A 72,089-nucleotide genomic window follows, 5' to 3' on the forward strand; every position below is an offset into this window, starting at 1 on the left:
AAGATTTTCTTTTATAATAGAGAGATATGTTACTTATACCATGTAGCTTGCAGTAATGGCTGAGAAAAATTTTAATCTCATGTTTTCGTGAAGAATGAGGGAAAAAAGTGTACCAAATCATGAGAGGTTCCACCCTTCTTTATAAACTAGTTACACTCATCCCATCTAGGAAATTCTGGTCACACTCTGGCTCTCTCATCTGCCACGAGAGCTCTGCTTTCACTCTCCAAAATGACTGTAAAGCTCTACATCCTGCTCTGAGAAACTAAAAGCTGATGAGCAATTCTCGGTTTGGGGAGCTGAGAACCGAAAACGTCCTTCTCCTAATGGATCAGAAATTGACAATCTCTATGCCAACCTAAACTGTGGGCAGGTGTGCTGAAAAGGCCGAGAAACAGCCATTACTTCAAGAAGGGAACTTCAGCACCTACATTCTTGCGCCAGAAATAGTAATACTCTTTCCTATGATGATACAGCAAAGGGCCTAAAAGCAAGCTGAGAAAGCAGCATCACAGAAAAGTAAAGAGAAAGAATACACTCCAATGCAAGGAGAATCCTCCACCTGAACCCAGAGCAGTAACAAAGCAACAACTCCACTATCATCAGACATCACATTCAAAGACTTGGTATTGTAAAACTATTTATCTGTGCCAACTCTAAATATCAAGTAAACAGCCAGCCTCTCAATGTTACATGTCTAGTGTGTTTGCATACTGTCTTATATGTCAACATATATATGCAGTTATATAATCCTTCTATTTATCAATAAATTGTATTATTCTGTTTCTTAAACTAGCCTCCTACAACAGAGAACGGTAAGGTAAATAAAGTACAAGCCTTGCCAGATTATTTGAATAATAACCAGTATTGTCAAGGGCAAAACTGATAATTTAAAAATTCTAGGTAGGCACAATAAATCCCACTCTCTCCTATAGTGATTCACAGTTAAGTTGAAAGAATTCTGATGGTTCTGCTTTATCAATGCCTTTGAGGATTTTGAAGATCTGGATTAGGTCCCCACGCAGTCTCCTCTGCTTTAGACTAAACAGGTTTAATTCTCAGAGTCTGTCACCGTGTCCTTAAGTCCTGGGATGCATTTGGTTGCTCTCCTCTGTACAGATCTGGGTACTGATCTGTCTTTCTTGTAGTGTGGTTACCAGAGCTGCTCACAATACTCCAGATGTGGTCTCACTAGTGCATTATATAGTCTAAGCATAACTCCCCAAAACTTATATTCAGCATTTTTTTGAAGTAACCTAAGTTTTTATTTAACTTTTTAATAGCTTCTGCGCATTGCTTAGATGATAAAAATGTTGTTCCATCATAAACCCTGTGAAAAGATTAGACAGACACAGGAAGAGGTTTGGGAGCAGCCGCCTGTATACTTGAATTAGGTTGCCAAAATTGAAAGGTTGGTTCCATAGAAAAGGTCTCAACAGACTTCAGTTCAACAACAGAACAATCATAACAGGCAAAGATGACGGTTTTAGAGCTGGGCAGGGGAAGTGATGTCATTGGGGCAGGAACTGGAAGTGATGTCCTCAAGTCCAGCCGAAACTGAAAAAGAGGGAGGATTAGTGCACCCTGCCACCCCTTAGTCTGGCATGGAATTATCCCTTTGTGAGCCCCTCAGCTCGTGTATGACAACCCCTAAATCCTTTTCAACAGTTGTTTCCTGTAGGACAGTGTCCCCCATCTTGGATTTATAATTCCTTTTTCCACATTTAGCACTTTGCACTTTTCTGCATTAAATCGCATTTTCCAAGTCTTCTTGAATTGTTTTCAATGCCAGTCATTGCCCCAATTTTAATATTATTTGCAAATTTCACAAATTTATTAACAATACAGAAGTCAATATCTGTAATATAAATTAGAAGACATAATGGATAAATGTAATTATAAACTCACTCGAAATGAAGAATTTCCCTCCAACTTGAGATCCATTTGATCATCTCCCTCTATGTCACTCACACACACTCACACATTGCTTGGTTTCTCAAGATGGTTTTTCATACCCCCTGATAGCACCTCTCTCCCAGGTGTGTGAGACCCCATTAGAATTTTCAGACCAATAAGACCACTGCATAAGTTTTATCACTGACTTAACATTGCAGTTTTAAACTCCAGTAAATGACATACAAATAATCTCTTAAATTTCTCAACAATTCTTTTTATTTAATTTGATTTCTGTTTAAAGACAATCAGATCCTTTTTGCTACCATTGTTCTTCTTTTTATTAAACAAAAGTAAATTTAAATAATTATAGAATACTAGCTGTGTAAGCCCATGCTGTACAAAGCCCGGGCTCCTAGAAACCATGGATTCTGGCACTTCAATAAATCAGTCGCATTAGCGGCTAAGCGAGTTTCTCTTTTCTCAGGGGTTTCACTTTGGCGACAGTGTCTTTTCTTTGAGCTTCATACTGTAGCCTCCCACTTCCAGGCCGGGCAGACAGACAGACACACTTCCACGCGTAGACATTTATATATAAAAAATTGTATAATCTTTATAAATAACATTTTCTTGTTGCTGCTACATTTTTTAAAGACATATTTAGAGGTAGTTGAAAAGTAAAAAAAAAGATTGCTCTCCATCTATTCTTTAACTGCTAATTTATGGTGGTGATAAGCCAGACATTATCCTTACAGTTTTGATAATCAACAGTACACCAGCCCATCACACACACAGCCCCCCACAGTAGGTCAGTTTATGTCATCTATCAACCTGTATGTGGTGGGAAATGAAAGAATCAGGGAGAATGCAAAGTGTACAAAGACACTGACTAGGACCTGAAGTCAGGATGTGAAGGCATCAGTGTGCCATCCAAAAGAGTTTATGAATAAGCCATGATTGTTTACAACTCTAAATTGAATTGAAAAAGTTTGAGAATGTTGTGTTATGAAAAAAGCATTCATAGATTAAGTATTCAAAGCAGCATATGTTCATTTGCCTTACTATTACTTTCAAAAATGATAAGCAGGTACAGTGCAGTAGAACAAATCCCCACTAATCATCCAACTGCTGCTCAAAGTGGTAGGCCCAATCTTTACTCATTTTCATTTTCTTCATTAATTCCCTCATAGCAGACACCAAGGGGGTGTCAGATTTTAACATTTTCTCCATTTTGGACTGTTTCCATAATGGCATTTGCTTAATCAAGAGCTACATAAGTACATACGAAATTTGACAAACGAGAGGAGACCCTTCAGTCCATTAAGCCTGTTTGTTTAGCTTATTGCTAAGATGTCCCAGTATCTCATTCAGATTCTTTGTAATAGTTGTCAAGATTTCTGCTTCAATTACTGTACACGGCTCAGTAGTTTGTTCCAGATTCCCAATCCTCTTTTGATTCCCAGTGCTTCCTGGCTTCAGTCATCCTAAATGCACTTTCTATTAATTTCCACTGGTGTCCTCATGCATGTGAATCCTTGTTTGGATGAAAGAATTCTGCTGGGTCTATTTTATCGATGACTTTTAGGATTTTAAAGTCCTGGATTAGGTCCCCACTCAGTCTCCTCTGCTTTAGACTAAACAGGTTTAATTCTCTGAATCTGTCGCAGTATGACGTGTCCTTAAGTCCTGGGATGCACTTGGTTGCTCTCCTCTGCATTTTCCAGGTACTGCTCTGTCTTTCTTGTAGTGTAGTTACCAGAAATGCTCACCATAATCCAGATTTGGTCTCACTAGTGCATTATATAGTCTAAGCATAACACCCCTCCATTTATATTCAACATTTTTTTGATATAACCTAAGATTTTATCTGTCTTTTTAATAGCTTCTGTGCATTGCTTAGATGATGAAAATGTTGAGCCAACAGAAATCCTTTTCAAAGGTCGATCCCTGTAGGACAGCATCCCCCATCTTGGATTTATAATTGATGTTCCTTTTGCCCAAGTTTTAGCATAATTTGCAAATTTCACAAATGTATTAACAATACAGAATTCTATTTATTTAGTATAAATTAGAAAGCATAATGGATAAATCTAATGATGACCACACTCCACGTGGAGAAGATTTCTCCAACTTGAGATCCATTTGATCATCTCCCTCTATGTCACTCACACACACTCACACACTGCAGGGATTCTCAAGATGGTTTTTCATCCCTCCTGATAGCGCCTCTCTCCTAGGTGTGTGAGACCCCACTGGAATTTCCATACCAAAAAGACCACTGCATATGTCTTATCACTGACTTAACATTGCAGTTTTAAACTCCAGTAAATGACATACAAATAATTTCTCAAATTTGTCAACAGTTCTTTTTATTTAATTTGATCCTGCTTAAAAAGGTGGAGTGGTGGCTCTGAGGCTAGAGATTTGCACCTGTAATCTGTTAAACATCAGAAGTAACTCTACTCCATTGGGCCCTTGACCAAGACCCTTAACCTGCAATTGCTCCAACCTGGGTATGACGTTAATCTGCATCCAGCTCTGCAAGCAGGCTGTTCAGGCTGGTGGCAGGATTGGCATTCCAGCCACTGTAAAAAAACCTCCCACTCTTCAGTGTGGTGCTGAGGTGTCACCCGTTACATGGCTGCACTCGGATCTCAATCCAGTTGGTTTGTCAAGTGGTGGGTGCAGCACAATGCTCTTAACCAGCTTAAGACAAGCACATCTTTTTTATTACCATTGTTCTTCTTTTCATTATACAAAATTTAAATAATTATAGAATATGATTTTATAGTCTTTATAAATAACATTATTTATATATTGCTGAACAGTTAAAAAGTAGGAGTTGAAAAGTGAAAAACAAGGATTGCTCTCCATCTATTCTTTAACTGCTAATTCCAGTTTATGGTGGTGATAAGCCAGACTCTATCTTTACAGTTTTTATAACTAACAATACACCAGTCCATCACACGCACAACCCCCATACTAGGCCAGTTTACGTCATCTTTCAACCTGATATGTGGTGGGAAATGAGGGAATCAGGGAGAATGCAAAGTGTACAAAGACACTGACTAGGACATGAAATCAGGGTGGTGGGGCACCAGTGTGCCATCCAAAACAGTATATGTTCTGTATAAGCCATGATTGTTTACAACTCTAAATTGAACTGAAAAAGTTTGAGAATGTTATGTTATGAAAAATGAAAGTATAGATTAAGTATTCAAAGCAGCATATGTTCATTTGCCTTACTATTACTTTCAAAAATGATAAGCCGGTACCATACAGTAGAACAAATCCCCACTAATCATCCAACTGCTGCTCAAATTGGTAGGCCCAATCTTTACTCATTTTCATTTTCTCCATTAATTCCTTCATAACAGACACCAAAGGGGGGATGGTGTAATCATAAGACATTCAAAAAATGAACAGGCACATTAGGATCTCATACAGTATGTATTCTTAACACCTTGTAATTATATTGTTCTTTCTACTTGTAGCACGTTGCAGTTATCTATATGAAGGTATATGACAGACTTTGACTACCAGCAGAGGTCTAACTCTTATACACTCCATGATTCTTGGGGTATGTGCTATTACAGCAGCCATACGGCATGCACTTCACCACAGGTCATCCAACTGAAGCTAAGCAGATTTGGGCCCAAGCAGTACTCAGATGGCAGACCAACCAGGTAAAGGTTGAGATGTTGGCTGGAAGAGTTGTTGGTAAGGTCAGCAGGAAGCGCTTACCCTGTGATGTGTGTGTGGATGCCAATGTACCAGAGCAGTGACGGGAACACTGTGCTGCAATAATGGTGCTGTTCTTCAAATGAGGACTAAACCTCTGTGGTCATAAAAGACCCCTGGGCATCCTTCGTAAACAATCCTGGGAGTCTTGGCTAAATTGCCCATCACAGCCCTCTCCATTCTGGCCAGTAATCATCTCCTGTCTCTAACTGGTTGTCTTTCTCACCACTTCACCACCTAACAGCTAATGTGTGGTGAGCATACTGGGGCAAAAATGCCTGCGATTGCATCATCCAGGTGATGCTACACATTAATGGTGGTTGAATTGGCTTCCCACTCCCTATGTAAAGCACTCTGAGTACTGGGAAAAGAGCTATATACATGTAATTATTATTATCATTATTACACAGCTAATCTAAACTGGCTTTACTCAAAATGAACAGGTCTCGAAGTTTTACATATTCACTTCTTGTACAACTGATTTAAACTGCTTGGGTACTGCTTTGAGAAAGATAATTTAGATAGGAACAATGTGAATGGATTTCATTCCTTTAATTAACAGCACAGAAAAAAATATAAATTATACTGTACACCATTTTAGGATGCCATTATTCAAAAAGAATGTTTTAAAACTTAAAAATAAATTTGCATTCATACAGCCTTGAATCAACTAAAAGCCTTTAAATTTATGTTTCTAATACAACAGTAATCTAGTGCAAATTCATCAAGATTAATCCAATCACACTTATAAAATACAAATAGTTTATAGTTTTTTTAGGAACAGTTTAGCTATATGACTCAGGTTTTTTATAGTCAGTTTATTGAACTGTTAAATGAAAACTTTGTTGTGCTGAACAATTTGCAAACTCATTTAGAAAGAATGAACTGTTAATGGTGGAGCTCATTTGAAAAACCTTAACAAAAAATAACATTATTTAAGACAAGGTAAATAAACAGCATTGGTTAAGTGTTTTTCGACTACTTTATTCCTTATCTGGCTCCATGAATCAAGTGACTAGGTTAAGCAACCATTCATATTATCCTTTCAAAAATCAGATCCTTGCGCTGTACCCGTTAGAAAGAAAAATGGATTACTATCAATTTAACTAAGCCTTACATTGGTTGTCGTATACCTCATATGTCTGTTCCCTGTTTTGAATGATAATTATTGTGTTATTAACAACTAGTCCCCTGTAGCTCCGGCTCCGTAGTACTGAAACAGGACAAATTTTAAAAACCAATAAACAAACAGGTATCGCTAGCTAAGCAGAGGTAAGGTACGCTCCAACATGTCGCAAGAGGTAGACTGACTCAAATGGAGGCTGGCGCGTGACTTCCCCCTCCCCTCGGCCTGCAGCCTCTCTCTCTCGGATTAGCGTGAATAACTGGCTGCCGCAAGCAAACTATGATTCTTAGCGTGATGAGAGAAATCACAAAATCAACCAGAAAGTTCAAGCAAATTATAGAAAAAATCCCAATCTATATCCATTAAGTAGTTCTCTCGTGAAAAGCGGACAGACAGATGTTGGATTTTATATATATATATATATATATATATATATATCTATAGAGATGTGGTTGTGTTACATTTTTCTCTTATAGTAATATTCACGTGAGAAATATACAGTACTTGAATGGAAAAAAATAATTTACTGTTTTTTATTATATGTTCATTGTTATTGGACTGTGTATAGCTCTGCTCTTATTATAATAATAATCCTCTTCTTGGTTCCCACCGAAATGCTTATTTGGGTCCTCAGATTAAAAGCTCAGCTCTAAAGTGAAACTGAATGATTAATACTAATGAAATACTAAGGTCTAATAAATTCAGAAATATAAAATTACACAAAATCCACTTCAGGCCATTAAAACCTTAAATTAGAAGTTTCCTTATTTTTATTTCCTTTACTCAAAGGGTGTAAAATATTAAATAACCAAGAACAGAACAAAAAGCACTTTGTATATTCCAGTGAGAGAAAATATGAGGTAGGTCTGCAGTTAAACATCTGATTGTGATCAAGAGAAATGCTTTTAGAGTAAGCTCAACTACAGAGTGTTTCAGTAGTGCACAAACCATTCCCACATAATGTTATATATACAAGATTTATGTAAAAAACTGGGCAAGAGCCAGGAGACATGGTCCTAGCATTAATATAGCAATAGTTCTGCTTACCTCCATAAAGCAAATAATGTCAGTAAGTGAAACATATTATTAGTGGCAAATCTCTTGTCTACTATAAAATTTGTTGGCCTGGAAAAACAATAATAGTGCTTGAAATCGGCCCAATTTTTTATATACCTGTTTTTTTCCTGGCCTGCAGAGGATGCCAGTTCATTGTGCCTCTTCCTCACAAAAGCAGTCACTCACTCACACGGTGGCAATTTCAAACAAATGTCAATCTGAAAACGTCCCTGTTGATGACTGTGTTAGAAAGCTAACATCACCAATGTCCTTGTATTCTTGTTTAAGAGCTCGTTTTAAACAACAGTTTCATTGAATTGATTGTACAAATTCCTTTCAAATTTTTGTACAGTTCAATCATGTAATCTTAGTATTCTGTCTGCAAAGTTCAGCTTCTCCAGTCTCTCCTCATAGCTCATACCACTCAACCATGGAATGAGTCTAGTCACTCTCCTCTGGACTGTATATTGACCAGAACAGGAAGCTAACATCCATAATGTAACGAGGAGAACTTTAAACATAATACACCAGTCCTGGGTAAGAAGTATTCAACAGCAATCTTTAGAAAAAGGCTTTTATTTAGGTTAGAATAAGAATTTGTTTATCTCATTCTGTGAATTTCTGAATCTGCATACTTACAAAATGACTAATAGTGTTGGTGTCTGCTGCAGCCACTACCAAGGGTTCCAAGTTGAGGGAAGGCAATGGTAAGGATAATTAAATCAACTGATCCAATGATAAAAGGAACCAAAAAAGTATTCTGTGATCATATGGGAGCAACTTAGAGGCTAAAGTGCAGTTAGTCAGTTCTATTTTGAAAATTCCACATAATATAGCAAAAAAAGGATGATAGGCCTCCTAAAAGACAAAGAGATCAATCCAGGAACATCACTAACTTGACTAAAGATAGGCCTTACCCCAGGCAGCCAGACCCCAAACTCTACATATATTATGATAGGCATCATTTTTAATTTTTTTACGGTTGTAAAAGATAGCCCGGCCACAGACAGACACAACATCAGATGTCTACAACACATGGTTTATTTTCTACACAACACACAAAGCCAACTACAGTGCATAATCACCACACTAAACTCAGCCCTTTCCTCTATTCAGACGCCTCCACACCTCTCTCGCAAGCTCCGTCTTCATCCTCCCAACTCCGGCTCTCAAATGGAGTGAGGCGGTCCCTTTTATCACACCCCAGATGTGCTCCAGCAGCATTTCCTAGTGTGGCGGAAGTGCTGCCCTTGAACCCGGAAGCACTCTGTGCGTACACAGTTCCTGGTTCAGCAACACTTCCTGATGTGGTGGAAGTGCTGTCCTCCAGGGCTCTAGGACTGTCCAGATACCCCCTGGTGGTGGCCACGGGTCCCCACAGGGTTGAGTTACCCAGCTCCATTTCTGTGGCCCAGATGGAATCCAGGGGTGCTGCCATTTTGAGCCCAGGGAAAGATAGTGTCCCTCTCCCGGTCCTTCCTTTTTCCAGGCGTCCCTGTGGGGCAGAATTCCTGGTTGTCTGCCACACGGTCTTCCCTGAAGTGTTTTTGGCCAGCTACCGTATATGCCATTTCTAGGGTTTCTTGATCCAAGAAATGCACTAATGGTGCTATTTTTAAAATTCAGAGCTTCCTTCAAATGTTTTAATTATTTTTGAATGATTAGGCATTTTGTTTTCTGCATGGCTACTACCATTTTCTAGCATCCACATTGGTGGTTGCCATGGCGATGTTTATCAGACTTCTCCGGATTGGATCAGCGCATAACATCGTGAATGGATTGTCAGCACAAACCATTCTGGCAGCATACCAGATTGGACATGCCATGTCTCAACTAGGGTTCCTACTCTGGCTGGGGTTCAAATGTATGCTTTATGTCTTTTTTGTTCATTTTTGATGTTAATGTTACTTTTGTTGATTATGTGCATTATTCTTTGTTTTTGATTTTATTTACTGTATGTATGTAGGCCTGCGGTGGGTTGGCACCCTGCCCAGGATGGGTTCCCTGCCTTGTGCCCTGTGTTGGCTGGATGGATGGATGTAGGCTGTCTGTATTGTGTTCCATGTGTTTTGTGGGTGGTTTCCTGTGAGGTGGGAAATGCCTTAACCCTATAAATTCAGTTGCTGGTGGTTCATTTCAAATGTGCCTGGGAGTAATGAGTTTAATTGTGTTTATTGTAAATTCTGTTAATTATTGAATCTCTGACATTTCCACTTTCTGCTTTGTTTTTTTGACCTTGCCCTTATAATCTGTTTTGGGACTTGTTTGATTTGGATCACTTTTGTGTTTCAGGCAACTCCATTTTGTCTTTGTGCTCCACAGGGCTTCATTGTGATTGGAATACTTTCTGTGAAGAATACATGCTTGCCCTTATTATTAGCCAGATTTTGACAGTGATATCCCCCTCTAGTGGGCACTATTGGAAGAAATTGCCACTCCTAATTCACAACACGATAAAAACTATGTACTTTCTTTTGTCTGTTACAAGACTCAAATTTATCTGGCTTTTTGATTTTAACTAGCTCTTTGGCATGAAGAAAGATAAGTTTAATTCCTGGTTAACAAACTTTAGCATGGCTTTGTTTATGTCCATTCTCCTGGTCCTTTGCTAATAATACCTTATTGCCTCTTCAAGACAGTATAACAGGCAGGCTTTAGCCTACACAGGTCCAAAATTGCTCTAACAATAAATTGCTTTGTCTGCATTTTTTTAAGTGGTATGTAATTTCTCAATTTTTTGAGCCTCTACATTGATAACTTGATGCTGTTTGCCTCTGGTGCTATAAGCTGCAAGATCTAAACTCTCACATTTGAATCTGTGCTTAACTCGAGAGAAGAAACCCTCAAGGACTGCTGAATGGCTTACTGTTCATTACTTTGTGGTCTTTTATGCTGTACTGTAGTTGTGAAGTGTATGTTGCCACACACGTATGTTTGGGAGACGACTTCAGGGCTTGTTGACCAGTAATGCAACTCTGTGCTGAAGGTTGGTACTGTTACCTAATGCCTCTGCTCTCATTCTACCTGCTGATTCAGTGCTCGGTGGTGGGCTGCTGAGTGACATCACTTTCCTTTCACACGCACCTGGACCCGCCTATCCAACTCTCACATGTCATAAATACGACTTTATTTAGAACTTTATTTGTCCCCAGGAAGAAATTTGGCTTTTTATAGAATCCCTTTAAATAAATAAATATACACACTTTGGTCTGAGCACACACCAGAATGACTATAAAGCAAGAAAATTAAAAAAGAAAGAAAAGATCTGACTTGTCACAAGTGAGGTATACATGAAGTCCGCCTAGCTTAGGATTAACTTTTAGAAGGACATTATTGTGTCTTTTCAGGAAATCATTTTGTTGTTTTGTTTTCAGCTATACGGAGATCTTCAGAAGGTGCCCCAAACCTTTATGATCTTTTCTGTTGTTTTGTTACAATGTATTTCAAGCTGTTGAATTTTTTTTTACGAGGGTAAGTGCAAATAACAATTCCAATTTCCTAGTGACATATAGCAAATAAAGCAATTAATTTTAACCTTTTTTTGCCACAGTACTTCTTAATTGTTTGTTATCTTGGAGGACAACACCTTGCAATAACTGCCATGTTTGCTGAACTGTCTATGATGCCAGACTTGACTCACTCAACAGCCTCAGAGAACTATTACATAATACTTGGATGGATATGTCACAAGGTAACCTGGCATTTGAATGACAACATATCACAGTGTATAATTACTTATGTTCAATCAGGGCATTTTATATGCAATAACAATGACCTAAATGTATATGCTATATTCTGACTGTCACAGTTTACAGACTCTATTATTATACTAGTAACGGCGTACTGCACGATAATGTGCAGTGAATATACTTGACAATACTCTGCGGCCATACACATCTGCCATATGGCCTCCCTGCTGCCTGCTGCCGAGAGTTGATTCTATAATAAAATAAAATAAAAATAAAAAGAGTAATAATTCCAAAACTCTTCGCTTTTAAATTAAAGCTGTAGTGCAGAGCTTCAGAGTAGTACAGTAATCCCTCCTCCATCGCGGGGGTTGCGTTCCAGAGCCACCCGCGAAATAAGAAAATCCGCGAAGTAGAAACCATATGTTTATATGGTTATTTTTATATTGTCACGCTTGGGTCACAGATTTGCGCAGAAACACAGGAGGTTGTAGAGAGACAGGAACGTTATTCAAACACTGCAAACAAACATTTGTCTCTTTTTCAAAAGTTTAAACTGTGCTCCATGACAAGACAGAGATGACAGTTCTGTCCCACAATTAAAAGAATGCAAACATATCTTCCTCTTCAAAGGAGTGCGCGTCAGGAGCACAGACTGTCAGAAAGACAGAGGAAAGCAAACAAATCAATAGGGCTGTTTGGCTTTTAAGTATGCGAAGCACCGCCGGTACAAAGCTGTTGAAGGTGGCAGCTCACACCCCCTCCGTCAGGAGCAGAGAGAGAGAGAGAGATAGAGAGAGACAGAGAAAAACAAACAGTCAAAAATCAATACGTGCCCTTCGAGCTTTTAAGTATGCGAAGCACCGTGCTGCATGTCGCTTCAGGAAGCAGCTGCACAGAAGATAACAACGTGAAGATAATCTTTCAGCATTTTTAGACGAGCGTCCGTATCGTCTAGGTGTGCGAACAGCCCCCCTGCTCACACCCCCTACGTCAGGATCAGAGAAAGTCAGCGCAAGAGAGAGAGAGAGAAAAGTAAGTTGGGTAGCTTCTCAGCCATCCGCCAATAGCGTCCCTTGTATGAAATCAACTGGGCAAACCAACTGAGGAAGCATGTACCAGAAATTAAAAGACCCATTGTCCTCAGAAATCCGCGAACCAGCAAAAAATCCGCGATATATATTTAAAAATGCATACATATAAAATCCGCGATAGAGTGAAGCCGCGAAAGGTGAAGCGCGATATAGCGAGGGATCACTGTATATGTGTGCCAAATTTCAGGCTACAGGTTATTTAATTTTTGACCTTGACCTTCCTGAGTTGATCTTTGACCTTGGAGGTCAATCATGACCCTGAAAGCGGACAGTAGAGGTCACGTAGTATACGTGTACCAAATTTCACGTCAATAGATCAAACAGTTTGCAAGCTACAGGTGATTTAAAATCCTGGACAGAAAAACGGACAACGACGGTACCGTATTATATATAAGATAATCATTGAAAATCTTTATGCCTGCAAGATGATAGATGAATCATTTTGATCTAGAAGAGTTCTGCAAGGAAGAATGGAGTAAAAATCCTAAAAGCCTGAGCAGAAAGTATGCTAGCTGGCTACAAGAAACATCTGCAGACTATGATGTCTAACCAATTAGAGTATTACTAAGTAGTGACTGATTGGGTGCCCAGACCTATGCACATGCACCATTTTAATCCTGTATTTTTTACAATCTGTTAAATCATAAATGTGCTGTAAAATTTGCCAAAATATGTTATGTTTCAGCTTGTTCCCTGCAGAGCTTGTGTTAACTTATTTTCTGTTAGAAAACAAACAAAACGTGCAATCTGACCTTGGATTTCCAAATATTTGTACATGTACATGTGTGCATTATGTAGAAGAAAACAAAAGAGTTATAAACAACTAAGTAAAGGGACTGGAAGAATTTCGGAAGAGAAATAGCCAGAGTGCGTAAAGATTATAAAGAGAAAAGAGAGCAGCAAGAGAATAATTCTGGAAGAGAAAGAAGCGTAACAAAGTGAAGGGCACAGAGGTGAAGCAGTTTTGTTATTGTGAGAGTCTCCCTTGAGACCTTAGGAATCAGGCAGGCAGAATAGATTATTTTTCTTGAAAAAGATTCAGGAGAGTGTGGGCTGGTTATTCCATTTACATTCCAAATGTGATTTGTTTTACTATATTACTGTTAAATGGTGTCTCATTGAGAGAATTCTAAAAAGGCTGGGAACGATCCAGTATTAAGCACAATGTAAAAAGAGAAACACAAATAAATGAGTTGGATATTTTGATTATAATTAAAGAAGAGTTTCTGACATTTGTGACACATAATGAATTCGTCCAATTTGTTCAAGCACAGATAAAGATATATTTATGTTTTTTTTCCCATCAACTCAAAATAAAAACCTTCTAACTCATCTATCCAGTGTACAATGGGAATGGGTGCCAGTTTGCCATGGCACACACTCACAAACCCACCCACACCAATTCAGACATCTCAGTTAACCTAATGAGTATGTCTTTGGGGAATCACAAGAGAACCTGGAGAAGCAATTCATGCAGACATGGAGAAAAGCAGCAAACTCCACACTGGCTGTGGTCTGTTCTCAATGAGACAGAAAATGATTTCACAAAAAGGACAGGGAGATAGAGATATGGTTAAAATAACATAGAAAGGTTGGGAGCCAAAAGTCCAGCGGATCTGTCGTAAATCCTAATCGCTAATCAAAAGTTATCAGTACCAAAACAGAATTTTAGAAACCAGAAAATACCAAACAAAAAGAAAGGCACATAATGCTGTTAGAAATCCACTCTCGAGACCTTACTCCATGACATAAATACTGTTGCGGCTACGACATCAGTGACTGTGCAGCCCAGTGAATCGTTGGCATGCTAAAATACTCAAAATGCCAGCAAATATAACCAACCAGAAAATTGTAAAAAATATTCATTGATGTTAAATTTGAATTCCTTGATGTAGAAACATCCCTGAAAGATGTAAATGATGCTAAAAAACAGTGCATAAGGCTGAAGAAGAATTAAAGTAGGTTGCCCATTATAACAGACTCTTCCAGGATCTTTTTCCAGGACCCCCCCCCCCCCCCCCCCCCCAGCTGCAAAGAAACACTTCTAACCACTACGTCCCATTAAAAGCAAATATCATATTAACTGATCAGCTTTGATGCTTCACATTTAATTACAGACAGTAGTCAGTACTGTCACTCATGCACAATTAGGGGACAAGTACAGAACTGCAATAAACAGGGCAATGCCACTCCTGATCTTGAAAGGGCATTGTCAGTAACATCTTCTTCTCTTTTGCCTCCAGGACTGACCAGACTCCAGAATAACAGACATCACATCCACTGTCATCAGACCAGAAGTCCTTCCCCTTCCTCCCTGGATGGGATATAAGGAAAAGACATGCCGGAAGTCAATGTTCAGTTTGGAACCCGCCACCGAGTGGGACAGATCTCCACACCATCCATTCCATTTATAAGGAGTAACATGTTTCTGTGATGACTTGTATGGTCAAATGACTTTGTATTTGCACGCTTTACTTATTTTTTCTTTTCCTTGTGGCACCCCAACCCTCTTACTTTGTTTGTGCTTTTTCTTACAGTTCATATATACAGTAACTGCATATATTCATAACTTGTGTCAGACACATGTGCTTGAGAGAAGGTTGATGGGCTCAAATAATGTTGATTCTCAGCTGGACCAAGGGTTGGCGCTGTCATCTAACCTTCCCTCCTTTTGCCCCTCTGCAGACCAGTAGAAGAATCAACTGAAATAGTGACGTCATGTCCAACCCGCCTTCTGATGACATCACTTGTGGTCTTTCCTGATGACAAGTTCCTTCTCAGGACCCATCTATCAAGACATCACTTCCTCTTTTGGCCTCCCTGGACCATCCCCTTCCTGTCTCCACCATATAAATACCTCTGTTTTCCCTTCTGTATTCAGATCTCTTTTGAGCTCGATTGTAACTACGTGTTTTTTTCTTCTGCATTTTTCAATATACGGGGTGGCCATCTCCAATCCATTTTGAATCTCTTGCTCTTCTTATTTACACTTGTAAACAATATAAATAATAACCTTGTTAAGTCTGTAAATGATACCAAACTAGATGGAAGGGCAAATAATTTAGAATCAGCCAATAGACATAATTCATATTTGGGCAAATACAATACAATACAATACAATTTATTTTTTGTATTGCCCAAAATCACTGAAGAAGTGCCGCAATGGGCTTTAACAGGCCCTGCCTCTTGACAGCCCCCCAGCCTTGACTCTCTAAGAAGACAAGGAAAAACTCCCAAAAAAAAAAAACCTTGTAGGGGAAAAAATGGACGAAACCTTGGGAAAGGCAGTTCAAAGAGAGACCCCTTTCCAGGTAGGTTGGGCATGCAGTGGGTGTCAAAAAGAAGGGGGTCAATACAATACACAAAACAGAACAAATCCTCAATACAGTATAAAAATAAAACATTTAGAAGTACGGAGTAGAATTTAACAGTAGATGATGATAATAATAATAATAATAATAACATTTATTTGTATAGCACATTTTCATACAAAAAAGTAACTCAAAGTGCTTTACATAATGAAGAACAGTAAATAAATATATATATATATATATATAACAACATAAGAAATTAAAATAAGACAATATTAGTTAACATAAAAAAAGAGTAAGGTCCAATGGCCAGGGTGGACAGAAAAAACAAAAAAAAACTCCAGAAAGCTGGAGAAAAAAATAAAATCTGTAGGGGTTCCAGGCCACGACACCGCCCAGTCCCCTCTGGGCATTCTAACTAACATAAATGAAATAGTCCTCTTGTGTCTAGGGTTCTCACGGAAGGACTTGATGATGATGGACATGCAGACTTCTGGCTTTTAATTCTTCACTGTTGGAACATCATGGTGCTTTGAGTAGATGGTAACCATAGATGATATCACATAATATGATTTGGATTTGTTTAGAGTCCTGGAGACCTCGTTCATCAAGCTGCCTCCCCCATTTGGCCATTCCACAGTTGAAATAGCGCTAATCCGATGAAAGGATCCCTCTTTTCCATGATTCCTGTGATCCTCCATCAGGGAGGATCTGATGGCAAAAAATGTATTGTAAGTAAATACCCAAAGTATTTGAAATAGGAAGTGAAAATGTTATATTTGAATACACAATGAGAGGTTTGAAACTTGAAAGTACATATCATGAAAATGACCTTGGAGTTATAGTGGACTTGTCACTTTCTACTTCCAGGCAGTGTGATTTAAGAAGCTAAATGTTAAATGATAATGTGCATTGTGTGGATTACATGTTATGGGAAGTTATGCCTAAGATATACAGTCAGGTCCACAAGTATTTGGACAATGACACGATTTTCACAATTTTGGCCCTGTACACCATCATAGTGGATTTGAAATAAAGCAATTGTTATCTAACTGAAGTGTAGATTTTCAGCTTTAATTTATGGGGTTTACCAAAATATCATGTGAGCTGTTTAGGAATTCAGTCATTTTTCTGCACAGGCCCCCCTATTTCCAGGGGTTCAAAAGTATTTGGACATTTGACTGACATGCTGTTCCATAGCTAGGTGGGAACAGGTCCCTCATTATTTCATTAACTACTGAGCAGGTAGAAGGTCTGGAATTGATTCCAAGTGTTGGAATTTGCATTTGGAAGCTGTCGCTGTGAACTCTCAATATGAGGTCCAAAGAGCTGTCCATGCAAGTAAAAACAGTCCGTCATTAGGCTGAGAAAACAGAACAAACCCATCCAAGAGATATCAGGAACACGAGGAATGGTCAAATCAACCATTTGGTACCCTGGTGAACTCCGCAACACCAGAGGGTCTAGAAAACCACAGAAGACAACTGTGCTGAATGATTACAGAATTCTGTCCTTGGTGAGGAAGAATCCCTTCACAACATTTAGCCAAACGATTTAAACAGCCAGTGAATAATGCATTGCAGTAGTCAATCCTACTAGAAATAAATGCATGAATTAATTTCTCAATATCTTGCATATTTAGAGAATGTCTTAATTTTCCAACATTTTTAAGACGGAAAAGACCAGCATGATTATGTTCTGCAATGTGTCATGATTCATATTTTCTGAACACATAAGTTAAGTATGAGTTATATTTGTTTATTTCTTGTACTCTTTTGTAAACTTTTAAGATTAATTTGTTGTATTTTTTAAATATCATTACATCTGTATTTTGTTTATTTAGTTTTTTGATCCCTCACTGCCATTTTAGGAATTTTTTTTTAATTTATTTTTTTTTTATATTTTTATTTTATTAATTTTCATTGTAATCATTCCATACAAACAGATCAATTTATAACCCAACAAAATTGAAGACAAATCAAACCCCACCCCTGAGAAGGAGAGCTTAGCTAAAGGAAAATTGCTTAAGGCTTTTTAATAAGGCAACATTAAACAAAAGAAAGGGAGAAGTAAATATATATGTAAATAGGAGATGGAGAAGGGAGTTAAATGCAATAATAGTTATTTCTCTTATTCTAAAATAATATTGATTAAATCCTGCCAGGTTTTGAAAAAATTTTGTACAGATCCCCTAACTGAGAATTTGATTTTTTCCAATTTCAAATAATATAAAACATCGGTTTCCCACTGACTTATAAGAGGAGAATTAGGATTCTTCCAATTTAACAAAATAAGTCTGCGTGCCAAAAGTGTAGTGAATGCAATCACAGTTTACTTGTCCTTCTCCAATTCAAGTCCATCTGGAAGAACACCGAACACAGCTGTTAGTGGGTTAGGAGGGATTGTGATACTAAGGCTGTCTGAGAGGCACTTAAAAATTTTTGTCCAAAATGATGTTAGTTTGGTGCAGGCCCAGAACATGTGACCCAGTGAGGCAGGAGCTTGGTTGCAGTGTTCGCAGGTTGGATCCTGCCCTGGAAACATTTTGGACAGTTTTAAGCGAGACAGATGAGCTCGATATATAATTTTTAGTTGAATAATTCTATGCTTTGCGCATATAGAACTCGAGTGAATTCTCTGCTTTGCTACCTTCCACTCCTTTTCTGATATATTGATTAAGAGATCTTCTTCCCAATGTCCTCTTGGATCTTTGAAAGGTAGGGACTCTAATAAGATTTTATATATTTTATATATTGTGGAAATAGTGTTTATTTCCTCGAAATTGAACAGTATTTTTTCCAGCAATGTGGAGGGTGCAAGGTGGGGGAAATCTGGAAATTTCTGTTTAACAAAATGTCTAATTTGAAGATAGCAAAAGAAATGTGTAGCTGGGAGGTTGAATTGTGAACGTAATTGTTCAAAAGATGTAAATATGTTGTCTATATAAAGATCTCTGAGCATTTTAATCCCAAAACTTTTCCAGGTATTAAAAACTGGATATACTTGCGACGGTTGAAAGAGGTGGTTCTCTTGCAGAGGTGCCACTGATAAAAGATTTTCCATCTTAAAATGCTTTCTAATTTGGTTCCATATTCTGAGTGAGTAAAGCACAATTGGGTTATTAGTATATTTGCGATAACTTTCATTTATTGGAGAGCAGAGCAGGGAATATAAAGAAGTACTACAGGATTTTAGATAGATAGATAGATAGATAGATAGATAGATAGATAGATAGATAGATAGATAGATAGATAGATAGATAGATAGATAGATAGATACTTTATTAATCCCAATGGGAAATTCACATTCTTCAGCAGCAGCATACTGATACAATAAATAATATTAAATTAAAGAATGATAATAATGCAGGTGAAAAACAGACAATAACTATGTATAATGTTAAATGTTAACGTTTACCCCCCCGGATGGAATTAAAGAGTCGCATAGTTTGGGGGAGGAACGATCTCCTCAATCTGTCAGTGGAGCAGGACAGTGACAGCAGTCTGTCACTGAAGCTGCTCTTCTGTCTGGAGATGATACTATTAAGTGGATGCAGTGGATTCTCCATAATTGATAGGAGCCTGCTGAGCGCCCTTCGCTCTGCCACAGATGTTAAACTGTCCAGCTCCATGCCAACAATAGAGCTTGCCTTCCTCACCAGTTTGTCCAGATGTGAGGCGTCTTTCCTCTTAATGCTGCCTCCCCAGCACACCACTGCGTAGAAGAGGGCGCTCGCCACAACTGTCTGATAGAACATCTGCAGCATCTTATTGCAGATGTTGAAGGACGCCAGCCTTCTAAGGTAGTATAACCGGCTCTGTCCTTTCTTGCACAGCGCATCAGTATTGGCAGTCCAGTCTAATTTATCATCCAGCTGCACTCCCAGATATTTATAGGTCTGCACCATCTGCACACAGTCATCTTTGATGATCACTGGGTCTATGAGGGGTCTGGGCCTTTTACTTTTTACTTCTATTGCGGACCAAGCCTGTGTATGTTCATTTATTTGTGTCATTTTGGGAATGTTCTGATGACCGTGCCCAGGTTAGAACTATTGCCAGTCACATGATTGGAGTGCTGCTGTGTGTTTCATCATCACACCACTGGTATTAATGATGCCAGAACTGTAACTTAGTTGTTCAAGTTTATGGGTTAAATAGTTAGATAGGAACTGAATGTTCGGTTTTATTTCTTTTGACCTTGATTCATGATTTAAACATCTTGGGTTAGATAATTGGCTCCTGGTATTTTGACCTCTAGGCTGTCTCCCGGTAATGATTTCAGCTTACTTCTTAACTTTCCCTTTATCTCCTGCTTAATTATTTACCACCTGAATTTTGTTTTCTGTTTCTAATTGGAGCATTGAGCCTTACAGCCTGTATTGTGAGGATCGGTTATAAGCCATGATGTTTAAAACATCAATGAATGGATGGGCAGATATTTTTGTGTGAATTTATACTTCTTTAAACTTTAAGAATAAGTAAATGTGAGGCAGAAATAGAAATTAGATCATCAATATTTCAAAGCAAATGTGTGGGACGGTAACTTAAATCTTTAAAGTTCCGTATTTATCAAATGTACCCAGAACCTTATATACTAGATGGCATAAAAACATTTATGTTAGAATTTATTTAAGCGTATTTGTTTAACAACAACAACATTTATTTATATAGCACATTTTCATACAAAAAGTAGCTCAAAGTGCTTTACATAATGAAGAGAAGAAAAATAAAAGACAAAATAAGAAATTAAAATAAGACAACATTAATTAACATAGAAAGGAGTAAGGTCCAATGGCCAGGGTGGACAGAAAAAACAAAAAAAAAAAACTCCAGAAGGCTGGAGAAAAAAATAAAATCTGTAGGGGTTCCAGGCCACGAGACCACCCAGTCCCCTTTGGGCATTCTACCTAACATAAATGAGATAGTCCTCTTTGTAGTTCGGGTTTTTCACGGAGTCACTTGATGCTGATGATCATACAGACTTCTGGCTTTTAATCCATCCATCATTGTTGGAACATCATGGTGCTTTGGGTAGATGGTGGTGGCGCACCGGAAAAGCTTATTTCTTAGCTCTATGCATTCAGTTTTATCTGCTGGCATATTATACTAGTTAGCATTCTATGCTTAACTCTTAGTTGTAACAATATTTTTTTATAATGTGACTTCAGACTTTTAAGACAAAAAGCTGCACATAAATATTTCAAACTACAGAATAAGAAAACATTGCAGTGCTATTGACGATTGTTGGGCTCCAAGGAGGTAGAAAGTTATGATATTTGTATGTGCACTTTGTGGTAGACACTGAGTGCAATGACAGGTTTAATTTCAGATGGGAGAATAAACCAAAATGACCACTAAGGGCAAATCCAATCTTTAATGATTCCTGGCTTTCCATGATATGGCATGTAGACATAAGCAAAAGCACCCAAAGGACAACCAGAGGTTAAGAATCGCATACGTAACTTGAAAGGTATCAAGCATTGCATCTCTTATATAATGTGGATCACTTTCATTTAGTCGATGCCCTTACTGTGAGTAGCTTCCACTCCAGACCAAGATGGGATCTCAGCTCCTGTCCTCTTTGTGGATAGTGTAATAAGGCGCTATATAGCTCCCAACCCAGCACAGACTGATGCAGAGGCACGTGTAAAATCAACAGACTTTTTGCTTTTCTCTTCAGCCATGGGGCACACCTTCCCCATGTCCCACAGGCCCAACACAGTCCCAGAAGCACTTAGCCAACACACAAACACTTTTTCTCTCCACCTTGGCACCACCACCACCACCACCACCACTCCTCCTCCTCCCAGGCAACCTCATCCTCTTGCTCCCGATTCTGGCCCCTGAGTGGTGGATGCTGGCCCTTTTTATAGCCCACCCGGAAGTGCTCCAGGTGCTTGATCACCTGTTGCTAATTGCACCTCCGGGCGGGACTGTAGTGGTGTCCAGGTGGGCTCTGGGATCCATACAGCACCCCCTGGTGGCCATCCCAGATCCCCACAGGGTTGTGGAGAACTCCATCTCCCATGAAACTCTGCGGGAAACTGTGGCACAATTGTCAGCCAGGGAGGCTGCCACCAACCGTCCCGGGGGAGGTAGTGAGACGCCCATGGTTGCTCCCCTGGAACATATGTGGAAGGGATGTCCCGGCCAGGTCCTATGCCCGCCACAATAGTGAAAAACAACTGTCTTAGTCCACAGGCGCAAGGGGAACCTGTCATTCTCAAGTCAATATTCAGGCTTTTAACTTTATGAATTCATTGTGTTACAGTGTACTTTCAATTGAACGCTTTGCAAAAGTCAGTGTGCTAAATGAAAATGTGTTGAGTTCCTGCAGTCAAAATCACTATAGGCCATTTAGGCAAAAAGAGTTGTTCTTTGGTTCGATTGATCATGACAGCTTATTTTTACTCTCTATGCAGAGGAAAAGTCCCAGGTTCTCATCCCAGTCACAGATGTCTAACTGGGGGACACTGACCATACAAAACACATCTGGTTATACTGGTGCCAGCTTGGCGGCATGAGAAAGCACTTTACTACAGAGTAGTCTGTCCCACAGAGTTTATCAACGGACCCAATAATAATGGTAAAGTGAACTGAGTTTGTTACAAGATGACTGCTTGAATTCAAAAGTCTGAATGGTCACTTGACTAAAAAGTCCTTGAACAGCTAACACAATAGACCATTCTTAGCCACCATGTTGCCGTTATGTTTTAGCCAGGGTTATCTCACTTTCGTATTTCTTTTTTAGGTCCTTTTTGTTCATTTTGATTCTTTTGTCCATGCCAATATTGTTGCTTATGTTTATTATTTGTGCAACCATGCATTTATTGTGAAAATCCATTTTTTAACCTGGTCGTGTAACATTTGCTGAACAGTCCCCCAGACCGATGCTTTCCTGATTATGCTGACCTTTTTTGCAAATTGCTCTGGATAAAATCATCTGCTAAGCAAATAAATGTAAATATAAATGATTTGGGACCCAGAAATCATACTCAAGTGTGCTTAGTCATTAAAAAGAAAAATATCTCTATTGTATTTGTTCAGAGGACTTATTTCTAAAAGTATAGAACAAAGACCATTTATTGTCACTCTTTGGTCTTTTAAAATATTACAACATTCAAAAACTTTTAATAATAGTAATAACTCTTTACATTTACAGTATATAGCGCTTTTCTCACTACTCAAAGCGCTTATCAGTTGCAGGTTAAGGGCCATGCTCAAGGTCCCAACAGAGCAGAGTCCCTTTTGGCATTTTACAGGATTCGAACCGGCAACCTTCCGATTGCCAGTGCAGATCCCTAGCCTCAGAGCCACCACTCCGCCTTTTGACGAGAACAGTTCTTTTCGCTCAACAAAGCTTGCCTATCCTACCTGCCTAATTTCTCCAAAGTAACATCCAGTCGAATTTTGGAGGTCCCTAAAGTCCTACTCTCGTCCACAGTTCTTTACAATTTATTTCATTTGTCTATGGTTCTCTGTGTGAAGAAAAAACTTAACATTAACATCTGTGCAATTTTTACCAGATATCTCCATATTCTTGTTAAACTCATTTTAAAATAGCAGCCCAGATCCATTGTACTAATTCCTTTAAGAAATTTGAAAACTTCAGTCATGATACTTCTTAATCTCCATTTTCCAAACTGAAAAGGTTCAACTCCTTATAACTAACACCATGCAGCCCATAAATCAGCCTACACTCTTAAAAATAAACATGTCAAAGTGCTTCTCCAGAGCAACACCATTGGAGAGCCATTTTTGATTCCCAATAGAACCGTTATCATGAAGGTCTAGAAAGAACCGTCATTTACTAAGATCTGTAATTGATTTCATAAATAGTCATTATTAGATGATAACAGATTTGTGAAATACCAAGTGGTTCATGACCTTAAAAGGCCTCTTGCTGCATACAATAACACAAACTAAGTTCAGTTTTCCTTTATCTGTTAATATTCTGCTAGGAAGTCTACTATACATTAGATTTCAGTTTCATTACATGTTAGGAGCATTTTCAAAACAAAAAGAACAAATTTCATATTAAAATAACCCCTCCCAGATTGCAATGGCTCTTTGTGAAGACGTAGTTCTACAAGGAACTACACAGACCAGTAAAATGCAATTACAGAACCATTATTTAAGAGTTTAGTTGCCCTTCTCTAAAATATTTCTGGCATTGCTACATATTTTTTGTAATATGGACACCAAAACTGTACACAGTACTCAAGGTGTGTACTCACCAGTGCATTATAGAAGTTAAGCTTAACCTCCTTGATTTGTAGTCTGCACATGATGTTATATATCCTACAATCCTACTAGCCTTCTTAATTTAAAAAAAAAAAAAACAGTATGTGGTACACCAGATGCAGTACAGTAATCCCTCCTCCATCGCAGGGGTTGCGTTCCAGAGCCACCCGCGAAATAAGAAAATCCGCGAAGTAGAAACCATATGTTTATATGGTTATTTTTATATTGTCATGCTTGGGTCACAGATTTGTGCAGAAAACACAGGAGGTTGTAGAGAGACAGGAACGTTATTCAAATACTGCAAACAAACATTTGTCTCTTTTTCAAAAGTTTAAACTGTGCTCCATGACAAGACAGAGATGACAGTTCCGTCTCACAATTAAAAGAATGCAAACATATTTTCCTCTTCAAAGGAGTGCGCGTCAGGAGCAGAGTCTGTCAGAAAGACAGAGGAAAGCAAACAAATCAATAGGGCTGTTTGCTTTTAAGTATGCGAAGCACTGCGGCACAAAGCTGTTGAAGGCGGCAGCTCACACCCCCTCCGTCAGGAGCAGGGAGAGAGTTTGTTTTTCAATCAAAAATCAATACGTGCCCTTCGAGCTTTTAAGTATGTGAAGCACCGTGCAGCATGTCGTTTCAGGAAGCAGCTGCACAAAAGATAGCAACGTGAAGATAATCTTTCAGCATTTTTAGACTAGCGTCCGTATCGTCTAGGTGTGCAAACACCCCCCTGCTCAATCCCCGTACGTCAGGATCAGAGAAAGTCAGCGCAAGAGAAAGAGAAATGTAAGCTGGGTAGCTTCTCAGCCATCTGCCAATAGCGTCCCTTGTATGAAATCAACTGGGCAAACCAACTGAGGAAGCATGTACCAGAAATTAAAAGACCCATTGTCCGCAGAAACCCGCGAAGCAGCGAAAAATCCGCGATATATATTTAAATATGCTTACATATAAAATCCGTGATGGAGTGAAGCCGCGAAAGGCGAAGCGCGATATAGCGAGGGATTACTGTACTGCTCAAGTCTCTCAATATAAGTAGCCCATTCTTCCTTGGTGCTGTCAAAAGCAGCCATTTGTCCTACACCTCCATGCTGTCTTCAAGATGTGATGAAGGACATTGAAAACATTGATAATTCACTCAATTCAAAGCGGAGAAACTCGGGTTGTTTTGAACATTCGACATGTGACAGGTTTTTTTATCCCATCCTCGTCACCAATTCTGTGGTATTTTTACACTTCCACAAACAGCAATTAAATGCATTAATAAGGATGCAGTAATTATCAAACTTACTGAAGATACATATAAAAAGTTCTAGCAAAAACGTGCACAGGCATATCACATATTTTATGCATTAGTCCATATATTTAGCATTAAATTCTCAAATACAGTATATGTAACAAGGGACCTAATGTATAAAACTTTGATTAGATTCCATACTAAAATTTTACTTATGTTCAAAAGGTAAAAAAGGCATATGCACAAAATAAATGTTATTTATAAAACCTGCACATATGCCTGATTCCATGCCAAGTACCTTTATAAATCTCAAATCAACTTAAAATTATGTGCACATGCAAGCACTTTTAGCCACTCCCTGTCACCACCTGTCATAAACCACATATCAAATAAAAACTGCTTTTTCGAGTATTCATGACCGGATCACCGTATACATTTGCTCATGTTCCTGAATGACCTGTTTATTAAAAATCACAGAGGAACAGAGGAAACAAAGGCAGAAAACGAAACTTAAGTGAATATGAACTGGAGGTATTACAGACTGAAGTGGAGAATTGCAAGAACATTCTGTCACACACGTGTGCATGGGAGTAGTTTACAGGCTCAAATAGTGGTATCTGTCAGCCAGACTGGGGTTTGGTGCTCTTATCTGACCCTCTCTCCTCTTATTTCCCTGCAGCCCAGCCAGGGACCCTGACTCATAGTGACATTACCATTGATCAAAACCCCCTGCTGACATCACTTTGTGCCAACCCTGATGACATAATTTCCGGTACCCAGAATTCCTTTTCCTGCCACATCAGTTCTGGTTGTCCTGACTCCACCTCTTCCTCCTATCCACCATATTTATAGAGCAGTCTCAGTTTGTTAGCCAGTTCAGTTGTGAACTCCACTTTGTAAAACGTGTTTTCTTTGCTTTGCTGATTTTTCAGTATACGGGGTGGCCATCCCCAAACCTTTTTCTGTCTGCTGCCTGATATTTTATTACAATTCTTTTTGCTGGTCTCTCTGCAGGAGTCACAAAAAAAGGAAGAAAAAAACAAGAATGTGAGCAGCATAGTGGAGAAAACAAAAGTAATGTGGCATCATGCAGTGCCAAGACCGCCACCAGTGCACAGTGTGATTTGATGCAGGCTGTATGCAGAGAACTGTGAGACAGTAAAAAGATTCTTATTGAACTTGTGAAAAATAAAACCATGTTGTCAAGTAAATGTCAATATTGCAATACTAGTCTCTTTACATTCAACATACAACATCCAAATGTCTTTGAATTGCCATTGTGTTGATGTCCAGAGGTTGTCCATGTTTTTTCACTCTGCTGTGCAGTACTACACAAGCCATCACAATCTGGTAAACCTCTGTGGGGCTGTACAGCAGTGTGCAGTCAACGTCCAAACACCGCCATCTATTTTTTAATGAACCAATGGTCCGTTCTGTCACTGATCATGTGTCGGAGTGCCTTTCATTGTACCTCCTCTCTTATGTTGTGTACACTGTTACTTGAAAGAGACTATACAAGTTATCCGTAATGTAGTAAATTTAATTATGATCCTATCAATTAGGCTTACTAACCAAGAAGTCAACCATCACACACAGTGTGACCCTGAAGTCTGCTTCTTGAACTATTTGATAAATTAAAGGAATTGTGGGTTGAGCTGCACAATAATGTTAGTTAGACTCCTTGAGCATCACATATTAGTTGAATATTAATTGAATAAAAGAGTTGTCAGTTTACAAAAGCAAATTTATTCCATGATGGTACCTTTATTGCAACATGTGTGAAGTCAGTTGCACCAATTACATTTGGAAAATCAGGAATCACTGCAAATTGGATTTTGATCTTGGCTTGCTGTCCCTGACAGTAAGGATATTGGATATATCTATGTCGCATCTTAAGTATACCATCCAATACAAATGGCATGACGCGGTTCATGGAGGACTGGTAGATTCTTGACTGGTTAACAAATTCACGGTAAAACGCACTTGACGCCAAATGCCTACAGCTTTTAAAACATGTAGCGGAACAGGGATTCCATGATTTTTGGTGTGATGGTCTCTGTGATGTTGGCTCCAGTTCACCACACAACTCAAATAACCTTTATAAACAGCTCAAGGAAATCTAAACAGGCTTACAAGCCAGTTATCATCATGAACTAAAAAATCATTGCAGTTCCTGACAACTTGAATGTCATAGGCGGTATCTTCCAAAAGAGTAAACGCTGCCTTTTTCAGTTATGTTGTAGAGCACACATCACTCCCTTTTATAGACAAAAGCAATTTCCATTACAAATGTGCATTAGTCATTCTTACCAACAATGAAGACAGAATCGTTAAGATAACATGTGATATATTTCAAGAATATTGGAATTTGTCTGATGCGTCATTGAAATGCAACAATGAAACGAGATTTCTCACTTTATTGTCCTGCTGCCTGGAGTCACTAAAATACCAATGGCAAAAAAGTCTGCGTAGAACTTACGATTGGTTGAAATTTCATATAACATTCAGCCAATTTCCGCACCAATTTTTTTTATAAACTATGACTTTTGCTGAAGAAATGGCTTATGCATGTTTCTGAGCATGAAGAAGTTTTATACATGAGGCCACTTTTGAGGCCTTAATAGTGTGTTGTATACGATGGCATCTGAAATGGCATCATTTGAACACATGCTGTGACACAAGACAAGACAATGTCAGTATTGGGGCACCAAATCTCATTTAAATGAAAAAATCAAAATAGAAAAAAAAAGAAAACACATTTTAGGTACAAAAGAGTCTTCCTCAGACTTGCGTCCTCTCAGTGTGACTACCCAAGACAGCAGCTCTTCTGGTTAAGAGGTGTTCTGTCAGGAAGAGGCATGTATAGGTGGGCTGAAGGACTACAGAGGGGGAAAAGAGAGACCGTTATCACACTGTGCCAACCCCTGGACCAACAGAGAATTACCGTCACCCAAGCCTTTAAACTGTCTTCCATGTTCATGAACGTGGGTGACAATGAACGAAAACCTTTATTGTCATTGTATGTAAACATACAATGGAATTTACTGTCTCTATTAAAAGAAAAACTATACATCATAAACACCACTTTCATCCAAACACTCCCACATTAAAAAAAATAAATAGGTTAGTTAAGTAATAAGGTGCTTATGCAGATTTACACAATAGTAAATTAATGATATTGCACATAAAACGGAATTATTGTAATGACATGAAGGGTAAATAGTGTAAATTTAGTTCTTTTATGGCTGCTGGATAAAAACTATTGCTTAATCTAGAAGTGCGCTTCTTCAAACCTCTGTAGCGTCTCCCAGATGGCAGTAATAAAAAAAAGTGATGGAAAGGGTGAGAATTATCCTTGACGATACTGCAGGCTTTGCACAGGCAGCAAGACATATAATTATCTTCTGGAGGGCACTTTTAGAACATGCTTTCCCCACTTGGTGAATATTCTAGAAAGCCTTTTGCATCAGTGTGTCAGCTGGCGTTGTTGTGAGGTGCTGCGTTCGGCTTCAGGGAATTTTGTTCAAAGATTCTTTCAACGCGTTTGCCTATATTCTGATGGTTGACTAATGAAGTTGAATCTGAAAATAATGATTATCTGTTTCATTGATGTGAGGGGGATTGCGCACTCGGAATTTGTTCCTCTGGGTGAAATTGTCAACCAATGGGAGTTTTGAAAAGGTTGTGTCAAGATTTGCAGAAGAAATGTCCTCGATTGTGGCAAACAGGTGACTGGTTCTTCAACGCTGCTGTCCACTCCACGAGTTTTCAGCAGTTTTTGACCAAAAATGGCATGACCCCCATTTGTCACCCTCCCTTTTCACTTGACTTTGTCCCATGTGACTTTTTTTTGTTTCCCCGGATGATAAAAGTCCTCATGGGGAAACGTTTTACTGATGTTGAAGAGGTGAAACAAAAAGTGTCAGAAGCCCTTAAAGGGATCAAAATCAAGGAATTCCAAAACTGTTTTGAGCAGTGGAAAAGAAGTCTCAATAAGTGTATTGTATCAAATGGAGAGTACTTTCAAGCTGACTGAAATCTGAAATTGCAAAAATAAATACATGATTTTTTATAAAGAAATTCCATTTTTTTTGGTTCCCCCATGTAGACATCCTCCAAAGTGGCAGAGGGAGTCCAATAATCTTCTGAGCTGTGTTAATAACTCTCTGTAAAGCTGCTCTATCTGTTGCTGTCAATTTCCATACCGGACTGTTACACAATATATCAGTGTGCTTTCTACTGAACAGTGGTAGTAGGACTCCAGTAACTTTGTCAAAAACTTGTTCTTCCGTAAAATTCTGTGGAAGTAAAATCTCTGGTGAGCCTTCCTGCCCAGAGCCATGGTATTTACGACAGCCCACTTAAGATCATCACTGATGTGAATGCCCAAAAACTTGAGGCTAGTGACCCCCTCAACTTATTTTCAATGGCAGGTGCTCAGTCTGATACCATCTGAAATCTATAATATGCTCCTGTGTCTTTTTGATGTTCAAAGACAAATTGTTATCCGCATATCATTCACTCAACTTGTAGACCTCATCCTTGTAGGCTGTCATTTCTGTCAGGGATAAGTCCCACCACTGTTGTCCATCCATCCATTTTCCAACCCACTGAATCCGAACACAGGGTCACGGGGGTCTGCTGGAGCCAATCCCAGCCAACACAGGGCACAAGGCAGGAACCAATCCTGGGTAGGGTGCCAACCCACCGCAGACCACTGTTGTATCATCTGCAAACTTTATAAGCATATTTGTGGAGTGAACAGGTGTGCAGTCATGGGTATAAAGTGAATAGAGGAGAGGACTGAGCACACAGCCTTGTGGTGCTCCAATACTAAGAGACAGACTCAGAGATATAGGGTCCCAATCTCGCTGCCTGCAGGTGGTTACAAAGAAGATTGTTAATCCATACACATATCTGATTGCTGAAACCCATGTCCAGCATCTTCCTCACCAATCTGCTGGGGACAATAGTATTGAATGCATTGCTGTAGTCAACAATAAGCATCATCACATATGTGGGTCAATGCTGTGTAAAGATCTGTGGCGTCCTCTATTTGCATTGTAAGCACACTGGTGCTGATCTATGGTTGGAAAAAGAGTGGATTTGACGGGTTTCAAAACTAGCCTGTGCACTAACAATGCACAGTGACATGCTGCTGCACTTAAAAAGTGTCCCTATGTGTACCAAGAACAATATGAAACAGAATGGTGTCATTAATACGGCAAATGAAAAGAACAGAAACAATAAGTAAAATATTTTTAAAGAAACAAACAAAATATGGAAAAATTATGCAGAAGGAACTAAAATAAATAACAGGCAGAAGATCCTGACACTCTGAAGTTGGCACCCTAACACGTCTGTAAGTGTAATTGAGCACCATCTTAAGTCCTTCTGTATCCCTTTGTGAAGAGCAATTACAGAAAAATAACTTTTTATAACAGGTTGGTTCCCCAACCCTTCCTAGCACATAAATAAAAAGTGACATGCTCTTCTGTCACATTAATCTTGTATTCAGCTGTAATATCCTAGCTCAAATATTGACTCTTTATTGACATTGTGAATGCAAGCTATTAAATCAAAGGGCTGTTCATTTAAGACAGGTATATTTTCTACAAGAGATAATCTAAAAGTCAGGTTTTGCCTGAAGTATTATTAAAAAATAATTAACAGTAAAAAAGGCCTGCCAAAAACATTTAAATATCTGTCTTGTGATTAAATGGTGTTGGAGGTTTCACTGAGAATTATAAATTCAAATGAGAACTCCAGGTAATTGTTCTGGGAGCAAATTATATGGATTAGCATAACACTGCCAGGCAAATATCACTGGAAAAAGCTTGCTTGCTTGTGGCTAAGGCAAAATGTCTTACTACCCACAAGGCTGGAAACATATACTGGATGCACAAACAACAACACCAAAGAAATAAGAAAAAAACGAGTAATCTCATTAAATTTCACTCACTGACTTTCTGCCAAGTGCATTTTACCATGCCAGCTAGAGTATATAGGCAGGGGTGGCCAATTAAACTTAATCAGTCCTAGATTCTCAGTTTTATTCTCGCCTAGAGTAAACGGATTAAAAATCCCTTAGAAATAATTGGTATTTTTTTTAGTTACTTAGTAGATGAATTCTAAAGAACTCATTATAAATCCTGTTCAATACTACTATATCCCCTCCAAAAAAACACAGCAAACCATTCTAGTAGCTTATCTAAAAGTGTAACAGAGAAAAAAAACCATAAAGCATGTTAAGGGGATTTGGTAGTCCAACAATGTTCTTCTAATTCATTCATGTTGAGCACTGATCTACAGTCCCAATTGGAAAAAGTTGGAAAAATTCTCAAAAAAAAAAACAAAGCAATGATCAGTAAATTTACTTTTACTTGTATTCAGACAAAAACCATATGAAGGCAAGGTATTACATGGTTTACCTAACCAACTGCACTTGTTTTTTGAAGGTTAGTGATGAGTGAACCCTGTGGAGTTTGCTTCTCTGTGAAATAAAGGAAACGTTTGCAGACTTTGCAGAACAACAACATTTATTTCTATAGCACGTTTTCTTACAAATGATGTAGCTCACAGTACTTTACAAGATAAAGAAAGAAAAAAGAAAAATATAAAAATAAGATTAGGCAATATTAAGTAACAAAGAATAAAATAAGGTCTGATGGCCAAGAGGACAGAAAAAATAAAACAAAACTCCAGAAGGTTGGAGAAAAAAAACCAAAATCTGCAGGGGTTCCAAGGCCACAAGACCACCCAGTCCACACTAGGCATTCTACCTAACATAAATGATCTCAATCAGTCCTCAGGGTTTTCAGGCTTCACGTGAAAAAATTAGATGATGACAGTCATGTGGACCTCTGGCCTTCAGTCCATCAATGCAGGGACTGCACAGTGCTTTGATCAGGTGGTGGTGGCACAGGAAACCGGAAAAAATAAAGGCAAAGAAAGTAGGGGTTAGTACCGATTGCAGAGCCGTGATAAAAATGATAATGAAATGCATATAAAGAATATCAGGGTTAGAGTTGCAGTGTGAAATGCATCCAAGTCAATAGGAATGAGGAATTGATCTAGTTTTGAGAGGCTTATAATGGTGCAATTGTGTTTTAAATTACCCTGAGGGCTAAGGAAGTGTCAGCAAGCAATGCTGGATTATTGTGAGGCAGCAGTGCTCATCACTGTGCCACGGCACTTCAAACAACAGAACGATAACCACAAACAAAATACAACAAAAGATCACAATCTAGCAGTAAGGAAATAAAAAATACTAGATTTTTTTTTTTTGATTTGATATACTTTATTAATCTCCAAGGACTTTTGGAGGTCAAAGCACAGGGTTACCCATTGTACAGCACCTCTAGTGCAATTTCAGGTGAAGGTCCAAAGAGTAGGATTCCTTCTTGGTTGCAATGGGATTTGAACTGGCAATGTTCCAGATACCTGGGCAGATCTTTAGGCTCAGAGTCACCCCTGTCTCTCTCAAATTTTTATATATATTGTGGTGGATGGCTGGGGCCCATACCCAGCCGGGACACCTTGATAGTGGAAGGACCAGGGGAGAGAGCTTATTCAGGACATTATCTATTCCAAAACGCTAGAGGGCAGCCCCCCTGGCCTGCAGCGGGGCCATGGATTTGAAGCATGGCCACTGCCAGAAGGCATCTGGACGTTTGCTAAGCACTGTTTGGCAGCACTTCCATCACACCCAGAAGTGCTACCAGAAGAAGGTCGTTGGACAACTGCAGGAACAACCGGGGTCAACTGTGGCTGTTTTGTTTACCTTGTTATTTTGAGATCCATTCCCTTCCTACCTGGAAGGGGGTGTCTCTCTGAATCACCCTTCCCAAAATGTCTTCCATTTTTATTCCCACAAGGTGTTTGTTTCTTGTCTTCTTCAAGAGTTAAGGTTGGGGGGACTGTAAAAAAACAGGGCCTGTTAATGCCCATTGAGGCTATTACATTGAGTAATACAAAAAATAAATTGTTGTTGTATATATGTGGCCTCAGGATTTCTACATCATACCTCGGATCACCAATGAAATATCCAGGGATAACTAGACGTTATACATTGTTGGGGATTTCAAAGACACCTCCAGCCTCTGAGTTGAGTCAGTAGATCAGGGTTTATTGGTGGAAGAAAGGAAGACTACGGTTTGGAAAGTGTGTGTCCAACAGAGAAAGGTAAACACTGGGTCATTATTTGAGGCGTTGTAGTGAAGTGGACCAGCCACTTCACATTAAAGTTAGATGCATGTATTGTGTAGGTAGGTCATGTGGGGGTATTAGGTTTTTCATTATTTTCCCAATTATGATTATTTTTCATTTTTATTTCAGTTTCTAGGAAGACATTTCTATATTCAAAATCAAAGTTATGATTGTTTTTGGGGTTACTGAATTGATACCAAAAGTGACCTTTTTGATTAAATCTTGTTTAAAATAATTTACTGTACGTCTTTTTTCAACACCATCTTGGTTTGCAGGGCTCCACCATATCTTTGTGCAATTTCCACCAAGTTATTAGAGAATTGGTATTTTGATGTGCGCCTTGGAATATCATTGTCACAATGGCATAAAAGAACTTTTATGTGTGCATTTGCTATTCCTGATATTTCTTGCTAAGGACAATTTTAACATGAACTTTGACTATAATTTAGGGTTTTGTTTTTGATTAAGCAAAAAAATCAGAACTTTTGGTTTTGAATATGGCTAGTTTTTTCACACACGTTTCTTCTTCTCATCCTTTCACCTTCCTTCTGCTTTGCAGTATTGATGTGGAATTCATGTACGAATTTATTCTCCCCTCTCAGAAAATTGCTGTGATACTCGAGAGGTCCCAAACAGTTATAAAAATGCCCACTAGAAGGGGAAACACTGTCAAAAAACCCAGCTAGCAATACAGAGAGCCACATAAAATCTTTATAAATGAAAAGATATATTAATACAAAATTGGTCTGTAACAAATAAAAGCTCCTTAGAGTACGATAGGAAAAAGGAGTTTCCTGTATCAAAGGTGACTGTTTGCAAATGAAGCCCCAAAACAGCAAACCAATAGGGAAGTGGAAAAAAAAAGAAAAACAGAGAACAATAAGCGCATACAAAAAACACAATCAACACTCACTGACTCCCTAGCGCATTCCAATGAGCCACCAGGAAATTTGGGAAACTCTCTTTCTTTATAGGGACAATGGCAGTCTCTGGCAGTGATGGGAAGATGGTCCCACTTCTTGGGGAACCACCCGCAGAACACAAGGCACATAACAAAGGCTTAGAACAAAACAAACTTAAAACAAGAATTTGAACTCCAGCCAGAGGGGAATACTGGCTGGAACATAAGAAAAATCTTTTTAGCATTAGCAGACACTGTAGCAATAAACAATCGTTCCATTAGCATAGATGGTTAAGTTACTTGCATCTCATAAGAGAATATTTTGATCAACTACAGTGTTGATCTGGCATAGCTCCTCACCGCGAACAGTGACATGGAATATATGTGAGCAAAAAAGCAGAAATTTTCTACTCGGAGACAAAAGCCATGAACATCAAAAGATCTGTTGTAGGATCTTATGGACCGAGACACTGCAGTTCCCAAACCAGACAGTGATGTAGCTGGGTTATAACGCTCTTGATGGTGCCCCTGTAGAATGTGGTGAGAATGGGGGAGGTAGTAGGTAAACTTATTTTAACGTAACAAGTTGGATCCAATGTACTAATTCCTTTCAAAACTGAAAGAAAGCTAAATCATGTCACCTCTAATTCTTGGTTTGTTTAAACTGAAAAGATTCAACTCCTCTTATCATCTCCTAGCCGCTTTCATCAGTTTGTAGCAACATGACACAGCTTAGCTGATTAACATAACTAATTGCTTGCATTCCACCAAAGATCTGGCACCAGTTCATTCTGAATCCTGCTATTGGACTTTCCTGTTGCCTAGAGTGGTAGCAGCAGTGGGATCTGGTATAGCTTTCAAGTGTGGACAGAAAAGATGTATTTGGTGGAAGCATAAATTTATTTTTCCCTCTGAGACTAAGTCATTAGCATTGTTACTATATTGTTATGATAGTTCAGCTGGACTAGGCACCTGCTTTCTATCCACCTGAGACCAGAAACAGATTTACTCTGAATCCCACTAGAGACATTTTCATCTTGCAATCCAAATTTCAAAATAATATTCCATGTTATAACAGAATTAAATAGATAGATAAGACACTATATATCAGATAGATAGATGCTATATGACAACAAAACATAAAATATACAGTTAGGTCCATAAGTATCTGGACAGTGACACTCTATATACAGTATACCACAATGGATTTGAAATGAAGAAATAATTACATCTGTACATAACTGAAGTGTAGGCTTTCAGCATTAATTCATAGAGTTTAACAGAAATATCGTACGAGCCATTTAAGAATGACAGCCATTTTTATACATGGTCCCCCCATTTTCAGGGGCTTAAAAGTATTTGGACAATTGAATTGACAAGCTGTTCCATAGCCAGGTGTGAGAAGGTCCCTCATTATTTCATTAATTATTAAGCAGGTAGAAGGTCTGGAGTTGATTCCAAGTATGGAATTTGCATTTGAAAGCTGTCACTGTTAACTGTCAATTAGAGGTCCAAAGAGCTGTCCATGCACGTCAAAACTGGCCATCATTAGGCAAAGAAAACAAAACAAACCTATCCAAAAGATAGCAGAAACACAGGAGTGGTCAAATCCACAATCCAGTACGTTCATAAAGAGCAGTAACACACTCTTGAGCTCAGTGACACCAGAAGGCCTGGACAACCATGGAAGGTAACTGTGCTGAATGATTGCAGAATTCTTTCCTTGGTGAAGAAAAAACAATTCACAACATTTAGCCAAATCTATGGGAGGTAGGCCTATCATCGCCAAAGTCTACAATCAAGAGAAGACTTCATTAAAGTAAAGAGGGTATACCACAAGGTGCACACCATTGATAATCTTCAAGCATAGGAAGGACAGATTAGACTTTGCCAGAAAATATTTTAAAAAAAAAACAGTCCAGTTTTGGAACAATTTTCTTTGGACAAATGAAACTAAGATCAATATGTACCAAAATGATGGATAGAGAAGAATATGAAGAAGAGAAGGTGCAGCTCATGATCTGTATCATATCATACATGGTGAAGGCAGTGTTATGGTATGGGCATGTATAACTGCCAATGAAAGTGGGTCACTGGTGTTTATTCATGATATGACTACTGACAAAAGTTGCAGGATGAATTCTGAAGTGTATGTGGCTATACTGTCTGCTCAGATTCAGACAAATGCTGCAAAACTGATAGGACAATGCCCCATAGTACAGATGGACAGACAATGAGCCAAGACATACTGTGACAGCAAACCAAATGCTCTTTAATGCAATGTAGTGGTGTATTCCTCAATGACCAAGTCAATCAACCGACCTCAACCTAATTGGACATGCATTTCACTTCCTAAAGACAAAACTGAAGGCATGAAGTCCAACGAACAAGTAGCACCTGAAGACAACTACAGCAAAGGCCTAGCAAAGCAACGGTAGGGTGGAAACTCAGCATTTGGAGATGGTCATGGGTTCAGACTTCAGGCAGTCATTGACTGTAAAGAACTCTCAATCAAGTATTGAAAGTGATCATTATAATCATGATTTTGTTTAGTTTTTCCAAATATTTTTGAGCCCCTGAAAATCGGAGGACCATGTATAAAAATGGCTGTTTTTTCTAAATGGCTCATACAATGTTTTTGTTAAACACCTTAAATTAAAACTGCACATCAAAACTTAAATCACATCCTGATTGCTTCATTTCAAATCCATTGGGGTGATGCAGAGCCAAAATTTTAAAAATTGTATCACTGTCCAAATACTTATGGGACCTAACTGTAACAAACAACAAAGCATAAGGAAAAAAAGTGTTCAAGTGCCCACCCGTCATAACTCACTAATCCAAAATAGTTTCTACTACAGCTTTTGAATGCAATATTTGTCAATACAAAAACCTCAAGGGACTCCAGTCTTAGTGTCCCTCTTAGTAGATAATGATCCTTATAGTACGCCAGTTTGTCTCCTAAGATTATGCCTGTTCCATATCCAGCTGCACACACTGCCATGAATACCTGCTGCTTGGAGCTTCATAATTAACTGCTTGTGAAGCTCAGTATCTTATGAAAAGCTTTTAGGAAGTTTATACCGAGACTCGAAAATGATTGTAAGTCAGACAAGGAGACAATGTTGGAAATGCTAAATATTTATAATGAATGCATCCTGTGGCGATCCTCCACTAACTCCACATGTGTCTCTCACCATCCAACAGTTCAAATAACTTATCTGAATGGAGCTCTGAAATTCAGTCTGCGTCCTGTTTCAACTTAAGTACAAAAAAAAAAAAAAAAAAGTGACTGTCTTGATAGATTTACTATACTTTCTGACATTGTGTGTGAAATCACCAAAGGAATTTAACTGAGTCTCTTTGTGCACTGGAACGCAAAGCCACTAACTCAGACAAGAACCTGATAATTACTGACAGATGGGATATCATTGGCTTTAGAGACGTACAAACCACTTCGTAGGTTTATTTTGGCAAATACTTTCAAACAGTTTAAACTTCCAGAGAGGTCTGCTTTCTTGCTTTTGGCCACAGCAATTTCTTGGCATCACATCATCTGTAACTCACAATGATCAATAACTGAAAAACTTGGATTCAGCTTTAAATGGTCTTGGCAAACCATCCAAATAAGCACGAAAGGTTCAAAAGTACTGTCAAGCTTTAAATGATTAGTTTACTATTTGTGATGTGTCTGTAGGTAACAGACACAATTTATGTGCTTCAGCAGCTTATATGATGAGATTTTTTTGACAACAGTGTCAGCCTGCCCCCAATATGTGGAGGATTACAAAGACAGAGCTAAGATTCTGCAGTTGTCCAGATGACACTTTATTTTCAGTTATATTTTAAACAGAGGTGCGCGGTGACACTTTGATGTTGCTGCATTACAGAGCCAGCGTGTGGGCCTAATTATATGCACAATCACTGTCTGCGTGGAGTTTGCTTGTTCCCCTCATACCCATCATAGTCTGGATAGTTACTCAAAGAATGTAATCCAGTGCAAACTTCAAATTACTTTTGTGAAACTGTAACATTACTTCCTGGAGAAACTAATTACTTTTATGTTATATACAAAATCCATGCAGATATCTACAATTGGGAAGGAAATTGATGAAAACTCAAATGTCTTTTCAACATTTTAATAAGTAGAAAATAACCAGTAACAGCAAACATACATTTAGCAAGTAAACTATCGTACATAGCTGACAATAGCTTTGTGTTCTTTATAACGTATGAATCATGAGGCCTTTAGTTCACAATAAGGGCTCTTAAGAAAAGATTATTCAAAATCACAGGCCTGCAAAATTAAATAATAGTTATTTTTATTTGCATTCATGAAGACAATAAAAAAATATAATAAAATGTTTCCATCACATCAGATTTTAGTATAATATTGAAAAAAAATGTAATTCAAAAGTAACCAATTACACAATTTGTTCATGCATACAGTATTGTTCTAAATCAATTTAGGATGAAGACATTTATCAAATCTAACTTGTTTACACACGTAAAGAAAACAACAAAACATATTCGTTAACTGACATATAATTTCTCTAGTTTTAATGTCACTTTGTAGTTTTTATGATCCAAAATCTAATTTGTCAGCTCACCATCTGTACACTTTTTTCTGGTACGTCTCAAAGTGTCATTCAGCAGCAGTCTGCCATCATACTGACATCCCAACATCCCTGGTACCTTTTTTTCAATCTCTTTGTTATCCTGATGGAATCTTTCAACCTGCTCTTCACTCACCGTTCCTAGATATACAGGGAAAAAAGTTCAAATGCAAATCCAAATCCAGTGTTTTGTAAGAGTGAGGATGCAAAGACTAAAATTATCAAGTTTAACTTTGGTAGGGCAAATTTTGAGCAGATGCTGGAAACTCTAAAGAGGATAGACTGGAATACGTTTTTAAGTGTGAAGGCAGTCAAAGAGCAGCAGAACAGGTTTAAAAATCTTTTACATGTAATGCAGGACAGGTATGTACCTAAATTTGGAATTAATAGGAAATTTTAAAAAACTCTCCGGTGGGTTAATAAAAAGTTAAAAAAGAAGCTGCAAAGCAAAAAACAGCTGCATAAGGCATATAAGACTAATAACTCCAATGTGAATCGTAGGGCGTATGAGAACAAGAGGGCAAACATTAAGAAGGATATTAGTGAGGCTAAAAGACAGTTGGAGAGAAGAAGGTGAAGTGCATCAGGAATCGTGAAGGGGAATTAAAAGACAGACAGTGAAATAGCGGACGCTCTAAACTTACATCTAAACTTGCATTTTTCAGAGGTCTTTACAAGTGAGGAAGTGCATAACTGCCCAGCGCTAAATTTGACTACTAAGGAGGTACTGATTCATTTGGAAATTGTAGAGGGAGAAGTGCTGCTTAGATTAAATAGGCTGAAATCAAACAAATCACCAGGAACAGATAATTCAATACAATACAATACAGTTTATTTTTGTATAGCCCAAAATCACACAGGAAGTGCCGCAATGGGCTTTAACAGGCCCTGCCTCTTGACAGCCCCCCAGCCTTGACTCTCCAAGAAGACAAGGAAAAACTCCCAAAAAAAACCTAGTAGGGAAAAAATGGAAGAAACCTTGGGAAAGGCAGTTCAAAGAGAGACCCCTTTCCAGGTAGGTTGGGCGTGCAGTGGGTGTCAAAAGAAGGGGATCAATACAATACACAGAGCAGAACAAATCCTCAATAAAAAATTAAAAATTTTTTTAGAAGTGCGGAGCAGAATTTAACAGTAGATGATATCACATAATAAGATTTAGATCATTTTAGACTCCTGGAGACCTCATCCATCAAGCTGCCTCCCCCATTTGGCCATTCCACGGCTGAAACAGTGTTGGGCCAGCCAATCCGATGAAAGGACCCCTCTTTCTCACGATTCCTGTGATCCTCCATCAGGGATGACTTTACCTTAGGCAGGCAAAACAACTTGGCAGGTGGGCCATGGCACCAAGTGCCACATTTGAGTACTGAGAAGAGAAACAGACGAGGGTTAGTATGCAATTCTAACTGTCATGTTACTTATGCTTTAGTGCTAATGACTAACAACAGAGATGCAGTCTGTACAGTTAATCAGCAGCTCTAGTCAGGATATGCTAAACTGAAGTAGTGAGTCTTCAGCCGGGATTTAAAAGCTGAGACCGAAGGGGCATCTCTTATAGTAGCAGGCAGACCATTCCACAGTTTAGGGGCCCTGTAACTAAAAGCTCGACCTCCCATTGTTATTTTATTAATCCTTGGAACCATAAGCAGACCAGTATCTTGAGATCTTAATGTGCGCTCTGGTTTGTAAGTCATGATAAGTTCAGACAAGTAAGCTGGACCTCGGCCATTTAATGCTTTATATGTTAAAAGAAGGATTTTGAAATCTGCCCTAAACTTAACCGGGAGCCAGTGTAAGGATTTAAGAATTGGAGTTATGTGTTCGTATTTTCTTGTTCTTGTAATAATTCTTACAGCCGCATTTTGTATTAACTGGAGGCTGTATAAAGAACAGTTTGAAAATCCAGTGAACACTGCATTGCAGTAGTCAATCCTACTAAAGATAAATGCATTAATTAATTTCTCAGAATCCTGTTTATTTAGAAAGCGCCTTAATTTCCTAACATTTTTAAGATGGAAGAAACATGTTTTGGACAACTTTGTAATATGAGCTTAAAATGACATGCTAGAGTCAAAGATAACTCCTAGATTGCGAGCTGATTCAGTAAAATTAATTGGGATTCCAACTGAGTTAAATGATGACAAAATATTGTTATGATCAGCGTCATTCCCCTCAACAATTAACATCTCTGTTTTATCTGTATTTAAAGACAAGTAGTTCTCATTCATCCACTCCTTTAATTCGCTAACACAACTAATTAAAGACAACATCGGAGAAACTTCATCGGATTTAAATGAAAGGTACAACTGGGTGTCATCTGCATACGAGTGAAAATTAACATTATGTTTCCTAATGATAGATCCCAGTGGAAGCATGTAAAGTGAAATCAGTAAAGGTCCCAGTACTGAGGCCTGCGGGACACCATATTGAACTTCTGTGTATAATGATGGAGTACTGTCAGCATATTTCTGTACATATTGGAATTGATTTGATAAATAAGAACTAAACAACAACATTTATTTATATAGCACATTTTCATACAAAAAGTAGCTCAAAGTGCTTTACATAATGAAGAGAAGAAAAATAAAAGACAAAATAAAAAATTAAAACCAAGCGAGCACGCTGCCTTTAAGCCCAACATCATTTTCTAGCCTGTGTAGTAAAATAGAATGGTCAATGGTGTCAAATGCTGCACTTAAGTCCAACAACATAATTACAGTGGAGTTTCCTTCATCGGAGGATATCAGAATGTCTTTTACAACCCGCGTTAGTGCCGTTTCTGTACTATGACCAGTGCGAAAACCAGATTGGAATTTCTCAAATAAATTGTAATGCGTAAGGTGTGACTGAAGCTGATTGGCAACTACTTTTTCTAGTATTTTAGAGAGAAACAGTAAATTTGAAATAGGTCTATAATTATTAAGTATGTGTGGGTCAAGGTCTGACTTTTTAAGTAATGGTTTAATAACTGACACTTTTAGTGTATCAGGTACTGTGCCATGCAATAATGAACTATTGATAATGTTTAGAATAGGCGCTGCAAGAACATCCATTGCACTTTTTACTAGTTTTGTTGGCACTGGATCTAGGGAGCAAGTAGTGGGCTTCATTTTAGAAATTAAAGTTAAGACTTCCTGCTCAGATACAGGATTAAAAATACTAAAGTGCTGAGTGCAATGTGAGACAGGGTCTGCTAAGCTAGTATTTGGTTTGTATTGCGATGCAGAGATCTGGGATCTTATATTTTTAATTTTCTCACTGAAGAAGTTCATAAAGTCTGTACTGCTAATATCTGTTGGTATTTTGCACTGTTGATCTGAATTTCCATTTGTTAATTTAGCCACTGTTCTAAACTGTACCCGAGGATTTTTATTATTGTTATCTATTAATGTAGAATAGTATTCTACATTAATAGATAATTAAAGAGGGCTTTTTTATATTTATATTTATTAACACTCTCTGTCCATGCAATTTGAGTTACCCAATAATAATACCCAAAATTTCATAAGGAGGCTTGCTAGTACATCCATATAAACCCTTGACACATATTTTTTAGGAGAGGAGATTCCGAAGGACTGGAAAATGGCAAATATTAGCCAGTTACATAAAAAGGGTGACTGGACAGATCCAAGCAACTATAGGCCAGTAAGCTTAACATTCCTGCATCACAGGAAAATGAATGGAAGGAATTACTAAGGATAAGATTGCGCAACACCTGGCAAGGACAGGAGTTATTCTGAACAGTCAGCATGGGCTGAGAAGAGGGAGGTCGTGTTTTACTAACATGCTGGAATTCTATGAAGAAGCAACAAAAGGATACGATCAAAGTGGAGTATATGATATTATTAATCTTGAGTTTCAAAAAGCATTTGATAAGGTGCCACATGAAAAGTTGGGCATCAAAATAAAAGTAGTGGGAGTTCAGGGTGATGTTTGTAGATGGGTGCACAATTGGCTCAGACACAGGAAGCAGAGGGTGATGGTGTGAGGAACCTCATGAGAATTGGCCGATGGTGTCCAGCAGGGGTCAGTGCTTGGTCTGGTGCTATTTTTAATACAGTATATACAGTATATAAATGATTTGGATAGGAATATAAGTAACAGGCTGGTTAAGTTTGCAGATGATACCAAAACGGTGGATTGGCAGATAATTTGGAATCTGTTAAATCATTACAGAAGGACTTGGATAGCATACAAGCTTGGGCAGACTTGTGGCAGTTGATATTTAATGTCAGTAAATGTTATGACACATAGGAAGTAAAAATGTTAGGTTTGAATGGAAGGTCTGAAAATTGAGAGTACACCTAGTACAGGCAGTCCCCGGGTTACGTACGAGATAGGGACTGTAGGTTTGTACTTAAGTTGAATTTTAATGTGAGTCAGAACAGGTACATTATTTTAATAAATACTATTGTTGACCGACTGTAACCAAGTGCTATGCCAACGAATGATGGAGTTTCACCTCTCTGAACTTTTATTATTTCTACTTTATTTTCAATGGTGATGGTTTTTCTCTTCTTTACTGTATCACCAGCACTTGCATCAGATTTGTGTTTCAGAGACATTGTTGAAGGGTGAAGACAAAAGGTTAAGATGAGCTCTTCTGCACAGCACTGTACACGTTATCACAGCAGGAAGGCACCAGTCGTCAGCACGTCTGGTGTACTGAACGAGAGACAACTTCCTGCTATGTACGTAACAGTACAAGCAGCTTGCTATTGAGAATGAATAGGGGCGGCGGTTCATCACCAGCCCACCTCACAGTCACCTCCACTACAGTATGCTGTACAACGAACACAGTGTGGCCAAAGGCGAGTAGTGAATCGCCCAACCCCAATTCAACAGGCAGCCATCCGAGGCACACTACAGTGCTACCCCTGACACCCCTATCAGCCACAACCGCTTTCAGCATTTCCAGCCGTGTGTGCTGGGCGGGCAGTGAAACGACCCCCTGCGCTCCATCCAGTCTGCGTCCAGTCAGGAGCAGTAGCTGCGGCGGCGTACTGGGTGGGCAGCGAACCATCGTCCTGCACACGAGCGATAGCTGTGGCCCCGGTGACTATGGACCACGGGTCACCGCTTGCCACCGAGAGCCACCCGAAGGATACTACACTACGCGAGCAGCGAAATCGCCCCCCTCCAGCCACCGCTTGCAGCATCCCCAGGCCGAAGATGACGGAGCGGCAGTTACTAAGGTGCATGCGTCGCAGCTGTAAGTCGTAGGTCAGGTGTCCGTAACCTGGGGACTACCTGTAGTGGATTTCAGAGGCTAAATGAAAGAGGGCATTTTTTCCAAAAGTAATTTCTGACACATAATTTGATAGTGTGATGAATGACCTCGAACAAGAGGCTTGGGTATCTTTCTAAGATGAATTTCTAAGATTTTAGGTAACAATAAAGATCCAAATTATAAATTGTGAAAAATGTGTTGGTTGCATTTAAGGAATTGAGTTGCAACACAAGTCTTAATGTTTTGGAACATTATAAAATTAGAACAATCTAGATGAGAACAGGCCATTCAGCCCAACAAAGCTTGCCAGTCCTATCGACTTAATTCTTCTAAAGAAACATCAAGTTGAGTCAAGTCTTACTGTCTACAACACTACTTGGTAGCTTATTCCAAGGGTCTCTGATTCACTGTGTAGTGAAAAACTTCCTATTGTCTGTGCAAAATTTACAAGTTTCCAACTGTGTCCCCATGTTTTTGATAAAAAGTAACAGTCTCAATCCAGTGGACTAGTTCCCTTTATAATTTTAAACACTTCAGTCAGATCTCCTCTTAATCTTCTTTTGCTTAAACTGAAAAGGCTTAGCTTTCTTAATCTTTCCTCATAACTCATCCCCTGTAGCCCTGGAATCAGTCTAGTCATTCTACTTTTTCCAGCACTGCTATGTCCTTTTTGTAATCTGGAGGCCAAAATTGCTCACAGTACTCCAGATGAGGCCTCACCAGTGTGTTATAAAGCTTCAGCAGAACCTCCTGAGACTTGTACTCCACACATCAGGGCGCTATATAAGCTGACATTCTGTTAGCCTTCTTAATGGCTTCTAAACACTGATTCAGAACACTGAGATTTTTGAGATATAAGAGATAAGATATAGAGATGTGTTATGTACTCTATAACAAAATTATGTAACTTTTTGGCCTTATTTTGGCCTATAAATCTCCTTCTGCCTTTTACTTCAACAATGAATTTGTGAATTGAATGTTTCTTTTTTCTTTCTTGGTTTATTATTGAATCCTGTGTTTTGATAGCATTTTGAAACTTCCTACAATTTTCCTTTTGTTATTTTCAGTTGGAAGTCAAGTGACACATTCTAGGAGGAATATGCAATGAAAGTCTTCCTGTTTTTGACAGTTATATTGTCAGAAGATAATTATCTGCCGCCGAAGGAAAGAAAAATTCAAAGAGACCTTATTTAAAAACGCATTTGTACAAAACAAATTTGTCTGTGCCTTGTATAAACTAATCCATGTCATCCCCTTTTATGAGTATGGACATAAAAATTTTTAAAAATGCAAAAAGGGAACTTGAATCTATTAATTCATTTCTGGGACCCTGTTTTTAATTTATGAAATTTAAGAACTGAATATTCTTGGAACATCAGCAGTCTTCCAAAAATGACAGAATCATCTTTAATGAGTAAAATCATCATAATGACCAGTACCATATTATGTTTATTTTGTTAACACTCTTAGCATTTCATATAGGAAAACCATAGTATAAGAATAAATTTAATTTCATTAAATTGTAAAATAAGATAAAATACAACAGAATAGTAAGCAAGCCTAGGGAACACTTTTTGGGCTCTGATAAGGTAAGAATCTGGAGGAAGGAAAAGGGTGTGACACTGGCAAGGACTAATGTCCTGCCTTTGCTCTTAGAGTGGAGGACAACACTGACCAAGAGGACACCTAAGATGGACAATGATGTTACTTCTGCCCAGGACCACAGAAATCCCACTCTTCTGGGAAAGCATATAATGATCTCAAAACTTAAAATGTCAAAATTCATTACAAAATCATATCCCAAGGAGGATGGAACCTATGCTATACACAACACCTTTTTCCAAGTTAAAGAAGCCCAAGAAATTTGAAGAAGCCAACAATATATTGGATATCTTGTGGATATCTACGTAAAATTAAACAGGGTTTTCTACCTTGGACCACAAACCTTTTTTGCCTACCTTTCTTTTTGCTTCACTGTCTATCTCTCTTTTATCTAAATGGTGTCTTTTAAATCTATTTTTATTTTAAGTAGTGCCTTTCCTATCTATCTATCTATCTATCTATCTATCTATCTATCTATCTATCTATCTATCTATCTATCTATCTATCATGTGCAATACAGGAGTATGTGGATGGCTCAAAATACGAGGGAACAGATGGAAGTGAAACACAGCTACTAACCTCTCTTCCTCTTCCAGCTAAAGAGTGGAGGAGTAACCCTCTGAAGATGAGTAATGTTGTTTATAGTTCACCCTCAGAATCACCCCCCCCCCCCCCAATCCCCCCCACACACACACACTTCTAGCTACAAAAGAAATCACACAACTGAATGTCAGCATTTATTCCGAGGACTGCAAGTGTTGGGACCAGACTACCTCCTGGAACACTCAGAAATGATCGCTGACAATTAATGAATGTTTTGGCATTCAGCTCTTTTACATGTTGCCTCAACTTTATTTAGCATTGCTGCTATTAAATGAGAATCTCCTTTGGGACCTTTAGACCACTTTATCCTGTAGTATTGCATCTCTTTTCTCCACATAATTGCCTTTCTGTCTGCCTACCTAAACATCTTTTATATCAGATGTTGTCTTTTAAATATATCTGTTGTAATAATAGTCGATAGAGAGCATAAAGGTTTGGGGAACTCCAACCCATATACTGTACTTGAAAAGTGGCAAAAAAAGGAATAATGTTTTTACAGAGTGGATTTCAAAAATAAATTGATATACAAAGGTAAGATGGTGGATTATAGTGAGAAAACGGGAAGAGAAGGGATCTTGTGAGGATGGGAACAGGAAGTGATGTCATCAGGAGGCATGATCCTGAGAGTTGGAGGTGACATCATTAGGAGACGAACTCTTCTGGGGGTCTGCAGAGGGGAAAAAAGGAGAAGGTATCAGAGGACAGCAGCAACCCCTGGCCCAGGTGAGGAACACCCATATTTGAGCCCATAAACCATCTCCCATTCACACATATGTGACACTATATCTATATTTCATGTAGTGTCTATCCCATTTAGCTATTGATTTGTTCCATTTACCTCAAAAGTTGGATGCTAGAGCTGGGAATGATGAGTTGACCGCCTTCCTGTAAAACATTTGGAAAACCAGGAAAATGTAGCTAGTGTCGCACCATGGTGAAGCTTCACAGGAACAAAGTCACCAGGCAGATCCCAGCATTTTGGTCATAAGGTGACATATGCATCAGTTTCACTATTTGTGCCAATGCCTGATGACCAATTCATAATACATATTGTCATCTTGATTGAGCAATGGTTCAGCTTCAATTTGTTCTAAAACTGGCTTTATGGCTTTTCGTTTGCAATTGTGTTTTTGGTTGAAGGCTCCGATCCACTCATGAATATTAATGAGTGACTCCAGAGTTACCATAAAGTGGCAGAACACCTAGAAATATTTGTGATTTTTCACATCATGATATGATTTCATCCACTAGATGGCAGTAGAATACTGTCCTGTGAGTTTTTTGAGCTTAACACTGTAAAGCAGATCATTACTCATCACTCAGAAGTTTGACTCAGGGTTAACCATAATAACATAGAATTCCCAGCCCAAGTCACACTCAGGGTTATTGCCAAGGAAGTTAATAAAACCATATGGACCGCTCTGGATAAGGGACACAAGTGAAAAACATTTTGGCTTACTATTTAGGTGCTTGAATTTTGTTGACAATAGTGTACCTGTGATTTTGCAAAGTACTGTTGGCAAATCCGTCTAGAAAATAAAATAGTTCTCTATGTTATTGAGCAGAATGTTACTGGTAACAAGTATGTTATAGTTTGGAGAGGTCATTTGACATTAATGCAACATAAACTCTATTGAAAAAAATGCATAAAGTTAACAGGTAGCTTGACGAAAGTGTTCAGAGTCTGCAAACCGGTGAAAGAATAACGTATCTTGTGTGTTGTTACTTTATTTTACTTTAGTAAAACTCTGTGCTGAAATAATGGCTGCAAATATTTTTTCCTAGCTCTCTCTTTCTGTCTCTGAAAATGATTGAAGGATCCATCTCTCATCATTTTTAATATTTGATATGGCATACTGTGCTATCAAGTATGATTCTAACTTTTGGAATTGCATACTCTGTCTCTCTCTCAAAATCATACATAATCTTAGATGCTGTTTTCTGTGGTTTTGCTGCTGTTCATACACCAACTGCATACTCTCACTCTACTTGCCTGCTTTGCTGATTAAAGCTTTGACATTACATGTCAGTTTTTCTGTGGTTCCCTCAGAACACCTAGATGGTGCCTAATCAATAGTTCAAGCTCAGGGGTCCTAAGTCCTCCTATGCCTGATAGGCATGAAGTACACTGTCATTGGCACAAATTATCTTGAGAAATTGAACCAATACACTCCAGTTAGTGATATGATTGTGGCACTGTTTATGTGTGGGTTAAATAATGTGCATTTGGTCTTTACCAGGCCATAGATAGATAAATAGATAGAAAAAAACTGTATACTAGATAGATAGATAGAGAACATTTTTGTCCCAAGAGGAAAAGCTCTGTAAATATGTGAATAGGTAGATACTGTAAGTAAGTAACAAAATAAATAAATATACACACATTTTTAAACAAGGAAGAAAAATAAAAAAGAAAACTTCCATCTTGACTGTCACAGTCCCAGACGTATTGCTGTTGGTATAAGGGAGCCCCCGTAGCGTTTCTTGACACACTTCTCTTTAATGATTTGTTGGCTGAAAGTCCTCCATGTTAGTGTGTCAGAGAGAGAATGTGCAGCATTGTTCATAATGTCATTCAATTTTGTTTTAATTCTTTCCTTTTCTATGACCTCCAGGGGGTCCAGAGTGCATCTCATAACTGAGCCTGCCCTTTGAATTAGTTTGTTGATTTGGTGGGCCTCTCTTAAAGTGATGTTACCAGAACAGCACACCACAGTGTAGCTAGTCACACCGGCCATCACAGAGTTGTAGAAAGTGTGAAGGATGCCTCTTCCCACATTAAAGGAACACTCTCACATAAGGAGTCTGCTCTAAAGAGTCTGCTCCGCCCTTTCTTATATAGTTCCTCTGTATTTACATTTACATATTTGGCTGATGCCTTCATCCAAGGCGACTTACAACATTTATGAAACAATTGGTTATATTTCTTTTTGGTTTTGCAGTTGGTGCACAGGTAGGTCAAGTGACTTCCTTAGGGTCACACAGTGTCAGTACTGTGATTTGAACCCAAAACCTTAGAGTTTGAAGTCCAAAACCTTAAGCAGTACGCCACACTGTTCCAAGATCAGTCCAAACGGTCATTAATGTGTATCCCAAGTACTTGTAGAAGTGGACCACCTCTACATCCACTCCCTGAATAGTAACTGCACATAGAGGTTCTTCAGTGTGGGTCAAATTCAATAGCCAGTTCTTTGGTTTTACTGATGTTAAGATGCAAACAATTCTCTTTGCACCAAGAAACAAAGTTCTCCTCCCGACTTCTCTAATTTGTCTCATCCTTTTATCGATATACCCCATAAATGCAGTGTCATCTGAGAATTTCTGCAAGTGATATGATCTGGTGTTATATTTATACTTGGAGGGGTACAGAGTGAAGAGAAGAAGAGACAGGCCTGTTACTTTGTGGTGCTCCAGTGTTGCTTTTATCCATATCAGAAACACAGTCCCTGAGTCTCACAAACTGCAGTCTGCCCGACAGAGAGTCCATTATCCAGGACACCATAGACTCATTCACCTGCATATCTCTGAGATTGCCCCTTAATGGGGGCAATGGCTGGATGGCATGGAAGTTACTAGAGAAAACAAATAAAACATAATCCCCGCAGTGCTGCCAGCTTTGTCCAAGTGAGAATAAGCCTTGTGAATCAGATATAAAAATCAAACTTAAATGAAAAAAACAACACATCTGATACATGCCGTAGTCATTTAACAGTTTGCTATTTTCATCAGTATTGCTGCCTAAACGAAATGATGTACATTCAGATTTCTGGAGAAAATTTGCATTTCAATACTAGCACTTTTGTCCTCTACCAGGATACAATGTCTTGTTCAGGCCGACTGAAATTAACATTTCATGCAGGACTCAACACTATCTTAATTCCTGTCATTACTCACAATGTTTTCCATTTTATGTTCAACAGTAATTTTTCTGTCATAAAGGTTTGGTTGCTGCTGGGCAGATTAAGCAATTATAAAAGTACACTAACACCTCTCACCCTGTGTGAGCCCTTAATAATTCAGCAACTTAGGTTCATTCCACTGCCAGCATATTTTAAACCTTAAAAAGAAAAGCTTCACAGTTTCACAAAATACAAACCACACATTCCATAATTACAATGAATTCTAAAGAGGAAGAGAAGTAAAAGAAGAAAAAAATATGACTGGATGCAAAGCACTAATAAAAGTAACTCCCATGAGACCCCATGGTGGTATGGATATGTTAAAATGGTGCAATAGAATTTAAGTAGGTAGAGATTTCAGAGCAGACATTTTAAAAGAGGCATACGACGGCAGAGAGATCAAGAAGGTCCTTAGGGTCGGTCCTGGGGTACCACTGTGGTTGCAGGTTTTTATTCCAACCAATATCACAAATCAATGAGTCACTCTTCTGTCTAACTGATCTCATTGTTTAGTTAGTTTAATTGTATAGTTGTCCGTGGGAATGATGAGTTGATAGAGCAACAGATTTTTAGGGTGCCAACATGGCGATCCTTGTTTACATGCAAAAATCACAAAAATAATGGCATTCGAAAGGGAAAAGACAGGGCTACACCATAACACTCAGGCTAGTTCAGTTAACACAATTAAAGCAATTATGAACAGGCTGTGGAGCTCCTTAGGTTGCTTGAACCAGAAGTGATGCCTCCTTCCAGGCATCTCACTTTTATGGCCCAGGGACTGGAAGGGGGTGGAGTCAGTTGCCCTCACTGAGCGGTTTCACTGCACTGTGGAGGGAAAAGAAGACAAGACACTTGGAGACAGCACTCCCTGTCAGCTTGGGGTGGTAGCACATATCTGGGAAGAAGTCAGAGGGTGACCCTCTGACACACACACACATGACATATGATATTTACATTAAAATAAAATTCAGAAATTTGTATTATTGTCAAAGTCTTCAATGCTTAAGCTTTTCTAACCATGTTTTTAGCTCACTGTCTTTCATGGTGTTTGCTGCCCCAATGGCATCTAAACGCTGACAATTAGTGCCGATGCTTACTGGGATAGGCTTCAGCTGCAAAACCCAGCCCTGCTTTGGATAAGCAGGTGAACAAGAAGGATGGACGGATGGGTGGATTGATGGATGGATAGTGACGCGTAGTGAAGATACAGGTGCAAATAAAACTGAATGCTAAATCTGCGTCATGTCCATTGTCTATACAAATAATTCAAATTAAAAAAAATGCTTCAAAGAATTCTCAAAATAAAAAAATCTAATTTCTCCTACATACTTATACTTTATATACTGAGGTTTTTGCAGGTTTGAGTAATTTTAAGACTATATCAAAAAGCCATAATAAGCATTTACTTAAATTAAATAAATCTTTAAGCTAAACAGACACATAGGGGCTTTTCATTTTTGTGTACTCCTGTCCTGTTTAGTGATTGTTAAATGTTAGTAACAATAATAGTAGCTCAGATATCTGGTTTGTAAATATGGACACTGGGTCTTTAAACAGGCTTGCACAATTGCGGTGGGGATGGTGGGAATTGTAGTTTGTAGTCGTAGGCACTGTACATATAAAATTGGAAGAGAAGGATGTGGCAAGACTTCTTGACTTCTCCATTTTCTATCGACTAGATCATCAGCAGCACCTAAAACACTTTATGAACTGGACGTTTGTGGCGGAGCAGGATTTCGCACAACAATTGGTTACAGGGATGGCAGTGGGGCAGTTCTTCTCCCAATTGTGACTACACTTGCTCTTTGTGAAGAGAGGACCTCAGAAAATCATTCTCTTCTGGACGATGGTTGTAGGGCTATGTTCTTTATCCATGTTTCTGGGAAGCAGTTTATTAAAGGGGATTATTCCATCAAATTTTTCCTTCTGGTAACCACTGTTTGTACTTTCTAGGTCCAAACTCATCACTTACCGTAACGACTTTCCTAGGACTGTAAATATCATCGTCATTGGGGGTTTGGAGTGATCGTTTGTGTATTAGCTGCTAAGTGACTGTCTTTCTTCGGTGGTTTCATTTTGTCAACGTACTTGCATCACTTGTGCATTAGAGGCAGGCAGAAAAGTAAAAGGGATACCATTTTGCCGATGTTAGCGGCTAAGCGACTGTCTTTCTTCTGAGGTTTCGTTTTGCTGATGTGCTGGCCTCGCTTGTGTTATTAGTGGTTAAGCGAGTTTTCTGTCTCCTCGGAGACGCAGCCCTTACCCCGACTCCACCTTTCACTTCTGGGCCGGACAGACACATACACTTCCACACGTAGACATCTTTATATATAATCTTCATTTGGATCTTGATCTTTGTTTGTCCGCGAATTCGCTGCCTTGTGTGGTGTTCCTGCTGTGTTCAGTAGAGGGCAGTAGTGATGGAGGAGGAGAGGAAGTGAGGGGGAGGATCATTGGATGAGGTTGGAGTGTGGTGATTAAAGAGGATTGAACTAAAGGAGACTACTGTACATGCTGTTTGTACTGGCTGAATACACAACACCTTGGTTGTTACTTTTGTTTACAAACACTGTCGATAGCACTCTTTGTGTTTGATCTGGTGTCGACACAGTGCTTTCTGTTTAGATCTGGCGTCTGCTTCGTTGTCGAGACTGTGGTTTTTTATTTTTCTATCGACCGTCGTTGGCAGTACTTCGTCCAAATCGAATGTTCACCCACTTCTTGGAGTTGGCAGTCAGAGTATATAAGTCGGGCACACTTCTGTGATTTTCCATCAGTCGGCGTTTGGAGTTCAAGAAAGAAGCATTGGTTCTTCCTTACTCTTTGGATTGCCACAAAGCAACCTGCGAGATTGGAGAAAGGTTGAGAAGAGATCGTGAGAGGAAACGACAGCATCGTAAAAACGAGATGGACTGTGAACGGAGAGAAGCAGAAATGCTCTTCCACCACCACGTAATTACTATTCGGACAGTGATTCTGAGTAGGTCGTTCCTATCGAATCAATGTCCAAGGGTTTTGTTTTCTAATTTTGTTTCCCTTATAAAAAATCATAATGCTATGCGACGAAGGGCCCAGTTCACGACTGGCAGCCGCGTTTAAACAGGGAGCCCTTCACAGACAACTTTAACACGCGCAACGTAGTTGGGCGCACATGGCTAGTTTATATATAAGATTGTTGCTCAATATATTTAATATTTTTGGGCATTTTTCTGGTGCATGTTGGTAATATTTGTCTGTTGGGATATATACCGTAGCACTCAGGTGTTGACCTAATTCCATCCATCCTTTATTTTAAAAGTGTAGCGGCTTCATCACTACACAAATCTGTTGGCAATTTCAGCACCCTCCAGAAGTTGGGGTTCGCTACAAAATCCCATTCCTTTAAAAACTTTCAAAATTAAAAGATATGTTTTGTACTTTTCAAGCCAAAGTTATTTCTTCCCAGACATGGTATATATTCAATTCCCACATAAAATTGCATTCTAAAGTAAAGTATATTTTGTACATTTTGAAAAATTACTAGCTTGTTCTTGCATTTTATAATGAAGCTAATAGTTTCCAGGTCCAAATGTGAAAAAAAATCCTTTAAACTTACAGAATATGTTCACTTTGAAGTAGCAAAGGTTTCAATTTAAGTAAATGTGCCTTCTGCATTTCTGAGGCAAGCTTGTGACAACAAAAATAAACTGGAAATAATTTATTTTGTCACAGATTCCTAGTACTACTTTCTTGAGAGAAGGATACATTTCAGGCCTTTTGTCTGCTTGCAGTATTTGTCTCGGTGGAGTTTTGATATTTTCCACAGGTACACCCCTAATTCAACAAATTCCATAGCTTCAAGCTACACCATACTTTTTGACTTTGCATTTCTCCCAGACAGTAAAAGTTAAAAAGTTTCACTCTCTTTCTGCAGGGCGGTAGACATTTGATGAGTTTTCCCTAAACACCACCTACTTTTTGCATATTACATTCTGTGTTATTTTACACAGCTCACAGAGGTAGATTTACACCATGTGGATGTGTGATGTATGTTGAAGTATACACATAAGAGTTTCATTGAACTTTGTACATATAACAGTATATCTGAACTGAACTAATTATACCACACTGCATTTTTTATAAAAGCTTTCATTTTTTTGAAAGAGCCAAGGCCATCTGCACATTGATACTAAGTTCACAATGCCAATCGACACTCACTATAATATTTTCTTTGTTGAAGATGATGTGAGAGAGCCAGAACATAACAAAACAGATGCAAGCGCCACAAGTCAGTTAACAAATTTTATAATGCGTGCTGAGTCGCTCTTTGTGAGGATATGATGTTATAAAAACTGAGGACAACATTTATTGCTGTATTTTACAAAAATTGTAAATCAAATTTATATTATTTTTGTCACACTGGGGGGCTTCACTCGCCAACCCCTGTTTTTGTTTTTCCGGATACACACTTTTAAGATTTTTTTTTCTTTGAATTGTTGCTATTTCATTAGTTTCATTTTTATTTCTGAACTTCTGTAAAAACAATATTTGGAATCTTTCGAGTCCCAATGTGCTGAATCTTTTAAATGAGGTCAGTGAGACATGTTTAATGACTTTGTACCATAATTCAGGATAAGTTTCTCTGTTTGGAATTTCAGCACAGACAAAATGATCCACATCATCAGCAATTAATAATTTATTTTGCAATGTAACCAATAAATGCATGTGAGGTAAACTCCGTTTTTGAAATTCTCTTTACTTAAACTTTAAATCCTTACAATATTTACATACTTCTGACATATCACCTATGTCCATATATTCGATCTCTATTTGCCTTTTCATTATTTCTCCGAGTAATAATTTCTCTTTTTTTGCGCTAATGCGATGTTTACCTTCTTTTTTTGACACTGTCGTTTTTTTCTGCCTTCATATTCTGTATCTTGCTCTGAATGTGTATCACGCCTACGTTTTTTTTTTGAGTCTTTTGAATTCCACTGTTTTCATTATCTATAACCTGCTCTGCATGTGTTTGGCCCCCTTGTTTTTTAACCTCTTTATGACGTTTTACTTTGTTTTCTACTCTGTCTTTTATTTCTGACCTCGCTTTATCCTGCTTTTGTTTCAATGACACCTGGTCCGTGGTGATTATTTTCCTTTTTTCGAGTAATAATTTCCATTTGTTTGCGCTACTGTGATCTTTACTTTCTTTTTTTATACTTTCTAATTTTCCTACTTTCATATTCTTTAACTTTCTCTGCATGTGTATAGCACCAACATCCGGATTGGACGTGCTTTTTTTCAATTTCACTTGTTCCAGACTGATAATTACTTTCCTTATTTTCTGAATTTGCACCTAGATTATTCTTTTTCTTTTTTGTCTCTCCAACGCTTTTCAGTCTCTTTTCTCCACGTTGCTTTCTTCTTCGCTTAGTCGTCTATAGTTCATTTATAACGTATTGTCCTTATACGCTTTATATGCACTGAGAGCACCGGATCTGTGTGTGCTCAAAGCCAAAACACGACTGAGTGTGTTGCTGCCCATGCTCTTATTTGGTTGTAAGTAAGGCGTGTCTTGCAAGAATCGCATGTTCTACGTCATCGTGAGACGGTCCTGGGTCAATCTCTTGGCACAAAGTCTCATGTTTCAGGTCCCTGCGAGTCGCTCCGTGGCCAGTCTCTTTAGTCTCGCAGGTCTTTTAAATGACTTCCGTGATCTTAACATGAAGATCATGTCTTGACGCCCTACTGTTTCTCTGCAGGATTTTTTTTTATTATAGAGAGACAATGAAAGATTGTGAGTGACCATAAGTGTGACATTTTTCAGTGATTATTGTGTAGTTCTCTACAGAACTGAAACAGTTATTCATATCTGTTTTGTCTTGGTAGAGTAATATGTTGCTCTAATTTCCCCTATTGTATTATTAATAAGTAGCCTTTGTCAAAATGCCTAATCTCACAGACTTACCATTGTTTATAAGGTATTATAGAAGGGAAGGTGGAGATAAGTTATATATTATATCTATAGGCAATTAGGTGTAGTAAAAAGACAAGCAGGAATTAAGTTACACATAAAACAATGTATTATTGGTAATATTCATAAATAATAAACGTTAATATTTAACATTATACATAGTTATTGTCTGTTTTTTTCACCTGTATTATTATCATTCTTTAATTTAATATTATTTATTGTATCAGTATGCTGCTGCTGAAGAATGTGAATTTCCCATTGGGATTAATAAAGTATCTATCTATCTATCTATCTATCTATCTATCTATCTATCTATCTATCTATCTATCTATCTATCTATCTATCTATCTAATAACAATATGCAAAGTACATTTGGCAACCATACAACCTGATTAAATAGTGATGTGTACTTTCAGGCGGCACACAGACTTGTTAGTAATTTAAAATGTCTCTATTAAGGCATCATTGTTGCTCAACTTTCTTCAGAACAGGCCATATGCCTGTTCCAAAATGGCTACTAAGCTGTGGTCTCCATTGTGTTGTCCTTTCAGTTCATGGTGTGATGGTCTTCATCAGTTTGGTAAGAGAGATACTTCTTCATCATATGTTGGTTAGTAAGAGAGAGAATGTGGTTGAGCAAGCAGATTTATAGATTCTCTGTCCAACCCCTAGAGCCAACAGGACATCATGGCACTTAAAAGCTTCTGATCCAAGCCAATTCCAAACAGCCATACTTCAGACCAATGGGGGAAAACAACATCTTAAAACCTGCCACCCCCCAAGACCATATGTTAAAGTAACCTGGCTTCCTTGCGGGGGGTTGAAAGACTTTAGCAGAGAAACACTCACCAAACTGGTTTAAAGCCCCCCCCCCCCCCCCCCAACTCTGTCGTAAAATTCAAAGAAACTCAGTCATAATGGGGGGCAAACATGAATGCCTCTCACCAAAGTAACACTAAATTACATTGCTTTGCCTAAATTACAAATAAAGACATACAAAATATTTATCAAATTATATGCAAAATCTCACATCACAACAACATCTGGGTATCAAAACTGAATAATATCAATAACAGCGCTTGAAGATGACTTTTCGAAATGAAACCATGCGCCTGGACTTGAAAGGCTGCTGTGCAAGGAGTACGTCATCGAGTTGAAGTGCACAGCTAGTTTCCTTTTAAAATGGTCAAATCTTTTTGATTTTTTTCTACTTTTTAATTTTTTTTTATATTTTATTTTATTAAATTCAAAAAACATTTCATACATGCAAGTCAAGTTTAACAAAACTGGTTTGAAACAAATCGACCCCTACTAATGAGAAAGAGAGCTAGGTCAGCAGATTAGCACTTTAATAATAGTAAAAATATGTAAATAAATAAATAAAAATAGATAAAATAGAAAAAGAGGGGAGAGAATCCACTTCTTCAATTTAAATGCTTATTCCAAAATGTTATTTATCAGATTCTGCCAGGTTTTGAAAATGTTTTGCACAGATCCTCTAAGTGAGAATTAGATTTTTTCCAATTTCAAATAATATAAAACATCAGTTATACCCACTGACTTAGAATAGGTGAGTTAGGATTCTTCCAGTTGAGCAAGATAAGTCTATGTGCCAATAGTGTAGTGAAGGCAATCACAGTTTGTTTGTCCTTCTCCACTTTAAGCCCATCTGGGAGTCCACCAGACACACTGTTAATGGGTTAGGAGGGGTTGTGACACCAAGGTTGTCTGAAAGGCATTTAAAGATTTTTGCCCAAAATGATGTTAATCTGGTGCATGGCCCAAAATATGTGACCCAGTGAGGCTGGAACTTGATTGCAATGTTCACAGGTTGGATCTTGCCCTGGGGACAATTTTAAATTAGACAGATGTGCTCAATGTATAATTTTAAGTTGAATATTGCATGCTTTACACATGTGGAGCTTGAGTGAATTCTGTGCATTGCTACCTTCCATTCCTTTTCTGAGATGTTGAGCGAGAGATCCTTTCCCTCCTGTACTCTGGGATCTTTGAAAGGGAGGGACTGTAAAATGATTTATGTTATAGAAATGCTATTTGAGTCTTCAAGACTGATAAAAATTTCTTCCGGTATAGAGGTAGGTGGGAGGCTTTTTGATTTTTTTTCTTTCCTAAAATTACACCGATACACTGTTTGGCAATATTTCGCATGTGATAAACTGTATTGATCCCCAAGGGGAAATATGTTTACAATCTTAAGATGCAGATCAGTACTTGATAACACTTGTGGTTTGAATAAAAAGATTTATCTGGTAAGTTTTAAGGCTTTTATTTTTATGTTTCAGACCATTCATCTTTGTTTTTAAAATTCAAGAACAAGTATTTTTCATAATCTATAAAAGATGCTTCATCTGGCAAATTAATATATACAATATGATTGTGAAGAAATAACTTCAACTTCAAAAACATTGAACTTATCCTTTAATATTTTACAGCAAAGAAGATGAAAATTTCAATATTTTCCTTTTCTAAAATCCTAAAATTCAATACAAAACACTCGTATACAGCCCTCCTTATAACTAATAAATTGAACAAGAGATGAAGGTTCAGGTGATACAGCCTGATCCTGCTTACTTACGGTACATATGCAAAGTAACTACATACAATTACTTCCACAACAAACCCTTAAATTACAGCAAAGTGATTTTCCAGCACCTTACTAAAAACAAGTTGTGTAAATAGGAGGCACTGATTACCCATTATAAAAAAAAAATAAAATCAGGCCATGTGAAATGATATTAGTAAGCATTTAACCTAAATTGTTTACAATTTCAGCAATATTTTTATTTAGAGTTTATATTTTATTTACATTTTCTGTTCAAATAACGAGCTGGTGCACAGTATAACACATTACAACTGTAATTTAATCTTTGGCAAGAGAGAAACAGAGCAACTCTACATCATTCACATAATGGGTTTCAAGAAAAGGTTAATAAGATCTTAGCCTTAACAAATACATAGAAAGGAAGTTAAGGATGCAATTGCAGAGATTAACAATGTAGTTGAAACTAAATTTAATGAACACAAAGAAATAACTAACATATTTAAGAAACTTTATAAGCTTCTTTACATATTACAATGTAATGAAGGAGACGTTAATGCCAATGAATTCCTTGGTAAAACAGAGTTGGCAAAGGCCAGTGCACTATGTTCGGAGAAGAGCTAAACAAAACCCCTTAAGCCTGTTGAAATACAAGATGATATAAATACCTTACAAACCTGGAAAGCCACAGGTCCAGACTGCTATTGTACTGGCTACCAGCTAGATAGTAAATAATCTTTATGAAAGAACCAGGAGATAACTATTGCCAAGAACAACAAAGCCAGGTTGATTCTGAGGCATTAAAAAAAAGATAGTCAAAACCAAAGCACAAACCAAAAGAATAATAGACAAAAGGGAGTCAATAACAAAGTCAGACGGAAGATTGCATGTATACCTTAATTTTAATCTAATCTTAGCGAATAAAGTCCTTCCCAAAGGGTCATTGGAAAGTTCCATGACAAAAGCACGCAATAAACTTAAAATGAAAATGTCCATTAATAAAGCAAAATTGCCAGAAGAATTCATTTCCTCAGATTAAAAAAAAACAAAACAAGTTGGAGTTTAATTTTTACGTATATATTAAACCCTAGGCAAAAATAAAGATTACAAATCATAAAATCTATCCTGTGGAATTTTATAAAAAATGTGTCTGTTAAATTTAATTTGGACTGCTAATGTTAGCTACTTTTGAGGAAGATAAAGAAGATGACATTTTACCAAAAACTATAGATCAGGCATGAATTGCTGTCTTTCCCTGAGAATACAAAAGATCGTCCTGAATGTGTGGATCTTAAAGACCAAACCTGCTACCAAATAATGATGCTAAGATCCCAGTGAAAGTTTTAGATAAAAAAAGAAAGATACTACTTCCATTGTAGCACAAGATTAAACCAAATTTGTTAAAGGTAGACAGTTGTCTACCCTTCAATGACTATTTGATATCGAAGATACCACTACAGTATCCTGTCATTGTTATTAGTCTTCTTATACCTACTCTTCATTTTTTCCAACTTCTTTGTGGGTTTGATGTGCTTGATCAACCTTCAACCAGTCAGACCCTTTTCCTTCAGATATTCTTTTACTTTATCCATCCACCTCCATCTTAGCTTCAGTTGTTCTTCCATTCCCATTACTCTTTTACCCACATATTCATTGTCTCTCCTCAAGACATGTCCATACCATATCAACCTACTTTGTTGCACTTTATTACATATCTCTTCCACTTTTGTTGTACCTCTGATTGTCTCATTTCCTATTCTGTCCTTTCTTGTAACTTCAAACGTCCATCTCAACATTCTCATTTCTGCCACATCTAACTTCTTCTGAAGTGCTCCCTTTACTGACGGTGTCTCTGTTCCACACATCATTGCTAGTCATACCACTGTCTAAAATCCCTTATCTTTAACCTTTGCTATAATTCTTCGATCTCACAATACTCCTTATACCTTCTTCCAATTGTTCCATCCACACTGCACTCTATTGGTTATCTCTGCATCTAAGCATCCATCTTGTACTTCCACTGATCCTAGATATTTAAATGTATCTACTCTTTTCAGTTGATCTCCCTGTAGGCTAAGTTCTGAATCCTAAACATCATTAAACCTCATATATTCTGTCTTCTTCCTATCTTCCAAAGTCTTTCTCTGTTCTTCCAACTTCCTGTCCGGTTCCTCTTTTCTGGTGGAACACAACACAGTGTCATCAGCAAAAATTTTCTCATTGTTATTATTTTTTTCATTTGGTTTGTGATGTCATTCTGGTGCATTTTAGGCTCATTGTGAGCAGTAACGATGCATATTGCCTGCCATGTGCTTAGTCAGCATTGCTGTATACAGTATGATGTTGTTATGCAGCAGCCAGGATTATTTCCCACCTTTTGTTTATTCTCCTTTTTATTGTTGTTTTTATGTTGTTTCAATTATATTTGTTCATTATTTGTTATTTATATACTGTCATGTTAATGTACTGCTGTTCCCTGTGCTTTGCAGGTGAAACCCAAGGTGGTGGGGCCACTCTGACATCAGTGATGTAGGGTCCTTCTTCCGGTTTTATATTTTCAGTGAGAAAAATTGCAGAATCTGCAAAAATTCCTAAATTCCTGTTTTTGATTTGTCATTCTAGGGATATTGAGTAATACTAGATGGAAAAAAAGGCTTCAACATAAGAAAATGAGAAAAAGTGAAGACACCATAGAACAACATTTCATGTAAATGAAAATATATATAAATAAAAATTATGCACCAATTTCCTACAACACAAATTCAAGCTATTAATTTTATCTATCTATTTCTTTTTGATGCTTTCCACAGGTAGCAGCATTACATGATACTTTACCAAGGAATGAGGAATACAGTACATAGCAACCCAATATAACAAGGTAGATTACAAGATAGGTGAAACAAAAAAGAAACACTGAGATGATTGTGAGAGCCTGCAAATGTCCTGGCATCGAAAACAATGAGCTGAACGATCGACAGCAAGAATCAAGAGTAGCTATCTATAAAGCTCTGAAATCAAACACCCCAGAGTCTCCGTCTGTACAGCTTTTATCATACAAACCTGTGCATTGGCTCAGATCCTGTGAAGTCAACCTTCCAGTTAATAAGAATGTTTAATGCAGTTCAGCGTTGTGATGCCCCCCTCACAGGACTCTCGCTGTATACAAATTTGCAAAGTTTTTTTAGCCTGTCCATTCCACCTCAAGCATAGTAACCTTTCTCAAAATATTGAAGAACTCTCAACTGTATTTCTTAATTTTCCATTTTTCTCTGATGTCCTTCAAAACAATATCTGCCTTTTATCTATCATAGTAGAAGGCTTTTAACGCACTGTCAGTATTTAGGCTGGCTTTTTTTCTATAGAACTTAATGTTTCTACACCTTTTGTTTTGCAACATACTCATTTTTTTTTGTTAGGCTTTCTGACAAACCATACAAAGAAAAGTCCAAAAGATAAATGATGATTGACTGACGTGTTAAAAGGCATCTAAAATTGCCGGAGATGTTTTTGTTTTGTTCATTTGAAAAGCAAAAGTATTCCTCCATTGAAGAATAGTAGCCGTGTGTACAAAGAAAATGATATAACTGACTTGTTAAAAATGATATTTTATTGACATTCTACTTCTGAGATACAATGCATTGAAATTATTATATGACCTACAAGTAAAGAAGACCAGATACAACTATTTTAAAAATAAAATGCTGGAAATGCTGATTGAAATTTCTTAAAGCTCTTCAGCAATTCTTTTGGCAGTAAAAAAACATGTCTAATCTCAAGTAGAAAAGCTACAGCCGTTTTGCTGCTTTAATCAGGTTTCCATGGAAACACATCCAAAAGAAGTCATTAAACCTTCCAGGAGCTTAGAGCAGGCAGTGTCAATGACTTTCATAGTCGCCCTGGTTTTTCTCTATGAAGTGTGTTTACTAATAAATAGCTCATTGATCGGCTATCGGGGGACCATGCCTGACCCCAGTTTCACAAAGGTCTCCTAGCATTATTGCAAGATGCACTCAATCAATATCTAGCCACTGCTTAAACATTTAATTTTGGATGACTGTGGAGATGAGAGAATTGAAGGTTACTGAAGCAATCTTTTGTGACTGCAGTTCTTTACGTTCCGTCTTTATAAATCAAGTTATTCTTTTCTCTTTGGTCTTCAAGCATTAAGGGTCATATCATAATGCCCATTTAATGCCTCCCACTTCAGTTTATTATAGAGCCATTTTATGGTATATACAAGTCCCACGTATCCCTTTGCTTCAGTCATTTTTTTTCTTCCAGACGCACTCCAAAACTCTCTTGTTCTAATCCTGGCTATGATCACTGATTCTGAAATCCTTTTGGGGGCTGCTGCTCTGACTGGACAGCATTTATTATTTATCCTTACCTTGAATCTGTGTACTGGATAAGCCACATGGTTAAATAAAGCCACTGTTTGTTTATATTTAGAATTAGGACAAACATTATCTAATTGCCTCCCAATGCTAACTGCATCATTGTTGAAGACTCACAGATATCACAGTTTTAACTTCTCCCCCAAAATACATAAATTGGACAAATCTGGCTGCCCTAATGTTTCTGCATGCAACTGCTGCGCTACTCATATTTCAGATTTCCTTGACAGTCTTATGAGACTAATGGTTGAAGTTCTCCCTTCATACTTAAATGAAACTAACCATGCTCTGCAGTTGTTTGACGGCGGTTTCATAGTCCTGATAGGTTTATCCTTACCATGGACATTACTTCTCTCTACTCAGTCATTTCTTATAAAGAAGGTCTGGTCATTCTTAGACAGGCATTCAACAGACTTCCAGTCCCAGATAGGCACACAAACACCCTCATCATACTCACAAAACAGGTTGTTGCCCCAGTGGTGTGCAGAAGGGTGGGCCGAGGGGGCAATGGCCCCCGGGCATCCATATGTGGTGGGGCATCCAATCCAAAGAGTGTTGCTCTGTAGGAGAGCCCTGTTTAGAAAAAAAAATTAATTTAATATGAACAAATTTAAATTATTATAGCTCATTCTCAGTGAAGCACTATGACTTCTAAGCGTTAGAAGAGCTCACAAAGGCCTGACTAGGCCCCGCGCAGCGAAAACAGGCCTTCCCTTGAAAACATTATGAAAACTATGTTTATTTCACATTCATTTCCTCAGATTAAAAAAAAACAAAACAAGTTGGGGTTTAATTTTTACGTATATATTAAACCCTAGGCAAAAATAAAGATTACAAATCATAAAATCTATCCTGTGGAATTTTATAAAAAATGTGTCTGTTAAATTTAATTTGGACTGCTAATACTTATCTACTTTTGAGGAAGATAAAGAAGATGACATTTTACCAAAAACTATAGATCAGGCATGAATTGCTGTCTTTCCCTGAGAATACAAAAGATTGTCCTGAATGTGTGGATTATAAAGACCAAACTTGCTACCGAATAATGATGCTAAGATCCCAGTGAAAGTTTTAGATAAAAAAAGAAAGATACTACTTCCATTGTAGCACAAGATTAAACCAAATTTGTTAAAGGTAGACAGTTGTCTACCCTTCAGTGACTATTTGATATCGAAGATACCACTACAGTGCCCTGTCATTGTTATTAGTCTTCTTCCACCTACTCTTCATTTTTTCCAACTTCTTTGTGGGTTTGATGTGCTTGATCAACCTTCAACCAGTCAGACCCTTTTCCTTCAGATATTCTTTTACTTTATCCATCCACCTCCATCTTAGCTTCAGTTGTTCTTCCATTCCCATTACTCTTTTACCCACATACTGTATTCATTGTCTCTCCTCAAGACATGTTCATACCATATCAACCTACTTTGTTGCACTTTATTACATATCTCTTCCACTTTTGTTGTAACTCTGATTGTCTCATTTCCTATTCAGTCCTTTCTTGTAACTTCAAAGTCCATCTCAACATTCTTATTTCTGCCGCGGAGCGAAAACAGGCCTTCCCTCGAAAACATGAAAACTATGTTTATTTCACATGGGACAAGAAATTGAACCCACGATTCAATTGACCTTGAAAAGGGCTTCAGCACACCTTAAGAGATGCTCCGCTCCCTCTCCCTCCCTCAGTCCCGTATGCGCAGTGAACGTGTTAAGGGTCATTTGTCCAACCTTGGTGCAGTGAAGTGTTTTTCTGAGACTGAGTTTACCTTACTTATTTCATCTCTCGTGTTCTTTTTCTAGCTAGTCCAGTAAGGTAAGTTGGAGAAATATGTAGTCTGTGTAGCCAGAGTAAATCTGCGTTATGTTATAATTCTTGCATGCACAGGAGTTTGGTCAGGGTTCTTGACCTTTCAGATCTTCTATGTCACAAGAGCATCTGACCAACTTGACTTTAATCAGTATTGAAAAAGAATTCCTCACAGATGAAGCAGTACAATTGTTTTCAGAGAGGAGATCTAATTTGGGGAAACGGACTTAAATGAATATTTAATTTGAATAAAGTGTTTATTTCTTAATTAATATGCCTTTCTTTATCATATTCATATGCCTTCTTTACCATTCACGTTGACAACACCTCACCTTAGGGAGGCATACATTCAAGGAGTTTGCCTCAGGCATCTTATAGCCTCTGCACGCCACTGTGTTGCCCTCAGTGCTTTATCTTTTGATCAGTACTTTTTTTCACAAGGTCATTGGCATTGCAACGGGTATCAGAATGGGATGTAGCTATGCCAACATCTTCATTGACTAGGTAGAAGGGCGTTTCTTTTTTTCCTACAACAACAATTTATTTCTTTTATAGTCCAAAATCACACAAGGAACGCCTTAATGGGGTTTAACAGGCCTTTTTTGGCAGCCCCCTCAGTCTTGACTTGTAGGGAAAATAAAATGGAAGAAATCCTGGAAGAGATCAATTCAGAGAGAGATCCCCTTCCAGGAAGGTTGGGCGTACTATGGGTGTCAAAAATGGGTTAAATAGAACACACAAAACAGAACACAAGTAATCCTCTTCACGGAGCAAGATAATCTATCATGGCCTCCTCAGAAATACACTCCAACAGTACAGACCAATTTGTTTTTGCACAGCTCTCCTCACCAAGTGCAGGCACAGTACATTGCAACTACTCTCAAGGCAAAATGCAAGAATAGATTACAGCAGTCACTAAATACAGAACTTAAAGTCAAACCCTTAATGCTTGCCTGCAGAGTAGTCAATGGGTCAGCACCTGAGTATAGTGAGACACTGGTGAAGTGCTATGCTCCTTCTCGCCCACTCAGGTCTGCCAGGGAACAGTGTCTGGTGATGCCACCTCTATGTGGCATCAAGTCTCAATCCAGAGTCTATTCCTGTGCTGCTACACTCCGAACCGTAACCTTAGATCTTCAAATGAGTGTCTGATTATTATTCAGAGAGCTAAACTTAAAAGAAGTAGTGAGGCAGCCTTCTGCTATTATGCACCTAAAATCTGGAATAGCTTGCCAATAGGAATTTGCCAGGCTAATACAGTGAAGCACTTTAAAAAATTGCTAAAAACTCATTATTTTAACATGGCTTTCTCATAGCTTCATTTTAGTTTAATCCTGTGTGAATGCTAGAGGCACTGTCGACCCCTTGAACCCTCAGATCAGACGTCATACACCAGATAAAAGTCCAATATGACTTTATTTTATAATAATAATAATGTGTACCAAGCACACTCCACTCCACTATACTCATAAATAAACAAAATAATAAATCAATAATCAATCCTCCACTCCGAGACGCGTTGCAGCCCTTCCATCCAGCTCAGCTCAACGTCTGGGATTTCCCACAGTCCTTTTATTGTCCTTGACCCGGAAGTGTTTCGCCTCTCTCTGTCCATGTGACCGTGAACAGTTCCGGGTCAGATAAAAGCTCCTTTTCTTCAACCCAGAAGTGTGTCATTTGCTCTATCGCCGTGACTAAGACGCACTTCCGGGTTATAGGTGAAACAAAAGTCTCTGGGCCTTCCTGCAGCGTCCCCTGGAGGTTCTCATGGTATCCAGCAGGGCTGTGATGAAAACTCCACTATCCATAATGCCCTGCTGGAACTCGGGGCACCTCTATGTTGCAGAACAGCCGGCCATATTCCACACCTGATAAATTGTATATGCATTTAATTATCAATATCATTCCTGGTGGCTCCGTAATCTGTGCTAACCCCTACTTTCTCTTCTATTCTTTTTCCGATTTTCTGTGGTGGCGCACTTGATCAAAGCACCGTGATGTCCCTACATTGATGGATTAAAGGCCAGAAGTCCATATGACCATCATCATCAAGTTCTTCCATGTCAACCCTGAATACAATGAGGACTGATTGAGGTCATTTATGTTGGATAGAATGCCTAGAGGGGGCTGGGTGGTCTCGTGGGCTGGAACTCCTGCAGATTTTATATTTTCTTCAGCCGTCTGGAGTTTTTTTTTTCTGTCCTCCCTGACCATTGGACCTTACTTTTATTCTATGTTAATTAGTGTTCCCTAATTCTATTTTCTTATTTATTTTGTTTTTTTTTCTCCTTCTTCATCCTGTAAAGCACTTTGAGCTGCATCATTTGTATGAAAATGTGCTATAGAAATAAATGTTGCTGTGGTGGTGGAATGGGATGCCCACCTCCATCCGTACTGTCGATTCCCTCCATGTATTTAAGAAATGATTGAAGACCCATCAGTTCTATGAATATCTTTCTAATTGAAAAAGAAGAAAAAAAAAACTTTGAGCGGCAATACTCTTGGTTTTTTGTTTATGTTTAATTGCTTGAGTGATAGTAATATAATTTTGTAAATGTATGAGTTGTTACATCTTTGCACTTGTGGCAATCAGCATTTGTTACCTGTCCTATTACACTTGCAAAACAAACAGGCTCTAACCTAATGTTGATTGATTGTTTACGTCTTTTGTAATTCGTTTTGGAAAAAAATGTCTATAAATGTAAATGTAAACTATTGCACAGGATACAGATTTGTTAAGATATGTCAAAAAACAGAATAGAAACTACTTAATATAAAAAACAACAATATCTGTCCATCGGCTAATTGCAGAAAAATGGCCAGATTGTAGAAAAGGAGTTAGACAAGCCGGACATAGTCAGAGTCCTGAAGACCTCGGCCCCACTATCCTATCTAGGCTTTGTACTGGACCTGCTCAAAAGATAAATTATGTTGGTGCCTCCTCTTGCTCCAGAAACCAGCTACACGAATTCATTAATGATTTTACTAGTTTTCATTCATCTCTCAGGTTTATAATCGACATTTTCACCTTAACCGTACCATTTTTAGATATCAGTTTCTCTGTCAGCTTTCCAGGACTGTCTGTCTACTGCAAAACAACTGAGTCACACAGTTACCGTCTGTACAGATCTTCCCATCCATGGGATACTGAGAACTCCACCACTTTCATAATACCTTAGACTCCACTGCTTCTGCAGTGATGATGTTGACATCTGCGTTGAAGCACTGAGAATGAGGACTTTCTTCATTGATGGAAAATACCTTTCTCATATTGTGGAGTCAAGCCAGGAGAAGACCTTGTCACATCCACTCTGAGAGGAACCCCAATAATTAAACCTGCATCTTGTTGGTCCTCCCATTTCATCCTAAACCTCTAAGACCAGTAAACACTCTTTCACATTGTTGCCTTCCACAGGAGCCTTTTTTCCTAAACCTCCATTGATCTCATTCCGTTGGCCATCTAACCTACGTAAATGTCTTGTCCGCAGCTCACTTCACAGAGAAGAACCACATGCCTCACCAGGCACCTGAAGCTGTAACAGGAGCTGCTGTGTCACTTGCCCCCAATAATATTCTTGAATCTGGTCCCTTTGGTTAATTCAGTATTAAACAACTGGCCCCTTGCTGGTCTAAAAATCTTATTTACTGCGTTTCTTGTTGGGAGTGTCCAGTGTACTACATACAGTAGGTGCAACAGGCAGACGACTAGCAGACCATTTTAAGGAGCATGCTCAAGCCGTTAAAATTAAAGACTTCAAAAAGCCTATTGCCGAACACTTCACATTCTTTGATTACAGCCACACTGATCTGCTTGTGTTCTTTCACAGTGTTTCAAAGATACAATTCAAAGAAAAACAGAAGCTAAGCTCATTCTCACAATGGGATCACATATTTCTCGAGGTCTTAATGACCAGCTAACTTTATTCTCTCCCTTCATCTTCTGTAATGGCAGCTTTTTCTCACACCTCTCACCTTTTCTTGTTTCATCCTTCTGTTCCCTCTTTCTCCTCCTATGTTTGTTACCTGCTCCTTCCATTTCAGTTGCTCACCTGATGAAGGCTGCATCTGTAACCTTCTTTCGTTTTCTGCATAGGAGTGGGCTATGCTATCATATGCTTTCATTTTAAATGGTTTCTTTGCTTTTTTTTTACTTTTTTATGAGTTTTGCTTCCCTTTTGTTTTATCCTATTGTAGAATCTGTTTTTAACGCTTATTTTTTACTTAGGTTTATCTGAGTCCAGTGTGTCTTAAAAATGCTCATCAGTGCTCTATATAACCTCTATGGTCTTTCTGAATGTAAGTCTTCCCAGAGGAGGGTTTTCTCCACAGACAACATTAAACAGCACCCCAATGCAATAGCAGTTACAGTAATCCCTCGCTACTTCACGGTTCACTTTTCGCGGATTCACGACTTTGCGGGTTTTTAAATACAAGTGATTGCCCGCCTATTGCGGAAGTTATGTTCCAGACCCATCAGCAACAGGAGAAAATCCGCGATATAGAAAGACCATATAAATAAACATTTTTATAGTTTAAGCCTTAAAATACCCATCCCACATGCTTTAAACACATGTAATCTTATAAAACACACTTTGTTAACACATATGATATGTGGATGTCGGGCTAAGGATATGAGTAACATCTCACTATTATAAAACATTTTAACTTCACGCAAGACAAGACAGTGAGACAGGAAAATAGGTGCTGTACATGCTTTTAAATTATTGACATGCAGAGCGACAAGCAGCACAAAGTCCACTTCTCTTTAGCATTCATTCAGCTCCCCACCCCCTTGACAATGCGAAGTGGCAGGAGCGTATTGCGCCTCCGGGGGGGGGGGGGGTTTGAGCGAACGTGCTTTCAGCCCTCACACACCCCCACTCCTCCTCCTCCTTCCGAACGCGCAGAGCGACAAGCAGGCATTTTGGCAGAAGCAGCACAAAGTCCATTTCTGCTCAGCGTGAGTTCAGCTGCCCCCCTTCACAAAGCGAGTGCAGACACATCGACGTCTGATCGCTGCGTGCAGTGTGCAGTGTTGGTCTGCGGTGTTTAAGAATGTAGAAAGTGTTTAAGAGCATAGGAAGTGTTTATAAGAGTGTGGGAAAGGTTAACAAGAGAGTGAGAAAGGTTTATAAGAGTGTGGGAAGGGTTTATAATGCCTTAAAATATGTATAAATAATAAAATAAATATAGGTCGCTACTTCGCGGATTTTCACCTATCGCGGGGGGCTCTGGAACGTAACCCCCGTGATAGGTGAGGGATTCCTGTATAGCAGAATCCCAAAATGTCAGAGTTAAGTCCCTTTTACCATAGAAACACCAAACACTATGTGAAGCTCCTTCTATGGGAAACAGAGGAAGTAATCTGCCAGATGTACTTCCGTCTTCACCTTTTATCAGGTTCCTTGAGGACATGTGAGAAAAAGGTGGTAGGGCTCTTGCAGCCATTCCTGACTTCTGGTTCCAGAGGCTTCCTCTGCCTCACGGGGTGTGCCGTTTTTCAGTTAAAACTGAGGAAAAAGAAGAACATGCCATGAGGTGACTGGGAATCATTTCCTGTTCTCCAGGGTCACTGTGCATAGTGACTTTTGTTGGATCAGACTGGCTTCCATAGAATGCTTGGACGCTTATATTTTATTCCAAGCCTGAAAAGAATCAGGAAAGGTAGACAAATGTCAGGGTCAGGAAGCAGGTGTAACACAGCAACAGAGAGAAACTCATTTGTTGCTTTCAATAGAAGAAGAGCGCTCCCTCAGTAGAGTTTAGTCAAGAAGTCTTCAAAATTAGTCTCAGCATTCTTCTTTGACTGGCCTTCCATTAAACACAATGACACATGAAACAGAGCATCCAGAAACTAGAGGTCCAAAATTTGCTTGTGTTTTGCAGTTTTATTCCCAATCATAATGTTTAGAAGGGTTTGAGGTTTCTAGTGCCTTCCGTCCTATGTGAAGACTAGAATTGCTAGACTCTTTAACAGAAATTTCATTAGCTAAAATGCTATTCTGTCAAGCAAGAAAGAGTCTGTGACAAATAAAACAAATGGTCTGAAAAGTAAGATAATCTAGGTATTGAAATAAAGACCTCCATCTATTTTACATTTCTCGATCTTGCAGATTCGCTTCATACAACATTAACAAGATCAGACTGTATCTGACAATGTGCAGCACAACTCCTGTCCAGACTCTGGCCTTGTTATGTCTGGACAACTGCAGCTCTCTGCTATGAGGAGAATGGGCATGTGTCACTAAGCCGGTGCTTTATTTTGAGTTAAATCAACTCAGTGCAACATTGCATAGGGTAAAATGGGTATATCATGTTTTGAGTGGTAATAAAGTATCAATTTTGAGTAAGGTTAACATAAAATAGGTGAATAATGACAACATTTGCTGAGGCTGATTAAGCTTCTGTTAAAAGAAAATAAAATTATGGTTTTGTTTCAACAGGGTTTAATTGCATTAATACAACATCAAAAATAATTCTGTCAATGTAACTAGAAAGGTGTCACCTGCTGCACTCAGGTCCCAATCCGGGTGGCTTGTTGTGTGGTGGGTACAGCAATGCATTGTAATCAGCGCTTGCTCCCAACTTAGCTAGGAAAAGATATGTAATATTCACAATCGGGATCATTTTAAGATACATTAACTTAAATGAGATCCATAAAATAAACATCTCCCAGAGTTCATTCTGCTCATTGCCAATAATTCAATATGTGGGCATAAAATATGAGGGGGGCACATGTCACTCCTCTTTTCAGATCAGTACATTAGCTCCTTGTAATGCCACAAACTGAGTTCAGATCCTTGATGCTTGTCTAAAGAGTAGTCAACACCTACAGTATATATATGGAGACATTTGTGACATCCCATGATCCTTCTTGATCCATCAACTCTGCTGATAACTGACATCTGGTGATGCCCTCTCTTTTATGG

Source organism: Erpetoichthys calabaricus, chromosome 7, assembly GCF_900747795.2.
Source record: "Erpetoichthys calabaricus chromosome 7, fErpCal1.3, whole genome shotgun sequence".
Classification (NCBI taxonomy): domain Eukaryota; kingdom Metazoa; phylum Chordata; class Cladistia; order Polypteriformes; family Polypteridae; genus Erpetoichthys; species Erpetoichthys calabaricus.